Genomic DNA, 72089 nt, shown 5'->3' with positions numbered 1-72089 from the left:
CTACATACACTTACTCTTGCAAGACACCATTCAGGAAAGCACTTTTAACATCCATTTGGTAGAGTTTGATCCTCAGTTTGTATGCAATTCCAAACAGTAGTCATATTGGTTCCAACCGAGCCACACGAGCAAAATTTTCATCAAAATCAATACCTTCAATCTATGAATAACCTTGATCTACAAGTCTCGACTTGTTACGAACAATATTCCCATCTTCATCTATTTCGTTCTTGAATATCCATTTGGTTCCAACAACATTCACTCCTCCTGGTTTTGGACATAAATCCCATACGTCCAGTCTAGCAAACTGTTCTAGTTCCTCATGCATAGAGTTAGTCCATAACTAATCATCTAATGCCTCACTTATGGTCTTTGGCTCGATCTTCGAAATGAGGCATGCAAGTTTTACCATGGCTTTAAATTTAATCTGTTTATTTCTGGTCTTCCTACCTTCGTTCAAGTCTCTGGTCACATCATCCAGGGAGTGATTTCGATGTACTTGTGTTGAGGATGGTTCCTCTAGTTTGGCCGTGTCACTTTCAAATGCATCATCTTTATCACTATCCTCTTCAGCTTTTGACTCATGGCTTGTATGTCTATTCTCCTCATTTTGTGCAGCCACTGGTTCCAAATGTAAACTTTGATTATCATCAAACACAACATTTACAACATCTCCCAAATAGCAAGTTCTCTTGTTGTACACTTTGTATGTCAAGCTGTTGGTAGAGTAACCAAGAAAGATCCCTTCATCATTTCTTGAGTCAAATTTTCCAATTTGATCCGTCTCGTTCAGAATGTGGCATATGCATCCAAACACATGGAAGTAGCTTAGATTTGAAGGTTTCCCTCTCCATATCTCATAGGGAGTCATCTTGGCTCCAGGCCTCACATACACACGATTGATGGTGTAACATGCAGTTTTTATAGCCTCTGCCCAAAACCTTGTGGAAACGTTGTTCCCATGCAACATGGCTCTGGCCATCTCTTGTAAAGTTCGATTTTTCCTTTCAACCACACCGTTTTGTTGGGGTGTGTATGGAGTTGAATACTGATGCCTAATCCCTTGCTCGTGACAGAATTTGTCAAACGCTGCATTTTGGAATTTTCCCCCGTGATCACTTCTGATCTGACATATTCCTACATTATCTGACTTCAGTTCCAAGGCGAGAATTTTAAAGCTTACAAAAGCATCATATTTGTTGCGTAGAAACATCACCCATGTGTACCTAGAGAAATCATCAACAAGAACTAGGATGTATCGTTTGCCAGAGATACTCTCTGTCTGGACTGGTCCCATAAGATCCATGTGAACCAGTTCGATAATCTCTGTGGTTCTGATATCTGAGAGCTGCTTGTGTTGAACTTTTACCTGTTTTCCTTTGCAGCAAGTTTCGCAGTCAAGTTCAGTTGATGTTTCCAGCTTAGGAATTCCTCTTACTACCCCAGTGTTCACAATTTTGCTCAGACCATGAGTGCTCATGTGTCCCAACTTTCTGTGCCAAATATCTAGTTGTGACTTGACCGTGACTAGACATTGATTTGATGCATTCCACATATAGCAGTTATTCCCTGATCTGATTCCTTGAAGTTTTATGTCTCTACGCTCATCCAAGGCTTTGCAATCAACTTTTGTGAAAATCACAGTGAGTCCTTCATCACACAACTGACTAATGCTGATCAGATTGGCTTTCAGCCTGTCCACAAAATACACATTTGTCAAATGTGGTTCCTCACTATTTTCAGTGTGTCCCACTCCTTGTATTCTGCCTTGCATACCATCACCAAATATTATTTTTCCTCCTTTGATTGGAGATATCTCTCCTAGAAGATCTTTATTTCCTGTCATGCGTCGAGAACTCCCACTATCAAAATACCAGTCATCAGATCTTCTTCCTTCACTTGAAGTGTATGCCACATGAGCGCATTCAGCTTGTATCTCTGACATGCCCCCTTTTCTGATTGTAAGTGAATCGAGTAGACGTCATCTTTGCGTATCTAGACTTTTCCAAATTTCTGTCTTTTCAAGTGACATCTTCCCGATCTCCATGCACGAAGAACTTTCCTATCCCATTGATAACATGTTTCTTTGTTGTGGCCTGATTTTCCACACACTCGACGTGATTTGTGTCTCGGTTTTCTTACAGGAGTGTAGACATTCCCTAGTGGATCCTCTTGGAACTTCCTCTCCCGAGAGATATGTTGATTATCTTTCTTTGATCTTTTGGGCGACTCGTTGAACTGTGACTTCTCCATTTCCAGGATGTTCATCTGGGCCCTCAATACGGCCTTGTCCTTTAGCAATCTGAGGTTTTCCTTGCTTAGACACGATAACTCGTCCAACAGCTTCTGATAGTGGTCTTTTTCAGCGTTGTTGTTATGATTATCATTCGCTTCTTCTTCTGACTTATCCATATCTTTCCCAAGACCTCAACCTGTATTCGATCTTTAGTATCGCAGAGGTTTACGCGCTCTAATACCAATTGTAGAATCAAGATCTTAGATAAGCTCAAAGTTAGAATACTTTCAACATACACTTTATTAGAAATCGCTTGAACAAACTTTACAAGCTTGTTCAATCAGGTTTATGAGATCACACACACGTGTATCTCGACTGATCAATTTCTATAACACAATCAAGACCACACACGTTTCTTGATCTCTAAGCTATAACAAAACTCTAGTCCTTGTACTTTTACGGCTAGCTGCTTTTCTTTCTAAATCCCTAACCTCAACCACTACGGACTAACTTCCTTATATATCTCTCAACTCATCTAATCTTCACTTCCTTTATTTGCTCCTCCATATCTTTTGCGTATCTCACCGGCTTCTATTGTTTCCTTTAAACACTCGAGCTTACAAAAAGTGTATGTTTATTGATTATGTGAGAAGATACAACCATAGAGAGATAAAGGGTATCGATTAACAAGAAAGTACAAGAGCATTTAGACTATATGTTTGCTATCAAAGAATTTGGATCCCCCCCCCTTCTTTTTTTTGGTTCTTCTTCTATAGATAGACAGAGGTAGAACGTAAGGATACTATGATCCGAATTCTTCTTCTCTGACGAGTATTAGGTGCTTTTATGATTGTTTTTAATATCTTGTCCTATGTTATGTTCAGGACTGAATACGGGAGCTCGGCATGGATCATCTTCCTAGCTCGGTATAAGCCACGATCACTTTCGTAGGCTTAATATCTTCTCTTGTGCTTTAGAGATATTAGACCGGATTCTTGGATAGGGTTTGGAATGGGTTGAGACTCGCCTCTGACAATTAGCCAAATGAATTTTTTTAGATTAACTAGTATTTTATCAAGTAAATAAGTAGGTAACAACGTGGAATAGAGAAGAGATACAAAATAATATTTTGTGGAAAATAGGAAAACAAATTACTGTTTCGTGGAGGAAAAAGAAACAAAATAATATTTCGTGGAAGAAAGAAAAGCAAAATAAAAATTTAAATAAGAGATTAGGAAAAGGTTGACTTGTTCTTCCCCGCTCTGCGCTTGCTCTCTTCTCTCTCACAACCAAAGTCATACTTTTACATTCCTCAGGTTTGTCTCTGATCCCAAATCTTTGTCGGAACATTTAGCTAGATGATTACTTAGGAAACTAATCTCATTCTTGATCAGGACGTTTGATTTGTAACTCATTGTTGGGTATGGGCTTGGCCCTCCCAAAAGGCTCACAAGACAATTATCTAGACACATGATCACAATAAAGAAAGTCGGCTCGTCGACTCGCGAGCCGGTGATCGACTCGGCTTTAGACTGCTTTTGATCGGCGAGACGACCAACTGAAAGTCGTCGGCTCGATGACTCGAGTTAGCGGCCCGACACCTCGGCCCAACCACTCGAGGAGGCCCGTCAGGACAGAGCACATTTGGTTAACGAGCATGTGTCTATAAAAGGAGGAGAAAAGGAAACAAGGAGGGGATCCGTAAATTACTACACTCACTTTCGGCTAGATCTAGGGTTTAACATCTTACTTCTCGCCGACTTGTACGGTCCGACGAACCAGCTTTCGCCGGACTAATTCTTTTGTTCTCCCCCCCCATTTGTAACACTGTTTCGACTCATTGATCTAATAAAACACGTCTTTTTCTTGACCCACCGACGAGAACTCGTCCTTTCTCTTTACTAGTTTATCGACAGTCTCGATTCAAACAGTTGGTGCCCACCATGGGACAGACAGAGTAGCGTCAGCAAAGATCATGGCTCGACCTGACTCGCCATCTGATGACGACTCACCTAGGACTGGAGGCGCTCTGACAGCAGCGGCCTTCGCAGATACCATACTCGAGAGGATGGCACAGCAAGACGCCGTCCAGAAGGCGACGAAAGAACAACTCGCCGCCATCGCCGCCATCTTGGCTCCTTTCACCGGAAACTCAGGAGATCCTGCCTCGACGGTCCGAAAACAGCTGTTCGACACTTGCCGAACAGCCGGCGTAGAAAACCCGACAAACACAAACGCCGCCCAGGTTCAAACACCCGGTGGCGTAGACCTCGTCACCGTCCGGGAACTCGCTGAGCTTAAGCAGTCGTTCCAGGACATGAAAGACCGAACGCTCGAAGGGCCTACGAAAGCGCCGCTGATATAACGCGTCCTGGCCGAAACCCTAAAAACCCCTTTTTTCCGGCGAGTCACCGACGTTCGGTACCGACCAGCCGAGAAAATCCGCCTTCCGACATACGCCAGAAAGGCAGACCCAACCGACCACATCACTGCTTTCAACATCGCGATGGGTCGAACTAACTTCTCCAAAGAGGAAAGAGACGCTGGCTATTGTCGCCTCTTCGTCGAAAGTCTTCAAGGACCAGCCCTCGGGTGGTTCATTGGATTGGAGCGAGACTCCATCCACGACTTTCATGACCTGACGACTGCATTCCTCAAGCAGTACATTATGTTTACGAGACAAGGAGCGGCCTTATCTGACCTTTGGAATCTATCTCAAGGATCGAACCAAAGCCTCTGTGACTTCATGGAAAAGTTCAAAATGGTCGCCTCGAAGGTGAAAATTCCAGACAGTATCGCCGTCGATGCGCTGATGAATACCCTCTACTTCAAGTCCCTGTTTCGTGAGGATCTCTACAGAAACCCCACCACTTCGCTCCAGGACGCTATCGCGAGGTCGAACAACTTCATCCGAATGGAAGAAGACACAGCAGCGATACTCAAGAAACTGAACACGGCCGCTAAACCGGCGGCTGCACCAAAAGCTCCTGAGGCACGCCAAGAACCTCGACAGCACGCCTCAGGTAACAAGCCTAACCAGCCAAAGAGCTTCGTCTATGTGGTCGAAGACAAAAATCCGTCCCCGGGATCGACTGTCGTCGTACGCGAGAAAGGTTGGAATGTCTGGGAAAACGACGAGAGGCCGCAATCCTCTTCGGCACCTTCGACTTCGAGTCCTGGCTCAGCCGAGCCAAACCTATGGTGCAGCTTCCATAAGTCCAAGGCGCACGACACGAGGAACTGCAGGCATCTGGTCGATGCCCTCTTCTCATCCTACGAAAACGGAGCAGCCAACGTCGAACTTCCTAAGCCCAGGACAAACAACACCAAGAGCTGGAGAAAGAACAAAGAAAAGAAAGCTCAGAAGAATCAAGATAAGTCTGGAGCTCGGCCAAAGCGCACAGAGGATGACAAGCCAGAAGAGCGAGACGAAGACGAGGGCGAAGCACAAGTCGAAGAAGAGCAACCTCGTAATCGTCGACGTGTCCAAGTCATCCTCGCACGACCAAGTCCATCCTCAGATGAAGAAGAGGACAAACAGGTCCACGACTCGCACGAGTACTCCAGCAAGCGACCAAATAAGGACGTCGGACCAGAAGGATCAAACGACTTCAGGAACAAGCTCAGGCGAAAGTCACAGACAACCGATCGCCTCCACGACCTTAACGACGATCTCAGCTCAATCATTGAAGAGTCCAAGGCCAAAAAAGCCGAGGACTCCAGTGCTCGATCCCATCTCAGGCCCCAAGTCATCGATCTTCACGATCAGCTCAACTCAAAATCAGAAGATCTCAGGATCAAGCTCAGTCGACCTAAACGTTCAGACTTACGACGAAAGCTCGAGGAAGCGAAGTCCAAAGAAGACGACAAACACAAACCCATTGTCAAGGACTCGCCAAGAAACTTGGGGACTCAACTAAGAAACAAACGGATCGTCGACCCGAATTTCCTAAACGTAATTATGGGTGGCTCACCTCCTTGCGGCGATTCGGTCCGGTCAGTAAAGGACCATCGACGGCAGGAAATAACCTCGAAGAAATGGCCATCGAAACCTGAGAATGATTCCTCGATCACTTTCTCACCTGACGATGCCATCGGCGTCCACCTACCTCATAATGACCCCCTACTCGTCGAAGTAGGATTCGCGAAGTGTGACGTCACTAAAGTTCTGATCGATACTGGCAGTTCGGTCGATCTGATCTTTCGAGATACGCTCGATAATATGGGAGTCAACTTGCGTGACATGAAACCGTCATCCCGCTCCCTCACGGGATTCAACGGAGCTTCCGAGACGATGATCGGGACAATCAAACTCCCAGTCTATGCATGCGGTGTGACACGCACAGTCAAGTTCTCTGTCATCCGAACAAAGGCTCCTTATAACGCGATCCTCGGGACCCCCTGGTTACATTCGGTCAAGGCAGTATCCTCGACGTACCAGCAGTGCGTGAAGTTTCCAGGACTGAACGGCCAGGTGCAGACACTTCGCGGAGACCAGCAGGCTGCTCGTGATCTACTAATTGCAATAGTGAAGATGCAACAATCGACTCCCCGCATGAATGCAGTAGCAAAGCAAATCCAACCTCAAAAAGACGAGATCCTAGAAGTCGCGATAGACGACTCCGACGAAAGCAAAGTAGTCCGAGTCGGCGCCTTCCTCTCCGAAGCGATGCAACATGCAATCGTCAACTCCTGAGGAAGAACGCGTCAACATTCGCGTTGACGACATCAGATATGAAAGGAATAAATCCCGCCATCACGTCCCACGAGTTGAATGTCGATCCAACCATCAAGCCTGTCCGCCAGAAGAGACGCAAGCTCGGCCACGACCGAAGCAAAGCTGTCAACGAAGAAGTCGAGCGACTCCTCGCAGCTGGTTCAATCACTGAAGTGCGATACCCCGAATGGTTGGCTAACCCAGTCGTCGTCAAGAAGAAGAATGGGAAATGGCGCGTCTGCGTCGACTTTACCGATCTAAACAAGGCTTGCCCCAAAGACAGTTACCCGCTTCTGCATATCGACAGACTAGTCGAGTCGACTGCTGGAAATGAGCTCCTGACCTTCATGGACGCATTCTCAGGCTACAATCAGATCATGATGCATCCGGATGATCGGGAGAAGACAGCGTTCATCACTGATAGAGGGACGTACTGCTACAAAATGATGATGTTTGGTCTTAAGAACGCCGGCGCGACTTACCAAAGACTCGTCAATCGAATGTTCGCCGACAAACTGGGGAACACGAAGGAGGTCTACATCGACGACATGCTAGTAAAGTCACTCCGCGCGACGGACCATTTGAACCATCTAAAAGAGTGCTTTAAAACGCTGAACGAATACGGAATGAAACTCAATCCGGCCAAATGCACCTTCGGCGTCACCTCAGGCGAATTTTTGGGATACATCGTCCCCAAGCGAGGAATCGAGGCAAATCCTAAGCAGATCACCGCCATACTAGACCTCCCTAGTCCAAAGAATAGCAAAGAGGTCCAGCGACTCACGGGGAGGATCGCGGCGCTGAACCGCTTCATCTCCAGGTCCACAGATAAATGCCTCCCTTTCTACGAGCTACTGCGCGGAAACAAACGTTTCGTCTGGGACGAGAAGTGTGAGGAGGCGTTCGACCAACTCAAATAGTATCTGACGACTCCTCCCGTGTTATCGAAACCAGAAGCTGATGATACACTCTCTCTTTATATCGCAGTATCTTCCACCGCGGTCAGCAGCGTCCTTATCCAAGATGATCGAGGAGAGCAGAAGCCCATCTTCTACACGAGTAGGCGGATGACTGATCCAGAAACGCTATACCCCACCCTCGAGTAAATGGCTCTTGCAGTTATTACGTCAGCAAGGAAGCTGCGTCCTTACTTCCAATTGCACACGATCGAAGTACTAACGAATCAACCGCTACGCACAGTAATGCAGAACACCAACCAATCCGGACGATTATCGAAGTGGGCTCAGCGAGCATGACATTGTGTTCAAAAATCAAACAACAGCAAAATCCCAAGTCCTCGCTGACTTCCTGATCGAGCTCGCACCAGAGCTAGAGCAAGACCTAGTTCTTCCAAGTCAGAATTGGATACTTCACGTCGACGGATCGTCAACAAACAAAGGATCAGGAGCAGGAGTCCAACTGCAGTCTCCAACAGATGAGCTAATCAGACAGTCGTTCAGTTTCGGCTTCACCGCTTCAAACAATGAAGCGGAATATGAGTCATTGATCAAAGGACTATGACTCGCTAAGGCAGTCAAAGCAAAATGCCTCAGTGCATACTACGACTCACAACTAGTTACCAGTCAGTTTAGCGGCGACTACGATGCTCGTAACGAACGAATGGACGCGTACCTTAAAGTCGTTCAAACACTCGCTAGGGACTTCGAATTCTTCAAACTCACCAAAGTCCCCAGAGGAGAGAACGTGTGCGCCGACGCCCTCGCTGCCTTGGGTAGCAGGCTACGCGATCAGGTGAAACGGACCATTCCCATCCACAAGATCGACAAGCCAAGCATCGAGCTCCCGCCTAGCGAAGTGACCGTCGTAGCACCCATAACCGAAGCCATCCCCATGGACGAGGACCCCGCAATGGAACAAATTGAAGCTACCGACTGGAGGACAGATCTCATCAACTATCTGGTCGACGGAAGTTTACCCCCCGAGAAATGGATTGCAAGACGGCTCAAGACAAGGAGTGCCCACTACGTCGTCTTAGATGGAGAACTCCATCGATGGACCGCAACCAAGGTTCTTCTGAAGTGCATCAACGGTGAGGAGACGCACCTTGTCATGGCCGAAACGCATAAAGGCGCCACGGGAAACCACTCCGGAGGTCGAGCACTCGCGTTAAAAGTCAAAAGCCTAAGCTTTTACTGGCCAACAATGAATGCAGACTGCAAAGCTTACGCCCAGCAATGCGATCAATGCCAGCGACATGCCTCGACAATCCACTCCCCGACGCAGTTGCTGCGAACGATGACTGCTCCATACCCTTTTATGCGATGGGGAATGAACATAATCGGCCCTATGCCGAGCTCTCGACAGAAGCGTTTCGTCAGTCTTGACAGATTACTTCACAAAGTGGATTGAGGCGGAAGCCTTCGCTAGCATAACAGAAAAAGAAGTTCAACGGTTCGTGTGGAAGAACATCATCTGTCACCACGGCCTACCTTACGAAATAGTGACTGATAACGGTTCCCAGTTCATATCAAACAAGTTCCAAGAATTCTGCGAGAGATGGAGAATCCGACTCAACACAGCAAGTCCGCGATACCCGCAGAGCAACGGTCAAGCCGAGGCATCCAACAAGATCATAATCGACGGTTTGAAGAAACGCCTCGACTTGAAAAAAGAATGCTGGGCCGATGAACTCGACGGTGTTCTCTGGTCACATAGAACAACTCCTCGAGGAGCAACAAAATCAACTCCTTTCTCAATGGCACACGGAGTCGAAGCTATGGCCCCCGCCGAAGTGAACGTAACCAGTCTACGACGGTCAAGAATGCCGCAGAACATTGAACTCAATAGTGACATGCTCTTTGACGCTCTAGACGCCATAGAAGAGCGCCGCGACCAAGCCCTCCTCCGCATCCAGAATTATCAGCATCAGATCGAAAGCTACTACAACAAGAAGGTCAAGTCTCAACTTCTCGAACTGGGCGATATAGTACTGCGCAAAGTGTTCGAAAACACTAAGGAGCTGAATGCAAGCAAACTCGGAACTAACTGGGAAGGGCCTTACAAAATTGCTCAGGTTGTTAAACCAGGAGTCTACCGACTCGAGACGTTGACTGGCGAACCCGTACCCAGAGCATGGAATTCCATGCATCTCCGAAGATACTACTCTCGAGAACATGTCTAACGGTCGAGCACCTGCAAGTCCTACTCGATCGAATCTCCGAATCAACGAGTGAATGACAATCCCGTCACTTTCACTCGTAAAAAAAAAAAAAAAAAAAAAAACCAAGTGAATGCGCTTCCACTGCCACTTTTACTAATCCAAAAATGAACTACGAATGGTTTGATCCTCTCCTAGAGGTACGTAGGCAGCCTTAAATGGTCCAGCTATAACAAAACAATCTCCCAACAAGTAGGAGCGCGAATTATTTTGAGCGATGCTTACGCACGAGCACGACCTTGTCTCTCGGACGAACGTACTAGCACTCGTGCCCACTAACGAGCACGTCCTGATCAGACACGTGCTCGAGGGATCCCCGGTCGTATCACGCTCTCAGCCGATGCGATCGAGACAACAACTTTCAATCATCTTATGATCCTTTAAAGCCAGGTTTGGCTAACCTAATATTTTTAGGATTACTTTAAGATCGAATGAGAACCGCTGTAGTCCCGAAACAATAAACGATTGTCTTCGAATTCGAAAATATATATTTTTTGAAGACTCGAACTGACGGCATAACGCATCAAGACTCGATAAGACCGGACAATCGACTCTCCGGTTTAAATCGAAACACTGACCGAATCTCCAAATCAAAATCGTTAGAATCTAAATGTGTAAAACATAATTCCGCGACTCGTCGAAAGGCAACTAGCACTTCCAAGTCCACGAGACTATGTTTCACGACTAAGGCAAACTTCGTTTTAAAAAGGCAACTTCTAAGGTCTGAAACGAAAAATGGCCACAAAGTAAAAGGTTCGAAAATTACATCAACAAAAGCCTCAAGGGGCTAAAAACAGAAAATTAAAGAAGATCAACAAGATCAACAACAACATTTGAGGTTAGTTCTCGACACGGTCGAGGTCTTCCTCGGCGACTCGAGCTTCGAGCTGATCTGAAGCGCCTCCAGCCTCGTCCGTTGTCGAAGCAAGTGGATTCTCAACCTCGTTGACCACTCCTTCCTCCGTTCCTTGTGGACTATCCCCGGGGATCCATTCGTCCGATTTTTCACCACCCTCTTCTTTAGCTGAAGAGTCCGAGAGTTCGAGCAGGTCAACAGGCCCCGATCCCGCCTCCTCGACTCCCAAAAGAGGAGTCGGATTCGCGTCGCTAACTCCGAGTATCGGGATCAATGACTCCTCACTAACGACGAGGTTGGCCATCGACGGAGCGGGGTCCAATACAAGTGGTGCAGTTTCATCCTCGGACCTTTCGAGCCTGCTAACGACCTCGTGTTCCTGAACAGACGACTCACCGACCTCTCTCTCGGTCGGTTCGTTCGACCTCTTGGTTGCATGATCTCCCTGAGAACTAGTTGGAGTTTGGCGAGAAGTCGCGGTTCCTGCGTCAATTAGACCTGGGTTCGACCCGTACGGGTCGATCGCTGCCAAAACATTCTCGTTCAAGAAGGTGGACGGGAGATGAAGTGGAGACAGACAGAGAAGCTCTTCGGGAATCCCGCCAACAGTTAAGCGCTTAGCCTCAGCTTCGAACTCCTTCTCCTGCTCAGCAAACAGGTCGATCGTCTCTTGCGGGATATCAATCCCACTCTCCTTGAGCGCTTCAAGATACTTCTTCGTCCCAAAGGCTTGGCTCTGCAGGGATCTCGCCGTCTCGAAGTCACCACGACGCTTCTCGAGGTCTCGAATTTTAGCAAAACGATGATTGCTCTTTACGATCATAGCTGTTTGAACGCAGACTCGCTCATGTGTAACCTCGTAACTTCGAGAGTCCCTTAACCGGTTGACCTCCTTCAGATGCCTTAAAGTCGTAGCCACCCTCCTCTCCTCCAAAGCAGCTTTCTCTTTTTCCAAAGAAGCTTTCTCTCGTTCGAGTCTTCTGATCTTCTCGCCGGCATTTTTGAATTTGTCCTTCAGCTCCCCGAACCTCTCCATAAACTTCTCCTTCTGAGCTTTCTTGTCTGCGAGCAACTGACTCTGCTCCGCTGCTGCCTTGTCGATCGCCGCCCTGAATTCACTCGTCTTGCGGTTGAGAACCGTGTCCCTCGCTCGCGCGAGTCTGTCAGATTGCTTCAGCTTGGTGATGGTCTCTTTAAGGTCTGAGTCGTACAATTCGACGACGTAGTTCATGATCCCATCGCTCTGCACAAACAAACGAGGATCAGAACCAGGAATCTAGAGAAGGCGAGACGAAGAGAGTAACCCTTACCAAAACCTTGGTCCTCGCTGCATCGACATATGCATCCTTGAAGATGAGATCTTTAATTGGAGGCATGTCCTTGGCAGCACCTCGAATTTGTCGGATAAGATCAGCGCATTGATGGAGCATAAGCAAGAGGGGTGTCGCCGTCATACTTGAATTCAACGCGATCGCGTAATTTGATTCGACGTTCCTCCGAAGTTGAACCACCCCCCGTAGTCGCTGGAGGTGCCACCGGAGGAGTCTTTGCAGCAGAAGCGGATGCGTCAGGCTCACTGGAAGGTTTCTTCTTCTTTTCTAGTGGAACGTTCGGGGAACCGCTCGACTCAACGACAGCTCGAGTCGCAGCCTCACGAGGAGATCTCTCATGAACGACAGGTTCGTGACCCTCAGATTCCCCGACAGGTTCCGACTGCCTCTCGATAGACTTCTTCCTCTTTTTCTTCTCCTTCTTCTTCTTCTTCTTCGGAGGTTCATCAGATCCGGTCCTCGCTTGGGCATCGATTGAAGCAGAAGAATCGTGAGCAGACCTTTTTTTCTTGTTACCGTCCGTCACCGACGGCTCGGCAGTCTCTCGTTCAGAAGACTGCACGAGATCCTCCCTCGAGGACTCGATATTAATCGGGCCTACAAATGGTCTTGGGGAAATAACAAGAGGGGGAGGCCCTGAATGAGTCGTCTCACCAGAAGTCGTCCTACTAGGAGTCGTCTCACCAGGAGTCGTCTGGCTAGGAGCCGTCTCACCAGGAGTCGTCTCACCAGGAGTCGTCCTACTAGGGGTCGTCTCACCAGGAGTTGCAGAAGATGTCTTTTTCACTCCGCTCAGCTTCTTTTTGATTAGTGCACTCAAGTCTGGAAATTCCTTCATTTCCCTAGCTGCGTTGATCACCTTTTGCTCGGCACGATTGAATATCGAAAAGCGCCGCTTGTTGCCAGTAATCAAATGTGGCAAATCGGATCTCCAGTCCCCTGCAAAAGGACGGCGAGTCAAATCCGGATAAAGACCTCGAGTGAACAGACGTGAGCCAGGAAAACCATGTAATCGTGAAAAAGAAACTTACTCTTCGAGATCCTGTCGATGGCTCTTCGAATCCTCTCAACGGTGATGTCTTTCCAGCTTACTTGAACACGCGACACGACGGCACGAGCGTTAGCAATGAACTCTTCTGGATAAGAGGCCGAATCTGGGTGATCAACTGCAAACAAACGAAGACTCGTCAGTCAGAAAACGAAAGGAAGAAACAGTCGGCAAGCTAACGATAGTGCTCTACCGAGCTTATGGGGTTCCATAAAAATCGAAAGGAATCGTTAGGCGGCTCCTCAAAGGCGAAACCGTCATATTTGACGTAAAAATAGAAGTGCTGCTAATTGGCCGTCCTGCTGGGGTGGTCAATAATAACATTGTAGTTGGGCCTCAACTGTATAGAGAACAATCCGTCCCCCATAGACTTGACGTAAGTCAGCTCTTCAAGAGTTCGCACGCTCATCGAGATATCGATCTCCGCCGCCGTCACCATCAACGCTACCGAAATACGGAATGCGCCATTCAAGAACTGACTCATCGCTGCGTCACGACGTCTCACGTAAGATGTGATGAGTCGAGGAATCGGAAACCAGAGCTTGGTCTCGCTCTGGAAGTATGACTCGTAGACACACTGAAACCCCAACAGAGGGGACCACGGCCTCTGAGACCTCGTCGGGATTAGGAAAGTCACTTCGACTCCTCCACACTCTATAAGCAAAGCTTTCACGCTGTTAGGAGTTGAACGAGTCTCCTTGACGTTCTCCCACGTTTCTCCTTCCATGACAGGAGAACGCATCTGTCCCGGCGCCAAAGCTGGGAGATCCTCGAAGATCCCTTCGGGGTCATAACAGCATGGAACGAAGTCAGGGAGAGAAGCCTCTCCTTCACTTGCCCCACCCTGACCGTCTCTCGCAATCAATGAAGCAGCCTCTCTCTCCTCGTGGAGTTGACGTGCCGATTCAGCAACGAGGACTCGCTGAGGCGTATCCATGTTCTTCGTATCCATCATGGCTTCACGATGAATCGTCTCGAAGTCAGAGGGAGAATTCGACTCGACGACACGAGCAGGACTCGATTCGGTCGCTCTCGCCATAGCCTTCCCTTTCTGTGCCTTGGAAAGCCTACCGCTACCGCCCGACGACATTCTCAAAGGACTAAGACTACAAAGTTAGAGAGAGAAGCGGAAATCAAGAGAGAGAAAGTACCTGAACCGGATGAAGAGTGGAGAAAATGAGACGCGAGGGAGGTATTTATAAGGGAAGGAGCGCATCGCACCCCGAGGCATCATCATTAGGCCTAGATGGGCCTAGACCGGCCCATTTGGGCGCGTGAAGCTCACCACGACTCGCGACGTTTCGACTTCTCGAGGAAAACCAAGACCGGTTTGAATCGAGACCAACAGTCGAAATCAAAACCGGAAGAAACCGCCGGTCCAAATCGAATCGGTCAAATCACGGAGGGAGAATAAACGAGGTGCTCACACAGTCGAGGAATCGAGTGAGATCATAAACCTGGAACGATTTTCTTGCAAACCCTACTTCCAAATTCGGTGAGTCGGCTACGCTACTCACCAGCGAACTGGGGGGACTTACTGTTGGGTATGGGCTTGGTCCTCCCAAAAGGCCCACAAGACAATTATCCAGACACATGATCACAACAAAGAAAGTCAGTTCGTCGACTCGCGAACGATGACCAACTGAAAGTCGTCGGCTCGATGACTCGAGTCAGCGGCCCGACACCTCGGCCCAACCGCTCGAGGAGGCCCGTCAGGACAGAGCACATTAGGTTAACGAGCATGTGTCTATAAAAGGAGGAGAAAAGGCAACAAAGAGGGGATCCGCAAATTATTACACTCACTTTCGGCTAGATCTAGGGTTTAATATCTTACTTCTCGCCGACTTGTACGGTCCGACGAACCAGCTTTCGCCGGACTAATTCCTTTGTTCTCTCCCCCTTTTGTAACACTGTTTCGACTCATTGATCTAATAAAACACGTTTTTGTCTTGACCCACCAACAAGAACTCGTCCTTTCTCTTTACTAGTTTATCGACAGTCTCGGTTCAAACACTCATGGAGCGGTTGACATCTCCTCCTCGTCTCATGATAGTCTCAGATCTTGATGATACAATGGTATTTTATATTTCTTCTTTCAAGAACAACGATTTTTATTTTACGTGTACACGTTTCCTTCCATCTTCTTGTGTGTGTGTGTTTTCCAGGTTGAACATCGAAATGATAATGAAAATCACTCTTTGTTGAGGTTCAATTCATTGTGGGAGGAAGCTTATCGCCATGACTCTCTTCTTGTTTTCTCAACGGGAAGAGCAAAAACAATGTACAAGAAACTGAGGAAAGCGAGACCACTGTTAACTCCTGATGTTATCGTTACCTCTGTAGGAACTGAGATATCATATGGTAAATCAATGGTTCCCGATGAGAACTGGGTTGAGATCATGAACAATAAATGGAACCGAGGAATCGTCGAAGAAGAAACCCGCAAGTTCCCTGAGTTAACTCTTCAGGTTACTTACTTTCAGCTTCAACACACAAACAAAAGTCTCTACCTAGCAATGATTTTGTATGACAATATTCTGATAAATCCTTGCAGGCAGAAACTGAGCAGATGCCTCACAAGCTTAGCTTTCACGTTGACAAAAGTAAAGTCAAGGAAGTGACCAAGGAGCTATATCAACGGTTGGAGAAACGCGGGGTAATAAGATTGATTAATCTTGTTTGCTTACTTGTTATTTATATTGCTGATATACTTCGATTATAGGAGGAATCTCTTACAGTAATTTGCTGGTGATCTTTCCTATAAGGTCAACGATTTTTAGTTTAGTCATTCTTTTTGACCCTAGACCCGCTAGTATGTTAGTGTTAGTGTTTCTGGACCGGAATATTCTTATATATATCTTGGGTTCTTTTAACAATGTATCTACAAATATCTCGAGCCTCCAGTAAGAAAATCTCTCTTTATGGTGAACGTAACCGATTTGGTGAATCATATCAAATATCTTCGTTTGTTCATATCTTTCTGCATTTTGCATCCATAATATCATATATGATTATGGTTTTCTTGGTATTGTTATCAGTTGGAGATCAAAATAATCTTCAGTGGAGGAATAGCTTTAGATGTTTTGCCAAAAGGTGGAGGAAAAGGACAAGCTCTTTCTTTATCTGCAAATCTTAATGTATCTAAGAGGCTAATTATGATGCTATCCTTTAGGATCCTGCTGGCGTCTTTGTTCATCCATCTGGTGCTGAAAAATCACTCAGAGGCACTATTGACGAGCTTTGGAAGTACCATGGGGACAAAAAAGACAAGAAGTTCCGGGTTTGGATAGATCAGGTTCTGGCAACAGAAACTACTCATGGGACTTGGATTGTAAAACTTGATAAATGGGAACAAACTGGTAATTAAAAGCATTAATACGCTACACAAGACCCATGAAAATGAACCATTCTCTTCTTTAATTGTTGATATTCGTATTGTGGATAAATATCTCAGGGAATGAAAGGAAATGCTGCACAACAACCGTCAAATTCACCTCAAAGGTAAGAGATGATTAAGAGGGCATGCAGCTGTACACTAGTATACAAATCTATAAGAGTAGATTCAGTTTCGTGAGTATTGAAAAATGTATTGGAACCTGCAGGAAAATGAAGGGTTTGTGTGGGAAAATGTGCAGCAAACATGGTCGGAGGAATCAGAGGTGAAAGATGATAGCACCTGGATAATCTGAACGGCTATTATCTTTTTGGCTTTTACCATAAAGCATCTTATTATTGGTTGAATAAAACTTGCATTCAAAAGTGTCATTTTATGCGTTTTGGAATCACCTATGTATTGCCACAAAATAAAAAGAACATGTATTATGGTTCGTTCGGTACAGTATATTCCAAAATCTTACTATTCTATGATTTAATAATGTTACTTATCAGTAATCATAACGTATGCCTCATAACATTTTCGTTTTGACCCCAAAATTAAAACTAACTAGAGTTTAACCCGAATGTTCGTGCGGATACTTTTTCATTTGTAAATTTTATAAACTTTGATTAAAGAGTTACTGTTATATATTGTGTAATTCTTTAATTTTATTTGTTTTATTTTTTATTCCACTATTAATATTATTAATATATGGTTATTTGTTAATTTTACATATTTTACTTTGTTATTAATTTTTATTACATATCAGACAATCTTTTTCAATTTATTTAATTTCTACAGTTTGCATACAATACATTTTTTAAATTTATATAGCTATAGTATATAAAATATATTGGGCAAATCTCCAAAATAGCACATTTCTAAGTTTATGTCACAAAAATAGCCCTCAAAAACTAAAATGACCAAAATAGCATTTTATGTTTTGAAAAATTTAATTTTTTTTTATTTTTCAAAATTTGAAATTTTATCCCAAAACCCCACTTCCCAACTCTAAACCCTAAAACCTAAACCCTAAACTCTAAACCCTAAACCCTAAACCCTAAATCATAAACCTCACCCCTAAACTCTAAACCCTAATGTCTAAATTAATTTACCATTGAGGTATAAGTGTATATTTATCTCTTTTGATAAAACATTAAGTGCTATTTTGGTCATTTTTATTGTTAGAAGCTATATTTGTGACAGAAACTTTTTTAGTGCTATCCTAGTCATTTTCTCAAATATATTTGTTTAGGATAATTTATAATCTAATGTTGTGTTTAAAAAATCTATCATTTTATTATTTTGCAGGTTTTTATAAGTAAATACATTGTTATGTTTAAATAACATAGCCCTATTATTCTAGTATACTAGGGACACAGTCCCCGCGCAAGCGCGGAGTCGGATACGTTATTGATGTGTGTTTTGGTTTGTCGTAAGGGAATTTGTCGCTTCTTTTCTTTGTAAATTTTTGTTTTTCTATGTTGTCTATAATGCTTATGAATGGAATTTGAGGAAGACACATCTTGATTAGGTTAATATAATAAAGATCAGCTATCTCATTGGTGTTGTTATTTTTATATTTTTTCTTCGTAATGATTTGTTCAAGTATTAGTGTTATTTGCGTTTTCATGTTTAAAATTTGAGGTTTTGGGGGTTGGTAGTGATTACTAAGTTATTTCTTAGTTTATTAATCAAATAGTGTAAGGAAAAATATATTAAAATTTGAACTTTTGATTTTTAGTTTTCTAAGAACAGTAAATAAAGTATTTTTTTTATTCTAGCGAATCAGTTTTGGAAGAATTATTATTATTATTTTTTTGCTAAATTTTGGAACCAATTAAGTTAGCTAAATTAAATATTATACAACGACTAATAGAGTTTTGAGAACAAAATGTTTTAGTTTGTTTTTGTTATTCTTTAATAAATAATCAACTACTGTTAATTATTATTAAATTATAACGGGATTTGATCATCGCACCAAAAAGCCTGAATAAGATAGACCAGAAAATATAATTTTGTATAGCTTATGGCCAATGTAGTGTTTTATGTAAAAACTGGTATTAAAATATTTGGGCATCAAAAAGAACTGGGCCTTAAGTCAAAAGTTGTGTCTGATTCTGAGTGAACTCATGCTTCCTCCGTTGTCGGAAAAGGGACACAATTTCCTCCGATTCCTGTAGATGTTTACAGTATTTAGTTTATGAGTTTGAAAACGATATTTTGCTTAATTCGTGATTGATGAGAGATTTGCTTACATTAGGTATGGTTGAGACGAGACGTAGCTCTTCCGCCAACAAGCGTTTCTGTTCTTCGTCTTCATCCCCTGAGCCGTCTTTTTCATCTCCGGGCCCTTCCAAGGGATCTAAGGTGAAGATCGATGCTGCATTGCTGCTCTTGTTGGACCTGTTTGATTCATCTGTTTCTTCTGTAGAGTCTCCCTGTACTGCTGTCTGCGTCATTAGCAAAAGCCCAAGTATAGTTTTGCTTAACTACTTAACTCTCAATTCAGACTTGGACTCATTGCGTTTGTTTGAAGAAATTGTTTCTTCTTGAACAAAACAGAACAAAAGTTTTATTTGTGAAATATAAAGACTGCAGATTAAGTTTGAAATCGGTGCTCTGTTTCTAGAAAGACAAAACAGAATAATACTGAAACTTATTGCTTTATTAAGACAAACACACATACACTTACTTGACTAAACATTGTGACTTTTGGAATACACACAACTCTCCAATGTAAAGTCACGACTTATTACACGCATGTTTTGATACAACATTATAACTTAATAACTAAATAACATAAGACTAAGAACTCAATTACAAACTAACAGCTTTTTCCTCTTCTGAAGAGAAAAAAAAATGACAGAAGAAATTGGTCTTATTACAAATGAACTAAAATCCATTTCCAGAAAGCGTGTAAAAATGCAGACACATAACCAGTGGCGGATCTAGAACTGCATTTAACCGGGGGCACATAAATTTTTTTCACTATATTTTATAGTTAGATGGGGGCACTGGCTTTGATTAACTTTAATTGCTCAAAGAAAATTAAGAATGAGACGGGGGCACGTGACCCCGCACAACCCTTACTGCGTCCGCCCCTGCACATAACACAGCTCCATCTCATTGTCACAAGGTTTTGAGTTTTAAATGTTACTTAGGCTTTGGACATTGGAAGTTGACCACAGTCTGCAATGACCACTTTCTTTCTGGGACGGTCTCCTCTGTCTGTCTCTTGTTCCTCTATGAGCCTCACCACATCCATTCCTTCTATAACTTGCCCGAACACCACATGCCTCCTGTCCTACCATGTCGTCTGTTAATATTAATTTTATGCTTAGCAACGAAACTTGCTTGGTTCTACATTTCAAAGTAAATGTAGAACTGGCTTCTATATACTACACGGGTTCTTATGGATTGTTGATGCTCAAAGATGACAAGAATGAGATTCTTGTGTACTTTACAAGATAACTTCTGATTTAACAATAGGCCTTAACCAGAGGGAGAATATTTGAAAGTTTTACGGGTTGAAGGGATGAAAAGGATCAAGAACTGATGCTCCGTGATCTTATACATGTGAGCGACCCGTGCAACTTCAAACCGGTCCAATCTCAAAATAGAACCAGCTTTCAAAGATGGTCGGCACTGGCTGGCCCGATTTGCAGGAATGAAACCGTGAATCACCGAGTCAAAAGAAGATCATTAATAACTGATGAAAAAAATCTCATAGACAAAACTAAAGAAACAGAAAATCTCATAGACAAAATCTCATAGCAAAGAAATATGAAACGTCAAGATCATTAATAATTTGTGAAAAATCTCATAGACAAAATCTCATTGCAAGGAAATAGGGCCGAATCAATCCTCACCAATTCATCGAGGAGGAGAATTGTTATCCCCATAAATTCGCCATTTTTGTTGATGTTTCGAGAATCCCAAAAGCAGATGAGGAGAGTGACAACGGTCTGACAACGGTCCGAGCGGCTCTTCCGAGGCGAAGAGAGTTGAACGTGGAGTAGGCGACGGCGGCATTAGCGACTGAAGCAGCTGATGAAGACATTTTCGTAACGGAGTTTAGAGCTTAAATGATGGTAAGAAGTGGAGGAGACAAGCTTAGAGGCAGATGAGAGCTTACCTTCGATGAATCTATATAAAGGAGGCTGGAGAATCCGTTACAGGAAGAGAAATCCCTAAGTCGGTAGAGAACGTGGAGGAGTCGAAGAGATCGAGCTACAAAAACGAAACTTCCGAATAGGAAACGGCTCAGACGACGAAGAATCTCAAATGTGAAGTGCATAACCCTAAATGATGCTTTCCGGGCCGATTTGTGGGAAAGCCCACAAAAGAACTGAAGAGAGATCACAAACTAAAGCCCACACGTTTGAAACAAAAAAAACTAAAAATGAGGCCCACAAAGATGACACGTGGACAGCTTAGGGGGAGAGAAACTGAACTATTATATTATAGATTTTAAACATAATAGCATCTCTCATATAAATTACTTTAATAAATTATGTCAATATAAAATACTTTTTGGATGTTATGATATTACGTTTTATCATTTTTTTATTAAATTAAGATTTCAAAATATTATATTACCTTTGATTTTACATAATAATTTTTTTTTTCATTTCAAAGAATTATATTTTAACATATACGATTTTATCTTTTGTAAAATATGGAATATTATTATTTTGATTCTAGAATATTTATTTCCAAAAATGTTTATTTGGACGTGAGAAATTTAGAAAAAATTTTGAGTTTGGAAGATTAAATGACATTTGAAAAAGCCATTTACTAAACTAATTCATTATTTTATAAATATATTGGATTCTGGTAAGTTTTATATATATTTTCTCAACAGATTCTTTTATAATTAATATAAACATAACTATTATATTCATATTTAAAAAAATTCAATAATATTTTAATGAATTATTTAGATTTCAAAGTTTTATATACTATTAGATTTTTTATATAATTACTTTAGATAATATATTGTTGTGAATTTTATAATAAATACAGGGAAATTTGCCAAATATGACTCAAAACTTGATTTTAAATGCAAAACTATATCCAAATCTTGAATCAAATGCAAAACTAACCTAAAAGCCTTATGAAATTACGGCCAGCCCCTTGTGACCAAACAAACTAACCTAGTAAGCCGTCTGTAGAAGCATTAATGAATCTTTAGTCGAACCACTGGACTAAGCGGTTTCCACAGTCACAGAAAAAAAAAAAATACCATAGTAACACTAACTCAATAAAGGTTTGGAGCTGAAAAAGATCAACAAAGAAGACTAACATATCTCATCTTACCATAGAATGTCTTGGTTAGAACAAGCAAATGTCAGAAAAAGGTAAAATATGAGACAAAGCAATCCCCTGAACACAAAGGATCGCGATCAAGCACCAGCGCAAATAAACAAAAAAAATGTGTCAGAGAAAGAACAATCATCGGAAGAATAAAGTCACCACGAAACAAAAATACGCATGTCTAAAGCACCGGAAGCACAACCACCAACTAAGAGATAATAAGCATCTCACAAACTAAATAAGCACATACAAAGCGCCCATATGCCGATAAAGATCCACAAAACTTTGAATAGAATAAACCAAAGCTCCAAAAAACTAACTTCGCACACCTACACCAAGGGATGCATGAGAAGAAGATAAATAACTTGAGTGGGGGAGAATGGAAGCCAACCATCGAGAAACCAAAGCTTAAGCTTGAGACCATAAATAACCTTCCAAGCGCACAAAACATACGCAGAGAAAAACACTATCTAAATTTAGAGTAGCAAATATGGCGAAAGAGAGAATCACTAGAGATATGCTTGTATTCTATAAAGAAGTATGTATATACGTTTATTTATTTATATTACTGGCTTGAAAGGCCTTTATTTATTTATAATGATTATATTATGTATTAAGTCCAACTAATCATTACAACACTAATTGCATCCCTATAGTTAAAACAGCATTCAATGTAAATAGTATCGCTTTCCGGAGTTGGAAAAATGTAGTTGACATTATCTATTTGTTCTCTAGCAATAAACTTAGAGTACCAATTTCCGGAGTTTTTCTCCTTTCTATCAGCAGGACTGGTGAAGATAACCTAATTCATACCGAACCGTAGCATATAACTTCCCACAAGTTCATAATTGTCGTACATTACACCCATTCATATACTGAAGAACAATGAGGATGGTGGAGAAAAAAGAGTGGTAAACTTAATTCTCATAATTTATACAATTGTGGGTACAATAGTTTAATAACTAGGTCTGAATTTCGAGGGTAGTCAAAATTTTGTTTGTTATTTTGGTGTCTTTAATCTAGAATTGTAGAGAACTATACAAACAAAACAAAATTATTCGACTTTTCCCATTAATTAGGCATTAAGTATAATACATCCCTGGTTTTCCTCTTTTGTTGTTCAAACAAGCCAGCGTGGTAATAATTAATAACAATATCAAATATTAGAGAACATTGTAGGAAAAATTGCCAAATATGACTCACAACTTGATTTCAAACACAAAAGTAAACCTAAACTTGAATAAAATGCAAAATTAACCTAAAATGCTATTGAAATTACAACCAGCTCCTTGTGATCAAACAAAAAAACCGAAATTTTTTTACGTTTCTAATCCTGGTAAGTCGTCTGGTCTAGTTCTACTTAGAAATAATTTAAAAATTTTGTAAAAAATATTTTGATAAGTGAAAAATTGAAATCATGTAATTAACATATGTTTTAAGAGATATAAATTAAGATATAACAAAATTTAATTGTTTTCAGCATAGATGAGTGAAAGTAATGAGTCATGATATTTTTTAGTTTAGGTTTTGCCTACATATGTTGTAGTATTGTATGTGTTCTTAGGGTTAGATTTTGGAATGCATAAATGTTTTCTTGAAAAATTTAAAATTTACCTAAGTGTGTTTATTTTTGTGTATAGTAAACACTATTTAAGTAGAACTACGAGCTTTAGAACGTGGTTAGTTAGTTAATTTAGTCAATTTAGTTTAGGGGTTAAATTTAGGGTCTGGGACGACTTACTAGTAAGTCGTCTGATGTACAGTATTCAACAGACGGCTTACTAGTAAGTCGTCCAAACCGGACAGAACCTTTAATTTTACAATGTACTTTTAAACCTAACCGGATTATTTACCGGCCATATATAAGGGTTTTTTTTTTATTCACTGTTTCGCGAAAATCAGAAAACCCTAACGCCGTTTCTCTCAAAAGCGATTTCGAAGGCGATTTTCGTCGATTCTCTCTAATCCATCGTTCTCACCGCCAGTTATCTCTCCGCCGTTATCACCGTCGTTCTCACCACCGTTCTCACAGCCGCTTCCTCTATTTAAGATCCGAGAGGAAACCCTAGCGCACATTCTCTCAGAGGCATCTCGTTGAAATCCACCGCCAGTAAGTTATATCTCTTACTGTCGAGTGATTGATTGAGGAAAAGATGAACATAAAGCTGGAAGTCTTGGAAGACTTATAATTAAGTCGTCTGGAAAGTCTTCCAGTTGGAAGAGCTGGAAGACTTTCCAGACGACTTAATTATAAGTCTTTCAGCTGGAAAACTTGTCAGACGACTTAATTATAAGTCTTTGATTGTTTGAGATGGTTGTCTTTGATTGTTTTGCAGGAAAAAAAAATGGAGATGCCAGAACTCCTCCGTAGGATATATATATTAGGGGAAGAGCCCCCCGCAGTGCATAGCATTTCGTATCATACTTGTTGGACGTTGCATGCTGCTTTAAAGAAAGCTCTTCATGATGACGAATATGAAGAGCTGAAGGAGTCGAAGTTGGGAGTTTTCATCAAGTTCCATGAGCTGGGATTTGATTGGGCTTCTAGGCTGGTTCACTACATGCTCGGTTTCCAGCTGGACATAAAGAAGAAGTATGAGCTGTGGAGTCTCGTTGGTCCACAACCTGTGAGGTTTTCACTATTAGAGTTTGAAAACCTCACTGGTCTAAACTGCGAGTATATCGAGGACCTTGAGAGACCCCACTCTGTTGTTACAAAGGAGTTGACTTCTTTTTGGGAGATGTTGGGAGTTCATGTCGAAGTTGGACCATCTACTCAGGAAATAATAGCAGCACTTGAGAGATGCGAAGGGTGGTCTCGGGATGATCGCAAGCGGCTCGCGTACCTTGCCATCTTCACTGGATACATTGAAGGGAGAAAGTATTCAACCCCTACACGGGTTAGTCTGGCAAGGCTAGTGATGGAGCTAGAATAGTTTGAGAATTATCCATGGGGGAGAGTCGCGTTTAAGGTACTGATGGACTCTGTGAAGGGCAGAGATATTTCGGGTTGTTACACTATTAATGGTTTTGCGCAAGCTCTCCAGTTCTGGGTGTACACAGCTCTTCCGGAATTGGGTGCTACTTTTGGTAATCCTCTCCCAAACAATCCGTCTCCACCGATACTGGCTTACAAGGGTCGCAAAGGATGCATACAGTTTAAAGAGGCTATCCTCAGTCAGGTATTTACTTCAATCTGGACGACATCGCAGAAGACTTATATTTAAGTCGTCTGATAAGTCTTCCAACTGGACGACTTAGTAGAAGACTTATAATTAAGTCGTCTGGAAAGTCTTCCAGCTGGATGACTTAGTAGAAGACTTATAATTAAGTCGTCTGGGAAGACTATCCAGACTACTTAATTATAAGTCTTCTACTAAGTCTTCCAGCTGGAAGACTTTCCAGACGACTTAATTATAAGTCGTCTACTAAGTCGTCCAACTAGAAGACTTTCCAGACTACTTAATTATAAGTCGTCTGCGAAGTCTTTTCTTTCTATCTTTCTTAATCCGTCAAATATCTAAGTTCATATCTTCTATTTACTGCAGACTAGGGTGATCAACTTTGTTCAGAAGGACATTGGTCAAATGTTTCCAAAATGGGAGTTTGATGTTGAGGACACGCCCGCGGAGAACATAATTAAACTCATGTTTGTGAAGAAACCGTGGAAGTGGACCATGGATTGCTGGGAAGTCACCGGTACTTGGGTCAATACAAAGGCAGCGGTTGTGAGTCCAGCGAAGAAAAACGTAGTGAAGGAAGACAATCCAAGACCTCGGAAGAAAGCTCGTAAAGAGGCACCTGCAGAAGCTAGTGAAGAGGCAGCTGTAGAGGCTAGTGAAGAGGTGATTACGATTGTTGGTGGGTTGACCAAAGAGGATATTAAAACCATGTTCAAGGACATAGCTGATGCCATGAGGGAAGGGTTTGGGACGTGCCTTAAGGAGATCAAGTATCTGTCGGAAAGGGTGGAAGCTGTGGAGAAGAAGGTTGGTATCACCACAAAACGGAAAGGGACATCATCTCAAAACACTACCTCTCCACCTAAACCGATGCTCGAACCCGGGGTTAGTAACGAATCTTCTCCCAACAAGAGATTGACTAGACAAAGTCTTAAGAATAAGAATTGAAAAGTTGCATTTGCTTTGTTTCTTGTATATCAGAACATGTGTGCTTTGTTTATAGTGTATGGATTTTATATATGTATTTTGTTTCTTGTTTGAAAACACTCATTGGTTATTATTGTTTGAAATGGATCTTTGGTTATTATTGTATATTGCAGAGTGAAAGTGTTAATGGGACGAATGCGGGAAGGAAGAGCTTGGCGGAGGATAAAGGTCCAGATGTGCCCGCAGCTGTGCCCGCAGCTATGCCCGCAGTTGTGCCCGCAGCTGTGCCCGCAGATGCTAGTTCCTCGAAAGATAAAGCTCCAGAACCGAGACTTGTTCTATTGGATAAAAATCAACCCACTGTTTCGGATTTACAGAAGGAGGATGCTAGATATCAAGAAAAGAGGGATGTTGCTTTGGCACTTTGCCGTGCAAAGAGTGATCGAACAAGGAAACTTGTTGCCTCACAGCAATCTCCTTATACGGCAAACAGCACGGCCAGAGTGATCATTCCAAACAAAAAGCTTTATCCATGCTATAATCCTTTTGCACCAATTGACAAGAAGAAGTTGAAGGAGCTCTCTGATTGGTTGAAAGCTTGTCCGTAAGTGTTTGCTTTTCCCATAATAGCTTGCTTTAGTCTACAAAAATTGATTGCTTTTCAACATTTTGTGTTTGCAGTCATTATAGAACACCTCTCGATAAAAAACCACGTAAAAGTAGAACTTGGTGGTTTCAAATCCTCTGAACCTCCTTAGAGTGGCTGGAGGACTGTGTAAATCTTCTGCTATGACTTAGATAACTTACTGATAAGTCTTCTTTGTAGACGACTTACCAATAAGTCGTCTGGTAAGTCTTCTACGTAGACGAATTACAAGTAAGTCTTCTGGTAAGTCGTCTACGTAGAAGACTTACCAGTAACTCGTCTGATATCTTCTGACTTGTACCCTATTTTATATGCAGCATATTGATGCTTGGATTAATGTGCTGAGGAAGAGGTACGACGCTAACCCACAACATTTCAGGAGCGAGAGAATGTGCTTCCTTGATCATCTCTTTGCTCAGCAATGGAGATTCAACTTCAAGGATTTTAAGGACTCGGAGCCCGATCAGAACGGTTTAGGAAGAAGACTCCCTGGTGGGGCGTGGAATTATTATGCAGGCACTATACCATCATTTTGCCAATTGAACAAGGTTTGGGGGACGGATATTGATGATATCTATGCGCCAGTGAACTTTGCCGACATTCATTGGATTGCTATGTGGATATCGATCCCTAAGAGGAACATAGTCGTCTTTGACAGCATTTGTTTCAGTATCTCCCCAGAAGAACTCGATGTGGTAATGGAGCCTTTTCTCTACATGGTCCCTTATCTGCTTATTGAGTGTGCTTCCTCAGATGAACAACGTGCCCAATACAGCCTGGAGCCATTCACATATGAGAGACCGACCAATATACCTCCGGTCTGAGCTGGTGATTGTGGCGTGTACACTCTAAAGTACATTGAATGTCATGCTCTTGGGATAGAGTTTAGTAAAAAATACTTTGCTAAGGCCAACGGGAAGACTATGAGGGATAAGATGGCGGTGGATATATTTCAAGAGCTTCCTGACGCGCATGAGTTCGAAAACAAGGACAATGATGACAACTTGGGTGCGTATGACGGGTGATAAACAGGCTACGTTAGATTATTTTGTATGATAGATTAGGCTGATGTGTATATTTGAACTTGATCCCTATTTTGTATTTGAACTTGATCCCTATTTTGTAACTATATTCTGCGCAGAAGACTTACAGTTAAGTCGTTTGGAATGTTGGACGACTTAACTATAAGTAGCCTGGAAAGTCTTCTGAGCAGTGACCTTTTGTAACTATATTTCGGATAATATAAAGGGCAAGACCATCTCAAATTTGTTTGGTAGTGCAATTTGACAAAGAAGTTGACACAGATAAGTTCATAACACAAATTTTTAATACATAGACTAAACACTGGACGACTAACTAGACGACTTAATTGAAGGTCTTCTGGACGACTTAATTGAAGGTCTTCTGGAAGACTAAACACTGAACGGCTAACTTGAAGGTCTTCTGGAAGAAAAAACCCTGGACAACTAAATGGACGACCTTCTGGATGACTTAATTGAAGGTCTTCTGGAAGATTAAACACTGGACGACTAACTTGAAGGTCTTCTGGAAGAAAAAACCCTGGACGACTAACTGGACGACCTTCTGGACGACTTAATTGAAGGTCTTCTGGAAGACTAAACACTGGACGACTTACATTGTGGTTTCGTATGGCCAGTTTCCTTGCATTTTGAGCATCTATAAACCCTGTGTTGCTTCCGGGGTTTGCGTCCTCTCATCCTGGATAGCTCCAACCAAGATTGCCATCTTGATTTCTTCTGTCTTCCTGGACCACGCTTTACTTCCGGAGGAAAGCATGTGCGTTCCTCAACTTGTTGTCCAACACAAGGATATATTTCTCTGAGTATCCTGCAAACAGAAAATCCTTTGAGTACATTGGACATACAAGTGTGGAGATATGCAAACCATCAGATGTTCCAGCAGCTATAGCATGAGAGCAAGGTATTTTCTCCACTGCATAGACACCACAATCACACTTTCCATGTTCCAAATCAACCACACAGTCCATTTTGCCACCTTTCACAAAGAATCGCCATCCATCAATTGGTTGTACCGTCATCGTATCCGCTATCTCCGATCGAACAGCAAGCAAGTATTCAACACCTCGACTATGTTGAGTTGGGAGACTCAAAGCATCTTCTCTCCTTTTCCAAAACCACTTTCCTAGCTTCTCCCTTATGAACTCCAACAGGAACTGAACCGGAAATCCTCTAGCTCGCTTCAGAGCGGAATTAATAGATTCAGCGATGTTGCTTGTCTTTATGTTGTACCTGTCCCCCTGACAATAAACCCTTGACCATAGGCTGACGTCGGCATTCTCCAAATACGTTGCAAGGTCCGGGTTTGCACTCCGTATCTCAGCCATGTACCGGTCAAAATCTGAAACCGTATGAGCATAAGCAGCACCTTTCACCAAGTACAAGAGATGTTTCCCTTTATACTTTTTGACAATGTTATCTTGAAGGTGATAATAACATATTCCTCGGGTTGCCCAAGGAAACACCTTATCACACGCACTTTTAATGGCCGCGTGCCGGTCGGAGACTATCACCAGAGGCTGCTCATCAGATACACAACTAGCCAATTTTGTGAAAAACCATTCCCAAGAAGGTTCATCTTCAGCATCTACGATCCCAAAAGCCAATGGAAATATCTGAAAATTCCCATCTTGTGCGGCTGCAACTAACATAACACCTCCATACTTCCCACTTAGGTGAGTCCCATCCACCACAATGACCCTTCTCTGATACTTAAAACCTTTGATAGAAGCTCCAAAAGAGAGAAATAGATACTTAAATCTATTGATAGAATCAAGTTCTATAGCCGTGATAGAATCGGGATTTGCTAAGGAGATTTGCTCGAGATATGATGGCAGACGCGAATACCCATCTTCTGCTGATCCTCTCACCAATGTTTGTGCATATAAAAGTGCTCTGTATGAAGTGGTGTAATCAAGCGTCATGCCAAACATGTTCTTCATTGCATCAGTGATATGCTGCGGATTCAACCCATCAATGATTCCAACACGATCAATGAAAAGCCTACCAACATACTTCGGAGTACAGTGTCTCCGCTGAGCGAATCGGTCTCCCACTGAGCATGTATGTTTTTCCACATACTTTGTTACCCAAAACGTGTTTGTCCCATGTTTCACACTCGCTCTGACCTTCCATTGACAACCACTAACTGGACATGTTGTCACAAGGAGAGTTTTCGTTGACTTGTATATTCTGAAGGAGAACCTAAACATCACTGCTGTCAACCGCAGCTCTGAAAGCAGTGCATCCTTGCTAACAAAACCCTGGTTGACATAGATACTGTTACCATTCGATCTTCCTCCTTCAATCTTTTTGATATCTTCAAAACACATATCATCATCTTCATCATCCTCATCTTCAAACTTTCCATAAACATTGTAATCCTCACCATTCTCGTCCGCTTCAGCAACAATAGAGATACCAGCATCCTCCTCTCCATCGTCATCCTCCCCATCATCCTCCTCCCCATCATGATTTTCATCTTCAACCAAATCATCATCATCATCTTCAAAACATTCATCAGCTTCATCAGCTTCATCATCTTCTTCCCTGAACTCTGAAACCGTTTCCACTTTGCTACGGCTTGATACACAAAGTCGTACTCCATGCGTTTTGGTTATCTCGAGCAAGTTTCGAACTTGTCTATCACTTGTAACATGAATAGGAGGGGTGTCTGGAGCCTGCATCATTTCTGCTGGTAATGAGTAGGTTATCTCCACAAATTTTGTGCTCATGTCCAGGTTATAATCTTCTTGAGCCATTGCAATAAGTTCAGCATGTGTCGAACCTTCCCCCAAAAAAATGATTCTCGCTCCTTTGACATTATCAACCACAAAATCCCAACGGCAATCTTTCAACAACCATTCTCCATACACTACATGTAACTGACGCATCATCTACAAAAATTCAAAATAAAACACATTAGTAAACATAGAGAAAATAAAAGTTTACTAAACATTGACGCAGACGACATACCAGTAAGTCGTCTGGAAGACTTACCAGTAAGTCGTCCAAACAGATCATTTTTGCAATTGAATTTTAAATAGGACGACTTACAAGTAAGTCGTGCAGCTTTGTTTGTTAAAAAAAACCCTAGACGTCTAGGATAAACGGGTTAGTTTTGCATTTGACCGAATTGTGTCAGATATTTGACTTTTTCTGGACGACTTACCAGCAAGTCGTCTCCGGGAAAACAAAAATTTCAATATTTTATTAAAGCTAGACGACTTATTTGTAAGTCTTCTCAGGTTAGTTTGCAATTCGAAAAAGAAACTTAAATATTTAACTTTACCCAGACGACTTACTTGAAAGTCGTCCAGGCAGATGACGTACGAGAAAGTCGTCCGAGATAAGCAAGGTTTGACCATAATCTAGGAAATAAATCTGGACGACTTTGCTTATCCTGGACGACTTTCAAGTAAGTCGTCTTACTTGACGACTTCCGCGTAAGTCGTCTGGGAAAAGTTAAATATTTAAGTTTTATTTTCCAATTGCAAAAGTAACCTGAGACGACTTACAGATAAGTCGTCCAGCTTTAATAAAATATTGAAATTTTTTGTTTTCCCGGAGACGACTTACTGGTAAGTCGTCCAGGAAAAGTCAAATATCTGACACAATTCGGTCAAATGCAAAACTAACCCGTTTATCCTAGACGAGTTATCAGTAAGTCGTCTAGAGTATTCTCTAGATTTTTTTTTAACAAACAAAGATGACGACTTAAAAGTAAGTCGTCTGTTTGACCAGAAGACTTACCCGTAAGTATTCTACAGCCAGACTACTTACGGGTAAGTCTTCTACACGAACATATCTGGAAAAAATTTCAATTTCATACCTCAAACTAGTGAGATGACTTCCTTAGCACACAGAGTCTTTTCCAACCACCCAGAATCTCAAACGAAAGTAACCCACCAAGAATAGTATGCTTGAATGGCTCTATCAACCATAAAAAAAAATTGAATCAAAAGCTTGAGTTTTTTGGATGAATATGGAGGCAAAGTGAAAGAGATGTTGTTTTTAGTTCATAACAAGTGAGAAAGAGAGAGTGTAAATCGATTTTAGGTGCATTAAGAGATTCAAATTGGTTGTTCATGGTGGTTGGGGTATTGATGACAATGACAATCTTGTAATTACTTGAAGATGATGAGGGTGAGAGAGTAAAAATGTCATTTTCGGAAAGAAAAAAATTTTGATGGCATTTTCGTGAATTATATGAACTTGTGGGGTGAATAGGACAAAAGAAAAATCCAAGAAAAGCATGGGTTAGTTTTAGGTTTGAGTTTGAGTTTTGAGTCAATCTTGCAAAAAGTCCAACATTGTAAGCTTTTGACAAGCAGTGCCATCTCTTACCCATGGCAACATGGGCATTTGCCATGGGTCCATAGGTTCATAATCTTTTTTTGTATTGTTTTAAAGGTCCATAAGTTATCAAAAAATACTCATAATTAAGTAAATTAGAAAACAAAACAAGAAGAAATTTGTACTTCCATCATTAGTTTTGGGATATTGTTTTCTATTTGTTTCAGGTCTAAGAGTCAAGTTAAAAGAAATGTAGTGAAAACAAAATATAGAAAATATTTATAAAAAGGTATATATTCTGTGTTTCGTCTAGGACTATTATATTGGTTAAGACGGCACGTTGACAAGTAATTGTTGGCTAGAGTATATAGAAAGAAGAAGAAGAAGAAAGCCTACATATGTATAATTTTCACGTTATTTATGATTGACCGAACATCAAGGCCTGGTTATTACAACTGTATTAGCAACACATACACATCATCGAAGCTTTATTAATTAATTATAATAAAAATAAAACAAACAATACATAGAGTAGAGTAATTATTAGATTCAATAGGTTGGATGCAGATAATTTGTTTAAATATATTGATTCCTCTTATTGTTTGATTATGAACTCAGAAAACCATTTGCCAGAAGCTTTTTCTCTTCGATCAGCAGGATTAGTGAAATTGACCCAATTCATACCAAAGCGGAGAGTGTAACCATTTCCGAACTCGTAGTTATCCATCAAAGACCATGCAAAATACCCTGCTACGTTGCATCCATCACTGTAATATATTTGAAATAATGTTAACAAACTAATTCTCAAAAGTATGTTAAATAAATTAAGTATGAATCATTAAAACTCACTCGATAGAGCATTTGAGACATGAAAGATGGCTGCAGTGATTTTGAATTCGTCCATTATCAGCAAGAGCATCTGGCAGCGTTAAGTTTCCGGTATCAAGATCAGCAACTCCTGAAAATTTAACACAAGATTTTAACCAGATATATATAACGTTTTCATTGGTGAATCGTATATGTACTGGTATGATGATATGTAAGTACCATTTTCAGTAATGTAGGTAAGTGGGTTTCCGTATTTGTTTTTGATATAATTTAGAATCTGACGGATCCCTGGGGGGTAGTAGACAAAGCTAGGCGCCTGCACAAGAAGGGAACATAAAAGAAAGATTGGAAATTGAAAAAATGCTATGATCTCTTTAAGAAAAAATAATGATTCTAAATCAAAGTCGATGATAACCTGAACACCAATTGGTACTCTGTTGCGATAATCTGTAGGAAAGTAGAGAAAATTATATGAGTTTAGCAAACCCACACACACACGCATATACATATAAGAAACACAATGTTTTATACATACATCCAAGAGTAACTCTTGCATCGGTTATGACATTAGGTTGTGTGGAACGAGGTGCGTTGGTCGCATATTGAGTAACGTAATAGTTCAACCCTAGAAAATCAAGTGATCCTTTGACTAATTTTGATTCTTGGGGTGTGAATTTTGGTAATCTATTTCCGACCATCTGTCGCATTATCTTTGGATATCTTCCATAGACCAGTGGATCCAAAAACCTTAATATATATTACAAAAAATATGAATTAAATACTGCAAGTATATTTGTCAAATTTCAAGGATTTATAACCAAAGCTTTATATATAAATATATATGTTTGTTCGTGTATATTCATGAGATGTGAGAGTCAAATAATTGACGTATAGATATATAAATAGAGAAAAAGACAAAAATAGCATTAAATCAAGTTTATGTTCCCAAACTAGCACTCAAGGTCAAAAGTCACAAAAATAGCACTTAATGTTTTATCAAAAGTCACAAACTTAGGGTTTAGAGTTAAAGGGTGGGGTTTAGGATTTAGGGTTTAGGGTTTAGGGTTTAGAGTTTAGGGTTTTGGGTTTAGATTTTAGGGTTTAGGGTTTAGGGTTTAGGGTTTAGGGTTTAGAGTTTAGGGTTTAGGGTTTAGAGTTTAGGGTTTAGGGTTTATGGTTTAGGGTTTAGGGTTTAGAGTTTAGAAATGAGGTTTTGGGATAAGATTTCAAATTTTGAAAAATAAAAAATTTAAAATTTTCAAAGGATAAACTTAGAAAGGTGCTATTTTGGTCATTTTAGTTTTTGAGTGCTATTTTTGTGATATAAACTTAGAAAGTTGGTATTTTGGAGATTTGCCCATATAAATATACCATCCGACGAAGAAATCAAATGCTCGCTTTGCAGCAGCCGTGTCGCGAATGCTATTTTCGTTTAATGGGGTGAACCATCTCCCGATCAAGGTCGTTCCTATCTTACCACCTTGTAATTTCTGCATGCATTGATATTTTTGGATTATAAGATACATATATACCACATACAAATAATTTTGGAAGCAAAAATTTATTGACATATTTGGTAAGTATATGAACCTGATATCTTTTTCTGTATAATGCTACAACTTTTGCATGAGCCAGAAGTTGGTTATGTCCAACTATATAAGGTTCGGTTCCAGAATCTCCTCCAAATTCACAGCCAGTGCACCGTCCAGGCGGATACGATCCATCTCCATAACCTTTGCTTGCAAGAGAGTAAGGTTGGTTTAAAGTGATCCAAAATTTGACTCTGTCTCCAAACCTCTGGAATAGAAGCTCGGCATAGTTTTTGTAGTCCTCCCTGTCCATGTATCATACATATTCGATAAAAGATAGATCTGATGTGATGTACATAAATAACATAAGCTAACACAAAGAAAAACAGGTGCAATATATAATTTATTTAATGCACTTACACTATACGCCGGCTCAAGAAACCTCCATACTCATCTTCTAGAGTTTGGGGAACATCCCAGTGAAAGATTGTTACGTACGGTTCTATGCCTTTATTCACACATTTATTCATCAGACAATTAGAATTTGCTCATATATGTATTGTGAAGAATACAAAATTGTATAACATTTTTACCATTTGCTTTTAACTCATTGATGAGGTTATTGTAGTATTTGATCCCGTTTTCGTCTATCCCTCCTATCAATCTTCCCTCTAAAGGTAAGCATATATACAATAATCACATTAGTTAAAAATATAATAATAATATAATAGCAATAATATCAATACTAACATTAATAAAATTATGTTCTTATCATATGCACTTACTTGGTAAGACCCTAGACCATGCTATTGAGAGCCGGTAGGCTTGAGCCTTCATTCTTTTCAGTAATTTGACATCCTCCTGTTAATCATATGAGAGTTTCTGAAATCGAAAAACTACATGTATACACACATTCATCAATGATAGCTTCTCACCTTGTAAAGATCATACGAATCACAAGCAAGGTCTCCGGAACTGTGATCTGGAACTTTCTCTGTACATATATAGCAAACCGAATTTTGAGCATGAACGGGACACTTAAATTTCTATGAGTGAAATCGTCCCATCCGTTGTTTGTACACTTAATTTCCCATACATGCTATTTAATTATAAGGGAAATTTTTTAATGAATGATTTTTATGACCTGGATATCTATGAGTGTAATAGTCCCATCCGTTAAGTGCTCTATGTGCTGCACCTTCAATCTGGTACAAATATATATAAATCATGCCGGCCGGGTTTTATATAGATAAAAATAATCTTAACAGATCGCTATATATATCTTTTAAAACGGTTAGTAACAAAGAGATATGTACCTGGTAGGCGGAAGTAGCCGCACCAAAAGTGAAGTTCTTTGGAAAACTAGTTCGGTTGAATGTAAGGGGATTGTCGCAGTTGAAGGGTTCTTTAGCCTTACAGGCCGGGTTGCCAACATTTTGGCTACTTGAAACCGCAAAGAGAATGACAAGAATGGCCAAAGAGAAGTGAGCTTTTGGAATTTCCATGGTTAAGAGCATTGTTATGGGTTGCTTTCTTCAGTTCTTTCTTAGTTGATTTAATTTGCTTTTTGTTGATAGGTAATTTGATGATGATGACTAAATCGTGAACTTGGAATGGTTTATAAAGAAAAGTTTGCGTGCATGAGAATTTGCATGGGGACGACTGAAGTAAACTCGTTACGTACGAATATTTGCAATGATTTACTTCCTCCATGTTCTCCACCTCACGACTTGCTGTCTCTTTCTGAAGTAAAATTTACATAATATTAACGTAACAAATTTTCCAAATTTTATATACTGTTATCGAAGCAAGGATTGAGTTGTTAATACAAAGAAAGTTGATTCATTTTTTTTGAAAATAAAAGAAAGTTGATTCATTACGAATAAACAAATAACCATGTTGCGTTTTACGGCATCATATTCCTCTTGCTTAAATATGTAATGTCAAATACGTATATAGCTTCACAGTTCACACACTATAAATACCCTCACATGTCTGAATGAGAATATATGCTAATAAATGCTTATTGATTAATTCATATTGAATTTATTTCCCTTTATTCATTTTATCTGACGTTTATATAATTAAATTAGGCCTGTCATGCAATTTGGTTTATAATAAACTTTAAAAGTTTGTAAATTTGGTTAAGGGTTTCCCTTCCAAACACATTCTCTTTTAGCTTATTATTTAATCTACTTGTTTTAGTAGCAACCAAGCAAATCAAGAATTGTGTCATTTAAACGCATATTCAATATTATATTTTTATTTTTATTTTTTTTTATATTAGGAAACTAAAACCCTAATTTACGGATTTGGAAGACATATATGAACCTATAATTATGATATATAAATAACTTTGACTATTTTATATTGACTATTTTATATAAACTTTTACCACTTATCATTCTTTAAAAAGCGATGAGATGATATACCTTAAACAGAAGTTAAATAAAAAAAATATTACTAAATGGGTTCTTGATATATAATGCGTAACTGAATATTTCAAATATCAAAACGTATATATATGTTAAAACACCAACTCTGAAATTTAGTATGATTTGAACTGAAAAAAAAAATCCCAATTTGTACTTTTTGAATTGGAATATAACACCGCAAAAAAAAAATTGATGCAAAATTGTTACATATTCTATAAAGGAGTATGTATATACCTTTATTTATTTATTTATTTATATTACTATCTTCAAAAACCTTTATTTATTTATGATGATTATATTGGTTATTAAGTCCCACTAATCATTATATGAGTTTTACTCGGATTCGGTTTGGTACATATTCATTTTCATTGGGTCGGGTTTGGGTCATATTTTTGGATACGGTTTATTTACCCAGCCCTAACCCTGAGGCACTTATCCTTCCTTATGGTGAAGTGGTATATTTTAAATATAAGTTAAATATCAATATTTCAACATGAATTTTATGAGTCATGACTTCTCCTTCACATACTTTGTAGTAGTGCCTATTTTAGAATGAACTAAATAAAAATTAAAAACTACATGAACTCTTATATATATTAACTGTAAAAAGTGTTAATCAACGGTTAGTTTATCAAAATGATGTCATTTTGGATAAACTCTTTAAAACTAAAAATTTATTATTTTTGGGCTCGAATTCGCGCATTCGAACACAAGTAAAATCATCTTAACCACCCGATTAAATTAAGTTTTTTTGTTATTAGTATTGTTATGAGTAAGAATAATTTTGAGAAAATTATATACACTAGAAATTAAGTACGAAAAGTGTAGAATCAAGATCTTAGATAAGCTCAAAGTTAGAACACTTTCAACATACACTTTATTAGAAATCGTTTGAACAAACTTTACAAGCCTTGTTCAATCAGGTTTAAGAGATTACACACACATGTATCTCGAGTGATCAATTTATATAACACAATCAAGACCAGACACAGTTCTTGATCTCTAAGCTATAAAGAAACTCTAGTCCTTGTACTTTTACGGCTAGCTGCTTTTCTTTCTAAATCCCTAGCCTCAACCACTACAGACTAACTTCCTTATATATCTCTCAACTCATCGAATCTTCACTTCCTTTATTTGCTCATCCATATCGTTTGCGTATCTCACCAGCTTCTATTGTTTCCTTAAAACACTTGAGCATACAATCTCCCCCCTTTTGTGTGTATCGATCAACTCATTCATGAACCTGCAAAACCATTATCCACAAGTAACACAAGCACAACATATATTGCTCACAGACTAGCAAGAGGCATTAATTAAACATTCGAGAAAGTCTTAAACATTACAAGCCGAGATTGTTCACAATGGTCCAACAAGTAAAAAAATGAACCATGCATCCGAGAATTAAAAGGTTTTGAAAAGCATAAACACACAAGCCAAGCACACACAACCAAGATCTCCCCCTGAATGAGCGAACGATCCGACAAAAACATCACCCATCGATCCTTCTGCATCCTCTTGGTCCACGGTTGTTGAGAACTGGCGAGTCTGCTGGCAAGCTCCAAATGTGGACACCTTCACCAATGGGTACTTCATCTCCGGGAATCATAGGGAGTTCCTTCTGAAACTGCATGACCTGGTAGATAAGGTTCGGGAAGACTATCTTCTTCTCCTGATCAAACTGTCAAGCCATCGCAAGAATCTGATCATACACCAGTTCACCAAAATTGACAGGACGGCGATTGACGTGAGCATAGATCAAGCAGATGCGAAGTTTGATCATGGCGTCAGTATCTTGCCCCGGAAGCCAGTTTCACTCGCAAACACGGTAGAATTCCTGATACAGAGCAATGAGCGCAGTAAGAGTGAATCCAGGCCACCCCGAGCAACGGTACCCCATGAGAGCTGATGATATCGCCAAGCTCAGATCACAGTTCTCCCAGTCGAAGGATCGCTCAACATGCGGAGTGATCATCACGGCGTTGATCACATCATGATCAAACCGATAGTGAGTTCCACGAACCAGCACACCGTCGGCACATTGACACAGGTTCGAGATCAACTCTCTAACTATCCTAGGACAAAAGGCCGAACATGTAGGACCGTATATGCCCATTCAATCCTCTCGAGGAGCCTAAAGACTTCAACAAAGTCTGAGTCTTTAGGAACCAGCGTGAACCACGAAACCTCGTAGACACAGGTCATCGTACTTAAGAGCATCATGGTTGTTCTCGTACCTTCTCGAGGGAGATCTGACGGGAAAGTCATCATCGGCGAAGATTGCTTGGTTTGTTTGGAGACGCTCTTCAAAAGAAAGATAAGGCACGGGAGTGGAAAGATTGATGACACGACTCGCCATGAGAGATCAAAAGAGAAACATGCAAGAAGGGAGTTTGAAGAATACATAGAGAGAGACCGAGGGGCGAGTGAATATAAAGAGATCAGATTTGGATAATCTAAAGGAGAGACAAGATGAGAAGAAATCAGTCAAACCCTAATGAGAAGCTCTATAACCGATAGAAGAAAATAAGGGTGAAGTCACTCAACCGCCCCATCACTCTAACTGTCCAAGCATAAGCATTTTTATAGATGACTTGTGAGATGAAACCCAACAACCATAGAAACTGTACCAATTTTACTTACCAACTTTAAACGATTACGAATTTGAGAACCTTAGTCACACACATGAATCATTCTAACCGACTCTCGTTCACCACAACTACTATAGTCTCAGATGAGTCTCATTTTAAATAGTACTGCTTTTCTTAGCCAAGACGCATTCATACCTTTCTCATGTAATGACTCCTATAGCAGCCTTTTTATGTCAACTTCAAATTTTAACACCTGAATTTGTAAAAAAAAAAACAAATTTAGTCATTAGAAGATAATTGCTGTTCCAGAGAGTGTTTTTCTCATTTTTGCACAAGGCTTGAGATTGATACTGCGTTTCCCATCTGAGATGCATTCATATCAAGAGCTAACATTTTTAGTTCACTCATTTTTTTCTTAAATATATGTTGGATTACTCTTCAACATTCACAAACACTTCTCTGGAATTTCAGGAACATCTTCATAACTATATACTAACTCTCCCAACAACGATATTTAATCGTCCAAGATTTGGCTTTACGAGTAGTAACAAGTCCAATGTTTTCCTTTCACTCTACCTCAGTCCAAACATTGAACACATCAGATATAAACTGTTTTAGCAGCCTAATCTATTGTGGATGTTTTTCTTCCCGAGATTTGTTTTTGACACTACTAGAGCTATCTACAGTAGGTTGACATTTTCCACAGGGAGACACATGCAAGACTATAGTGATGGGATTAATTTTGACAGTAGGAAAATAATCTAAGACCTTTGTTCATCATTGTTCACAAATCCCCAACGCCTTTCGCAGATGCAAGAAAGTGTTGAGGTCCAATGGTTTAGTAAATATGTCAGCTAGTTATTTTTCAGATGGTACGTGTTCTATGATTGTAAGTTTCTCCTCAACTAGTCCTCTAACAAAGTGATGCCTAATGTCAACATGTCTGGTTCTAGAATGTTGAACATGATTTTTTGATATGTTTATAGCACTCTTATTATCACAATGCACAAAAAAAAAGAGTGTGTTGATACCATACTTATCAAGCATGTGACGCATCCACAGGAGTTGAGTGCAACAGCTACCCAGGACAATGTACTCAGCTTCAGCAGTAGACAAAGATACACAATTTTGTTTCTTTTCTATGCCAGGCTATAACATTATTACCGAGGAAGAAACACCCTCCTGATGTGCTTTTTCGATCATCTAAGCATCCAGCCCAACCTGCAACACAAAAGCCAGCAAGGTTTGAGTTAGTTTCCACAGTATAATTCATACCATAGTTTAAGGTGCCCTTTACGTATTTGACGATACGTTACACTGCTTGGAGGTTCGTCGATTGGCTTGATACCTAGCACACAACCCCACACTCAGACACAGATCTTGTCTACTTGCTGTGAGATACAGTAGGCTTCCAATCATGGCTCTGTATAATTTCTCATCAACTTTTGTGCCGTCTTCATCCTTGCTCAGCTTAACAGTCGTGCTCATAGGTGTTCGTGCACTCTTACTCGTCTCTAGATCAAATCTCTTTACCAGATTTCTCGCATAGGTGCTTTGAGAAACAAAAATTCCAGCTTCCGTTTGTTTGACTTGTAGACCAAGGAAGTATTTCAATTCACCGACCATGCTCATTTCAAACTCCTTTGTCATTGTTTTCACAAACATGTCGATCATACTCTGCTTTGTGGCTCCAAAGATGATGTCATCAACATAGATTTGAACTATCAAGATATCATTTTCTTGATTCAGAATGAATAAGGTCTTATCTACATTTCCTCTCTTGAATCCCGCCTTTAGAAGGAACAGTGTGAGACATTCATACCACGCTCTCGGAGTCTGCTTCAGGCCGTGTAGGGCTCTCTTTAGTTTGTAGACGTGAAGAGGGTGCGTGGATCTTCGAATCCCTTAGTCTGTGCTACATACACTTACTCTTGCAAGACACCATTCAGGAAAGCACTTTTAACATCCATTTGGTAGAGTTTGATCCTCAGTTTGCATGCAATTCCAAACAGTAGTCGTATTGATTCCAACCGAGCCACATGAGCAAATTTTTCATCAAAATCAATACCTTCAATCTATGAATAACCTTGAGCTACAAGTCTCGACTTGTTACGAACAATATTCTCATCTTCATCTATTTCGTTCTTGAAAATCCATTTGGTTCCAACAACATTCACTCCTCCTGGTTTTGGACATAAATCCCATACGTCCAGTCTAGTAAACTGTTCTAGTTCCTCATGCATAGAGTTGGTCCATAACTAATCATCTAGTGCCTCACTTATGGTCTTTGGCTCGATCTTCGAAATGAAGCATGCAAGTTTTACCATGGCTTTAAAGTTAATCTGTTTCTTTCTGGTCTTCCTACCTTCGTTCAAGTCTCTGGTCACATCATCCAGGGAGTGATTTCGATGTACTTGTGTTGAGGATGGTTCCTCTAGTTTGGCCGTGTCACTTTCAAATGCATCATCTTTATCACTATCCTCTTCAGCTTTTGACTCATGGCTTGTATGTCTATTCTCCTCGTTTTGTGAAGCCACTGGTTCCAAATGTAAACTTTGATTATCATCGAACACAACATTTACAACATCTCCCAAATAGCAAGTTCTCTTGTTGTACACTATGTATGTCATGTTGTTGGTAGAGTAACCAAGAAAGATCCCTTCATCATTTCTTGAGTCAAATTTTCTAATTTGATCCGTCTCGTTCAGAATGTGGCATATGCATCCAAACACATGGAAGTAGCTTAGATTTGAAGGTTTCCCTCTCCATATCTCATAGGGAGTCATCTTGGTTCCAGGCCTCACATACACACGATTGATGGTGTAACATGCAGTGTTTATAGCCTTTGCCCAAAACCTTGTGGAAACGTTGTTCCCATGCAACATGGCGATCTGGCCATCTCTTGTAAAGTTTGATTTTTCCTTTCAACCACACCGTTTTGTTGGGGTGTGTATGGAGTTGAATACTAATGCCTAATCCCTTGCTCGTGACAGAATTTGTCAAACGCTGCATTTTGGAATTCTCCTTCGTGATCACTTCTGATCTGATATATTCCTTCATTTTCTGACTTCAGTTGCAAGGCGAGAATTTTAAAGCTTACAAAAGCAACGGATTTGTTGCGTAGAAACATCACCCATGTGTACCTAGAGAAATCATCTACAAGAACTAGGATGTATCGTTTGCCAGAGATACTCTCTGTCTGGACTGGTCCCATAAGATCCATGTGAACCAGTTCGATAATCCTTGTGGTTCTGATATCTGAGAGCTGCTTGTGTTGAACTTTTACCTGTTTTCCTTTGCAGCAAGTTTTGCAGTCAAGTTCAGTTGATGTCTCCAGCTTAGGAATTCCTCTTACTACCCCGGTGTTCACAATTTTGCTCAGACCATGAGTGCTCATGTGTCCCAACTTTCTGTGCCAAATATCCAGTTGTGACTTGACCGTGACTAGACATTGATTTGATGCATTCCACATATAGCAGTTGTTCCCTGATCTGATTCCTTGAAGTTTTATGTCTCTACGCTCATCCAAGGCTTTGCAATCAACTTTTGTGAAAATCACAGTGAGTCCTTCATCACACAACTGACAAATGCTGATCAGATTGGCTTTCAGCCTGTCCACAAGATACACATTTGTCAAATGTGGTTCCTCACTATTTTCAGTGTGTCCCACTCCTTGTATTCTGCCTTGCATACCATCACCAAATATTACTTTTCCTCCTTTGATTGGAGATATCTCTCCTAGAAGATCTTTATTTCCTGTCATGCGTCGAGAACTCCCACTATCAAAATACCAGTCATCAGATCTTCTTCCTTCACTTGAAGTGTATGCCACATGAGCGCATTCAGCTTGTATATCTGACATGCCCCCTTTTCTGATTGTAATTGAATCGAGTAGACGTCATCTTTGCGTATCTAGACTTTTCCAAATTTCTGTCTTTTCAAGTGACATCTTCCCGATCTCCATGCATGAATAACTTTCCTATCCCATTGATAACATGTTTCTTTGTTGTGGCCTGATTTTCCACACACTCGACATGATTTGTGTCTCTATTTTCTTACAGGAGTGTAGACATTCCCTAGTGGATCCTCTTGGAACTTCCTCTCCCGAGAGATATGTTGATTATCTTTCTTTGATCTTTTGGGCGACTCGTTGAACTGTGACTTCTCCATTTCCAGGATGTTCATCTGGGCCCTCAATACGGCCTTGTCCTTTAGCAATCTGAGGTTTCCCTTGCTTAGACACGATAACTCGTCCAGCAGCTTCTGGTAGTGGTCTTTTTCAGCGTTGTTGTTATGATTATCATTCGCTTCTTCTTCTGACTTATCCATATCTTTCCCAATACCTCAACCTGTATTTGATCTTTAGTATCGCAGAGGTTGACGCGCTCTAATACCAATTGTAGAATCAAGATCTTAGATAAGCTCAAAGTTAGAACACTTTCAACATACACTTTATTAGAAATCGCTTGAACAAACTTTACAAGCTTGTTCAATCAGGTTTATGAGATCACACACACGTGTATCTCGACTGATCAATTTCTATAACACAATCAAGACCACACACGTTTCTTGATCTCTAAGCTATAACAAAATTTCTTGATCTCTAAGCTATAACAAAACTCTAGTCCTTGTACTTTTACGGCTAGCTGCTTTTCTTTCTAAATCCCTAACCTCAACCACTACGGACTAACTTCCTTATATATCTCTCAACTCATCGAATCTTCACTTCCTTTATTTGCTCCTCCATAACTTTTGCGTATCTCACCGGCTTCTATTGTTTCCTTAAAACACTCGAGCTTACAAAAAGTGTATGTTTATTGATTATGTGAGAAGATACAACCATAGAGAGATAAAGGGTATCGATTAACAAGAAAGTACAAGAGCATTGAGACTATATGTTTGCTATCAAAGAATTTGGATCCCCCCCCCCTTCTTTTTCTTGGTTCTTCTTCTATAGATAGACAGAGGTAGAACGTAAGGATACTATGATCCGAATTCTTCTTCTCTGACGAGTATTAGGTGCTTTTATGATTGTTTTTAATATATTGTCCTATGTTATGTTCAGGACTGAATACGGGAGCTCGGCATGGATCATCTTCCTAGCTCGGTATAAGCCATGATAACTTTCGTAGGCTTAATATCTTCTCTTGTGCCTTAGAGATATTAGACCGGATTCTTGGATAGGATTTGGAATGGGTTGAGACTCGCCTCTGACAATTAGCCAAATGAATTTTTTTAAATTAACTAGTATTTTATCAAGTAAATAAGTAGGTAACAACGTGGAATAGAGAAGAGATACAAAATAATATTTTGTGGAAAATAGGAAAACAAATTACTGTTTCGTGGAGGAAAAAGAAACAAAATAATATGTAGTGGAAGAAAGAAAAGCAAAATAAAAATTTAAATAAGAGTTTAGGAAAAGATTGACTTGTTCTTCCCAGCTCTGCGCTTGCTCTCTTCTCTCTCACAACCAAAGTCATACTTTTACATTCCTCAGGTTTGTCTCTGATCTCATTCTTGATCAGGACGTTTGATTTGTAACTCATGGAGCGGTTGACATCTCCTCCTCGTCTCATGATAGTCTCAGATCTTGATGATACAATGGTATTTTATATCTAAGATTCTTCTTTCAAGAACAACGATTTTTATTTTACGTGTACACGTTTCCTTCCATCTTCTTGTGTGTGTGTGTTTTCCAGGTTGAACATCGAAACGATAATGAAAATCACTCTTTGTTGAGGTTCAATTCATTGTGGGAGGAAGCTTATCGCCATGACTCTCTTCTTGTTTTCTCAACGGGAAGAGCAAAAACAATGTACAAGAAACTGAGGAAAGCGAGACCACTGTTAACTCCTGATGTTATCGTTACCTCCGTAGGAACTGAGATATCATATGGTAAATCAATGGTTCCCGATGAGAACTGGGTTGAGATCATGAACAATAAATGGAACCGAGGAATCGTCGAAGAAGAAACCCGCAAGTTCCCTGAGTTAACTCTTCAGGTTACTTACTTTCAGCTTCAACACACAAACAAAAGTCTCTACCTAGCAATGATTTTGTATGACAATATTCTGATAAATCCTTGCAGGCAGAAACTGAGCAGATGCCTCACAAGCTTAGCTTTCACGTTGACAAAAGTAAAGTCAAGGAAGTGACCAAGGAGCTATATCAACGGTTGGAGAAACGCGGGGTAATAAGATTGATTAATCTTGTTTGCTTACTTGTTATTTATATTGCTGATATACTTCGAATATAGGAGGCTTACTTGTTATTTATATTGCTGATATACTTCGAATATAGGAGGAATCTCTTACAGTAATTTGCTGGTGATCTTTAAGGTCAACGATTTTTAGTTTAGTCATTCTTTTTGACCCTAGACCCGCTAGTATGTTAGTGTTAGTGTTTCTGGACCGGAATATTCTTATATATATCTTGGGTTCTTTTAACAATGTATCTACAAATATCTCGAGCCTCCAGTAAGAAAATCTCTCTTTATGGTGAACGTAACCGATTTGGTGAATCATATCAAATATCTTCGTTTGTTCATATCTTTCTGCATTTTGCATCCATAATATCATATATGATTATGGTTTTCTTGGTATTGTTATCAGTTGGAGATCAAAATAATCTTCAGTGGAGGAATAGCTTTAGATGTTTTGCCAAAAGGTGGAGGAAAAGGACAAGCTCTTGCTTATCTTCTGAAGAAGCTCAAGACTGAAGGGAAGCTTCCTCTTAATACTCTTGTTTGTGGTGACTCTGGAAATGATACTGAACTATTTACTATTCCCAATGTCTATGGTGTTATGGTTAGTTTTCACCATCTGAACCTCTGTTTTTTTTCAGTTTTCATTCTCTATTATTTATTTGTTGCTGTGCATTGAATCTGATATGACTCGTAGCGTTAGTTTCCCATGGGCATAGTCGAACTGGTGAACCACGTTAAATCTATGTCTCATTTACTTTTCTTGCCTTTATAGCTTGTTTCCCCATTATTTTCTTTCATCCTTTATAAAATTATTCTTCTCTTATTTTCCCAGGTAAGCAATGCACGAGAAGAGTTGTTGGAGTGGTATGCTGCAAACGGGAAAGACAATTCGAACATAATCCATGCCTGTGAGAGGTGTGCGGGTGGCATTATAGAAGCGATAGGCCATTTTAAGCTCGGTCCCAAACTTTCTCCGAGAGATGTGTCTGACTTCTTGGAGTGCAAGGCGGATAATGTGAACCCGGGTCATGCAGTTGTGGAGTTTTTCTTGTTCTATGAGAGATGGAGACGAGGTGAAATTGAGAACTGTGCAGCATACACAAAAAGTCTTAAAGCTTCATGTGTGAGTAGAGTATAACCCTTGTTTCTTTCTTTATCTGCAAATCTTAATGTATCTAAGAGGCTAATTATGATGCTATCCTTTAGGATCCTGCTGGCGTCTTTGTTCATCCATCTGGTGCTGAAAAATCACTCAGAGGCACTATTGACGAGCTTGGGAAGTACCATGGGGACAAAAAAGACAAGAAGTTCCGGGTTTGGACAGATCAGGTTCTGGCAACAGAAACTACTCATGGGACTTGGATTGTAAAGCTTGATAAATGGGAACAAACTGGTAATTAAAAGCATTAATACGCTACACAAGACCCATGAAAATGAACCATTCTCTTCTTTAATTGTTGATATTCGTATTGTGGATAAATATCTCAGGGAATGAAAGGAAATGCTGCACAACAACCGTCAAATTCACCTCAAAGGTAAGAGATGATTAAGAGGGCATGCAGCTGTACACTAGTATACAAATCTATAAGAGTAGATTCAGTTTCGTGAGTATTGAAAAATGTATTGGAACCTGCAGGAAAATGAAGGGTTTGTGTGGGAAAATGTGCAGCAAACATGGTCGGAGGAATCAGAGGTGAAAGATGATAGCACCTGGATAATCTGAACTGCTATTATCTTTTTGGCTTTTACCATAAAGCATCTTATTATTGGTTGAATAAAACTTGCATTCAAAAGTGTCATTTTATGCGTTTTGGAATCACCTATGTATTGCCACAAAATAAAAAGAACATGTATTATGGTTCGTTCGGTACAGTATATTCCAAAATCTTACTATTCTATGATTTAATAATGTTACTTATCAGTAATCATAACGTCTGCCTCATAACATTTCCGTTTTGACCCCAAAATTAAAACTAACTAGAGTTTAACCCGAATGTTCGTGGGGATACTTTTTCATTTGTAAATTTTATAAACTTTGATAAAAGAGTTACTGTTATATATTGTGTAACTCTTTAATTTTATTTGTTTTATTTTTTATTCGACTATTAATATTATTAATATATGGTTATTTGTTAATTTTACATATTTTACTTTGTTATTAATTTTTATTACATATCAGATAATCTTTTTCAATTTATTTAATTTCTACAGTTTGCATACAATACATTTTTTAAATTTATATAGCTATAGTATATAAAATATATTGGGCAAATCTCCAAAATATCATATTTCTAAGTTTATATCACAAAAATAGACCTAAAAAAATAAAATGACCAAAATAGCATTTTTTGTTTTGAAAATTTTAATTTTTTTTTATTTTTCAAAATTTGAAATTTATCCCAAAACCCCACTCCCCAACTCTAAACCCTAAAACCTAAACCCTAAACTCTAAACCCTAAACCCTAAATCATAAACTCCGCCTCTTAACTCTAAACCCTAATGTCTAAATTAATTTACCATTGGGGTATAAGTGTATATTTATCTCTTTTGATAAAACATTAAGTGCTATTTTGGTCATTTTTATTCTTAGAAGCTATATTTGTGACAAAAACTTTTTTAGTGTTATCCTAGTCATTTTCTCAAATATATTTGTTTAGGATAATTTATAATCTAATGTTGTGTTTAAAAAAATCTATCATTTTATTATTTTGCAGGTTTTTATAAGTAAATAAGTTGTTATGTTTAAATAACATAGCCCTATTATTCTAGTATACTAGGGGCACAGTCTCCGCGCAAGCGCGGAGTCGGATACGTTATTGATGCGTGTTTTGGTTTGTCGTAAGGGAATTTGTCGCTTCTTTTCTTTGTAATGTTTTGTTTTCCTATGTTTTCTATAATGCTTATGAATGGAATTTAGGGACGACACATCTTGATTAGCTTAATATAATAAAGATTAGCTATCTCATTGGTGTTGTTATTTTTATATTTTTTCTTCCTAATGATTTGTTCAAGCATTAGTGTTATTTGCGTTTTCATGTTTAAAAGTTGAGGTTTAGGGGGTTGGTAGTGATTACTAAGTTATTTCTTAGTTTATTAATCAAATAGTGTAAGGAAAAATATATTAAAATTTGAACTTTTGATTTTTAGTTTTCTAAGAACAGTAAATAAAGTATTTTTTTTTATTCTAGCGAATCCGTTTTGGAAGAATTATTATTATTATTTTTTTGCTAAATTTTGGAACCAATTAAGTTAGCTAAATTAAATATTATACAACGACTAATAGAGTTTTGAGAACAAAGTGTTTTAGTTTGTTTTTGTTATTCTCTAATAAATAGTCAACTACTGTTAATTGTTATTAAATTATAACGGGATTTGATCATCGCACCAAAAAGCCTGAATAAGATAGACCAGGAAATATAATTTTGTATAGCTTATGGCCAATGTAGTGTTTTAAGTAAAAACTGGTATTAAAATATTTGGGCTTCAAAAAGAACTGGGCCTTGAGTCAAAAGTTGTGTCTGATTCTGAGTGAACTCATGCTTCCTCCGTTGTCAGAAAAGGGACACAATTTCCTCCGATTCCTGTAGATGTTTACAGTATTTAGTTTATGAGTTTGAAAACGATAGTTTGCTTAATTCGTGATTGATGAGAGATTTGCTTACATTAGCGTCGTCTGCTTCCAGTGAAGTCATTGGTCTTCGGCGGTTTCGGTTGCGTCGGATGTTAGACCTGCAAGAGAAAATGTTTTAATTTGTTAATTTGATTGATTTGTACAGAAATTCGTCTAGAACGCAAACGTAACACTAAAGTTGCAGGGTTGTTTATAAATTGACATTGGGGGAGTAATCAATCTTTCTCTCGATTTCCTCTCTATCCTTGTCCAATCTCTTGGGAGCAAGGTTGAGAAACAATCGTGAGATATGGTTGAGACGAGACGTAGCTCTTCCGCCTGCAAGCGTTTCTGTTCTTCGTCTTCATCCCCTGAGCCGTCTTTTTCATCTCTGGGCCCTTCCAAGGGATCTAAGGTGAAGATCGATGCTGCATTGCTGCTCTTGTTGGACCTGTTTGATTCATCTGTTTCTTCTGTAGCGTCTCCCTGTACTGCTGTCTGCGTCATTAGCAAAAGCCCAAGTATATTTTTGCTTAACTACTTAACTCTCAATTCAGACTTGGACTCATTGCGTTTGTTTGAAGAAATTGTTTCTTCTTGAACAAAACAGAACAAAAGTTTTATTTGTGAAATATAAAGACTGCAGATTAAGTTTGAAATCGGTGCTCTGTTTCTAGAAAGACAAAACAGAGTAATACTGAAACTTATTGCTTTATTAAGACAACACACATACACTTACTTGACTAAACATTGTGACTTTTGGAATAGACACAACTCTCCAATGTAAAGTCACGACTTATTACACGCATGTTTTGATACAACATTATAACTTAATAACTAAATAACATAAGACTAAGAACTCAATTACAAACTAACAGCTTTTTCCTTTTCTGAAAAGAAAAAAAAATGACAGAAGAAATTGGTCTTATTACAAATGAACTAAAATCCATTTCCAGAAAGCGTGTAAAAATGCAGACACATAACACAACTCCATCTCATTGTCACAAGGTTTTGAGTTTTAAATGTTACTTAGGCTTCGGACATTGGAAGTTGACCACAGTCTGCAATGACCACTTTCTTTCTGGGACGGTCTCCTCTGTCTGTCTCTTGTTCCTCTATGAGCCTCACCACATCCATTCCTTCTATAACTTGCCCGAACACCACATGCCTCCTGTCCTACCATGTCTTCTGTTAATATTAATTTTATGCTTAGCAACGAAACTTGCTTGGTTCTACATTTCAAAGTAAATGTAGAACTGGCTTCTATATACTACACGGGTTCTTATGGATTGTTGATGCTCAAAGATGACAAGAATAAGATTCTTGTGTACTTTACAAGATAACTTCTGATTTAACAATAGGCCTTAACCAGAGAGAGAATATTTGAAAGTTTTACGGGTTGAAGGGATGAAAAGGATCAAGAACTGATGCTCCGTGATCTTATACATGTGAGCGACCCGTGCAACTTCAAACCGGTCCAATCTCAAAATAGAACCAGCTTTCAAAGATGGTCGGTACTGGCTGGCCCGATTTGCAGGAATGAAACCGTGAATCACCGAGTCAAAAGAAGATCATTAATAACTGATGAAAAAAATCTCATAGACAAAACTAAAGAAATGGAAAATCTCATAGACAAAATCTCATAGCAAAGAAATATGAAACGTCAAGATCATTAATAGTTTGTGAAAAATCTCATAGACAAAATCTCATTGCAAGGAAATAGGGTCGAATCAATCCTCACCAATTCATCGAGGAGGAGAATCGTTATCCCCATAAACTCACCATTTTTGTTGATGTTTCGAGAATCCCAAAGGCAGATGAGGAGAGTGACAACGGTCTGACAACGGTCCGAGCGGCTCTTCCGAGGCGAAGAGAGTTGGACGTGGAGTAGGCGACGGCGGCGTTAGCGACTGAAGCAGCTGATGAAGACATTTTCGTAACGGAGTTTAGAGCTTAAACGATGGTAAGAAGTGGAGGAGACAAGCTTAGAGCAACTCCAATGGTTAGAGCCCCTTATGGGTTCTAATAAATAATTTAATAGTTAATTTTGTGATTTGAGAAGTTTAGAACCCTTGTTAGTGTAATTAAATTTCTCATGGTCCACTGGGAGAACTTCTTTGAGGTTCTTAATTTTTTTTATTTTTTTTTAGAAGTTGAATTATTAAATTTAAATTGTACAAAACATAACACAATCCAATACTCTGAAAACAACACATGAATCCAGTGAATTGAATTTTAAGATGGATTATCTCGATACAAGGTGATGAAAATGATGATGTATATTACAGGTATTGCTAGTATGATTGTTCCAAAAAGAGCCTACAAATCGTCTACTACAACAACTGTTATACATGAGAATGAAATGTTTAAGATTTTCTTACCAGCAGCTGAATGAGCGAGAGCTAATATCAAACGCTGGATGTCTACTACAGAAAACCAATCTAATGGGGTGCCTCTCTTGAACGGCACTTTAACCTTGAAGCTTCCAGCTCTTGTTTTAATGTCTCTATCTTACTGAGCAATGCTGCATTTTCCTAACCCAATAGACAGAAGAACTAATGAGCCACAAGCATCCAATATTATAACTTATAAGGATTATGGATTTGAATTTATGATTGGGACACAGGTAAACAGAAGAACTAATGAGCCACAGGTAAACTAAACCTTCAACGATCCAGGGACACAGAGCCAACAAAATAACCATTTACAAGACTATAGGAATGCACTAACCACGAAAACAAATGCAAGTTGAGCAGAACATGGGTTTACATGTCACCACAGAGACAACCATAACTAGTACCATTCGAAGTCAATCCCTAAAGCAAAATAAAAATGAAGAAACCTTTCTCTACATGGAGGAGGAGCTTAGAGAAACAGTACCAGTGCCAGCTCTGAGTTACACTTAGAAGCTTTCTCAGCTTCACAGTCAAACATTCTCCGCCATTCTGCAGATTCATCCATTGCTTCCCTATTCGCCAAATCAAACTGTCTCCAACACACCAGCGTGAACACTTACTTGATTAACCACCACTATACATCACCAACCATATAAACGCAGCTGAGCTCCAAAAGATCAAATCAAGGGAAAATGCAAATAAAAAGTCTGAAACTTTAACGAAACTGACGAACCCTTATCACCAAAAACCAATACTTGTAGCAAATACCAATACTTGTAGCAAATACAATCCAGATTTGAGAAAAGAGAGGAGGAGAACCTTAAGCGTTCTGTGTCGTCAGAGGCAATTGAAAACATAAAGTCTGGAGCTTTAACGAAACTGACGAACCCTTATCACAGGAAACAAACCTCGTGGCTAGAGAGTTGACAATGTGTTTCTGAGAAGATGGTGGTGGCTTCTGTTTGTAGTATCGCATGAATTCCCGAGACCCAAGAGTCCTGGTTACTTTGTTCTCCCCTCTCCTGGTTACTTTGCCATTCATCCTCACTCAGCCAAAAGAACATAACTTTTAACATCCCCATCAATGCAAATCAAAAACCGAATCATCAAACACACAAAAAAAAACCGAATCATCAAACACGCAAATCAGCGACTCGTCTATCCTATCGCAGCCGAACTTTTCGATCACCTTCTCGTGATCGACATTACCGGAGACGACCCACGGAGTCACAGCTTGCGCCTCCTCCGATGATGACGACGATTCAGGCTCTTGTTTCTCCAACATCGACGAAGAGGAAGAGGAAGAGGAAGAGAGAGAAAGCATTAGCCAATAACAAAGAAACACGTATAGGGTGCTTACCAGTTCTAAAAGTGTCATATTAGACACGTCTCCTTTTAACTCATTTTGCATTTAATTTTTTTGGTTTTTTTTTAGGACTTCTCATTAGATCTTAGAGGCAGCTGAGAGCTTACCTTCGACGAATCTATATAAAGGAGGCTGGAGAATCCGTTACAGGAAGAGAAATCCCTAAGTCGGTAGAGAACGTGGAGGAGTCGAAGAGATCGAGCTACAAAAACAAAACTTCCGAATAGGAAACGGCTCAGCCGACGAAGAATCTCAAATGTGAAGTGCGTAACCCTAAATGATGCTTTCCGGGCCGATTTGTGGGAAAGCCCACAAAAAAACTGAAGAGAGATTACAAACTAAAGCCCACACGTTTGAAACAAAAAATTAAAAGTGAGGCCCACAAAAATGACACGTGGACAGCTTAGGAGGAGATAAACTGAACTATTATATTATAGACTAGGGTCGGACCCGCCCTACGGACGGGTAAACAAATGAACAAAAAATACAATATATTTTAAATTTTAATAAATTTTAATTTTCACTATTTTACTACAAATTTTACTATTTTTTCTTTTTTAGAAATTATATATATGTTACTACATTAAAACAATTCATAATATGCATTTATAGATGTAAGTGTATTTTATTTTGTTATTTTTGTTAGAAATCACAAATTTGTCTACTGATAGTATTCAGGATTTTCTTTTAGAAAGACAACTGATTGAATTATATACACTTAGCTATGGAGTATTTCTTATTTTTGTATGTTTATTTTTTAAATTCATTGGTATTTAGAAAAAAAAAACATGTTTGAGCTCTACTAAAAAACTCTTTCACATGATATGGTCTATTTTGATTTTTGAGCTTTACATGACATTTGCTATTTCCAGTATGCTAACATTGGGATAATAACATTAACCAAATCAACATTGTGTGTACCTGTTCTTCTAGAAAATATGTTCCTAACATAAGAGTAATACTTGCATTAATAGGATTCTTGAAATATTATCTTATATGCTGTAAGGGTTGGTATCGTCATCTGTTCGCAAGCAGGAAATAATAAGAATATCAACATGATGATGCTTGCAAGAAGAAAAGAGCGGGTATATTATGACACCAATCCTACTATGATCAATTAGCCGGCAAGATGAGATTAGAATATCTAGCGAAACTGCTCTTTTAGGTCAACCAAAGCCTGAAACGTTTAATGTTTTAGTTATATACTTTTAATTTGATTAATCTTGAGTTTTAATAAGTTTTTTTTTTAATTTTTTATTCTCAGCATTTTAACCAGTATCTGTTGACAAAAAAAAACCAATATCTAGTATATGGGTATGAACTTTCACCTTTTTTACTAATAGATTCACTATTTACAACGTTTTGCATAGTGGCACTGCAGTTTTCCCACCCGTACTAACAAACTTCAGTTACAAATAGCAATATACAATATGTAAGTCCAGACTGTTTTAAATCATTACAACACATGCTTCATGGTAACAACGGAAAGTTTTAAGCTAGTAAATTTTGGTTCATCTGAAAATCCTTGAACAATCTGCAAAACCCTTTAAGCTTGTGGGATATTTGTTATTTGTTAACCGTAAAATTTTCACTTTGTTATACGATATAAGTTCTTATATCTTAAATTTTGTTTCGGACGTATGGTCACACACGCAAGTTTAAGTAATCTATATACGTAAGTTATTTGTTTTATTTGGTTAGTAGCAAAAAGTTAAACATTGCTTTTGCAATATCTTTTTGTTTGGTTTGCTTAACTTTCTGGTGGCCTTTTTGTGATTATGTAGTTGACCGAAAGCCATGGTGGCTGATGTCCCACATTCTACTCAGCCATGGATGCTCCAAGTCCTGCGTACGCACCAACTGAAGTGTAACAATTCTATGTGTAATATATTACATTCCACTAGGTTCTTTCCATTTCTAAGACCACATCATTCATGGGAGATATGTACGAACTGCATTTTTTACCAAATTTAAGTTGCTTAGGTAGACCGTGGTCAACATGACTTCAATGTATCTGTGAGTGACTTCATTATAGTTGTTCTATTTCGTCTGGCACAATATTTAATCATTGCCGGGAGTGGTAGGAAAAAAACTGAAGTTATGAAAATATATACATACCTTCCACGCTGTTTCAGGGGAGGAAACTATAACTGACTCTTTCAAGTGTCAGGAACATTACAGGATCATACTTCTTCGTGAGTTTCCATAAAGACTGATGTGGTTACTTGCCTAGCTGGTGCAAGTTCCAGATGCTGGGTAAGCCAGGAGGAGGAGGAAATTGCCGACTGCGCCGTTTAGTATGTTTCACTGACGGTGATAAAAAATAGAGGTGGGGAATAGAAGCAAAAGAAGCTCAATCAAAGCCACAATTTAAACACGTTTCACGTATGTAAATTCATAAGTGATGATGAAGTAAAGCTCTTGTTTTGAAATGAGCAAACCTTATCACTAAAATGGCATTAGCTTACTGTTTCAAAGCAAAAATATTTTTCATTCGTATAAGAGAACATAGTAAACATTCTAATTGCTAAACTATTAGCAGCTCACAGTACAACTAACATAAACCGTTGCACCCTAATGAACAATGGCTGAAATCACAATAACCATAAAATCAATGCTTCAAAGTTCTTATACTAAAAGCTTAGAAAGCAGACTAACCTGTCCCACAAAGAGATTAGATCCCAGACGTATTTTCATATTCTTCAGAAAGTTTAGACTAACCTGTGATCCAAATCTTTCTTCTAGTGGTGTGAAAGAAACAATTAGGCCGATTGAATGATTGCATCATAAGTTACAGAGGGGTGTTCAACGTCCGTGTTATCTACAGTAATGTTTCGGAGGGATGATATAAGAATATCTGAGGGAGATTGGGACAACGGCCGGCTTCAAATTAGGGAGGAGAAGAACGGAGTTGGCCATTCTTATCTCTGAAACTTTAGAAATACAGACTTATTTATATTCGCAGATCTACCGACTCAACAAAGCTTAGCACGCATTCAACGCCTCATCGTGGTGGATTGAATTAATAAGGATTTAACACCACACGAAGAACACATAACTCCGACTGTTTCAGATTCAGTGACGAAGATCAGAGGTCACCGCTGAACAGAGAAGACGAACATTGAACTTTGATGTCTTCGCGTCGAACACAATTAGAATTTACTTTGTTGGGCTATAGGGCTTTGTACCATAAAAACGTCAAAAGTTAAGCGTCTTAAGTGTCACCAGAAGCCCAAATCAAATTAGAATAAATGATTAATGAAACAGTGCGTTTTTATTAGGCGGGACACGTGTCACTCCCAAAATCACCTATTTACTGATGTGGCAACACCAGAGAAGAGATAAAGTCTTATTTATAGTATTAGACTAAGAGTTAATCCGCGTTACGCGCGGAGCTATTTTTATTTTCAAATGTTAACCATATAGTTATTTTTTTGAACGTTGTATTCTAAACAACAACAAATTCTAAATTGTATGTTTGTGTGAATACATATTTCCTTTGAAAAAATTAGAAAACTATACATTTTTCAGATAGATGTTTGATATAATTTTTCATTTCTCGTATTGTATATTTACTTATTACTTATTTTTTCTTATATTGTAGAGCATTTCTCTCAAATAGATCTTTTAAGTTTTTGTCACAAAATAGCATTAAATAAGGAAAATGACCAAAATAGTCTCCTTTATTTTGAAAATTTTAATTTTAATTATAATTTTTTAAAATTTGAAACCTTATCCTCAAAACCTCACCCCTTAACTCTAAACCATAAGTCTATGTTAGTTAACCATAGGGTATAAATGTATTTTTACTCTTTAATAAGACTTATTTTAGTCATTTTTCTCATTTATAGCTATTTGTAACAAAAACTTAAAAAGAGCTGATGACAAAAAAAAAAAAAAAGCTTAAAAAGGGCTATCTTAGGGAATTTTTCAATATTGTATATTTATTTATTCTAATTTTATTGCTTTTATATGAAATAATAATATTACGATAGATGTTTAATGTAATATTTATATTTCTTATATTGTATATTTGCTTATTATTTATTTAAATATACATTTTTCGATTTAACTATATATGTTCAGATAAATGCTTAATTTAGTTTTTCCATTTTTTATATTGTATATTTACTTATTGTTTATCTTTTCTTATTTTTTATATTACGAAATATATTTAATGTAATGTTTTTATTTCTTATATATTATATTTACTTATTATTTATTCTTTCTTATATTTTATATTTACTTATTATAATATTTAACATTTATATTTACTTACTGTATTTGTAAATAATAAAAATGTAAAACAATACATTTTTCACATAGATGTTTAATGTAGTTTTTGCATTTCTTAATTGTATTTTACTTTTTTTTATTTTTCTTATATTGTATATTTACTTATTCTATTTTTTTTTACTTTTATATCAAATGGTAATATTATTTATAAATGTTTAATGTAATATTTTTATTTCTTATATTGTATATTTACTTATAATTTATTTTACTGTATGTTTTTCAGATTTATTTTTATTTTGCTTATATAGTATATTTACTTATTCTAATATTACGATAGATGTTTAATATAATATTTCTAATTATTATATTGTATATTTACTTATTATTTATTTTACTATACATTTTTTGAGAGAGAATGTTTAATTTAGTTTTTTCATTTATTAATTGTATTTTACCTATTGTTTATTTTTCTTATATTTTATATTTACTTATTCTAATTTTCGTGCTTTTATATCAAATAATAATATTATAATAGATGTTTCATGTAAAATTTATATTTCTTATATTGTATGCTTATTTTTCTTATATTGTATATTTATTTATAAAAATATTCGGAAGTAATAAAAATGTAAAACTCTACGTTTTTCAAATAGATGTTTAACGTAGTTGTTCGTTTCTTATATTGTATATTTACTTTTTTTTTTATTTTATATTTACTTATCTAACTATTTTTCTTTTAAATCAAATTGTAATATTACAATATATGTTTAATGTAATATTTTTATTTCTTATATTTTATATTTACTTATTATTTATTTTATTATAGATTTTTTAGATAGATGTCTAATGTATTTTTTGTATTTCATATATTGTATATTTACTTATTATTCATTTTTCTTAAATTTTATATTTACTTATTCTATTATTATAATATATGTGTAATCTAATATTTTTATGTTGGATATTTAGTTATTATTTATTTAACTATACATTTTTCAGATATATGTTTAATTTAGTTTTTCTATTTTTTATATTGTATATTTACTTACTGTTTATCATTCTTATTTTATATATTTATTTATTCTAAATTTTGTTGCTTTTATATCAATGATTATATTACGATATTTATTTAAAGTAATATTTTTATTTCTTATATACTATATTTACTTAATACTTATTTTTTTTCCTTATATTTATATTTATTTTTTCTTATATTACGATAATTGTATAATATAATATTTCTATTTTTTATATTGTGTATTCAGTTATTATTTATTTAACTATACATTTTTTAGATAGATATTTAATTTAGTTTTTTCATTTCTTAATTGTATATTTAATTATTATAATTTTCTTGTTTTTATATAAAATGATAAATTATGATAGATATTTAACGTAATATTTCTATTTTTTATATTGTATATTTCCTTTTTATTTATTTTTTTCTTATATTGTATATTTACTTATTATTTCTTTTTCTTTATATGAATAATTTTTTATTTATTTTTTATTAATGCCATGTGTCATCTTTTAGAAGAAGTTTTTTTTCGCTGATGTGGACGCTACCTCAAAAGCTCCATTTTATTAGTACAGTTCGTATATTTTATATTTAGTTATTTTAATATTATAATAGATGTTTTATCTAATATTTTTATGTTATATATTTACTTATTATTTATTTAACTATACATTTTTCAGATATATGCTTAATTTAGTTTTTCCATTTTTTATATTGAATATTTACTTATTGTTTATCTTTCTTATTTTGTATATTTGTTTATTCTAAATTTCTTGCTTTTATATCAATGACAATATTACGAGATATAATTAATGTAATATTTTTATTTATTATATACTATATTTACTTAATAGTTATTTTTATTATATTTTATATTTATTTATTCTAATTTTATGATAATTGTATAATATAATATTTCAATTTTTTTATATTGTGTATTTAGTTATTATTTATTTTACTATACATGTTTTGAGATAGATTTCTAATTTCTTTTTTTTTTCATTTCTTAATTGTATCAAATGATAAATTATGATTGATGTTTATTGTAATTATAATAGATGTTTAATGTAATATTTCTATTTCTTATATTGTATATTTACTTTTTTTTTATTTTTCTTATATTGTATATTTACTTATTATTTTTTAATGTAATATTTATATTTCTTATATTGTATATTTACTTATTATTATTTTTTTATATGTATATTTATTTTTTTATTAATGACACGTGTCGTCTTTTCAAAAGAAGTTTTTTCGCTGATGTAGACACTCTATGGAGCCTTAAAAGCTCTATTTTATTAGTATAGATACATTTTTCAGATAGATGTTTAATTTAGTTTTTTATTTTTAATTATATATTTATGTATTCTAATTTTCTTGCTTTTATATCAGATGATAAATTATGATAGATGTTTAATGTAATATTTATATTTCTTATTATTGTTTAATGTAATATTTCTATTTCTTATATTATATATTTACTTATTATTTGTTTTTCTTTATATGTATATTTATTTTTTATTTTTTTGTTAATGCCACGTGTCTTCTTTTAGAAAAAGTTTTTTCGCTGATGTGGACGCCCTATGGAGCCTCAAAAGTTCGATTTTATAAGTATAGATGTAATATTTATATTTCTTATATTGTATATTTATTTATTATTTATTTTTCTTTATATATATATTTATTTTTTATTTTTTATTAATGACACGTGTCATCTTTTAGAAGAATTTTTTTTTCCGCGGATGTGGACGCTCTATGGAGCCTCAAAAGCTCCATTTATTAGTATATATATACATTTTTCATATAGATGTTTAATTTAGTTTTTCTCCATTTATTAGTATATATATACATTTTTCATATAGATGTTTAATTTAGTTTTTTCATTTTTAATTATATATTTACGTATTCTAATTTTCTTGCTTTTATTCAGAAGATAAATTATGATAGATGTTTAATGTAGTATTTCTATTTCTTATATTGCATATTTACTTTTTATTTATTTTCATTATATTGTATATTTATTTATTATTTTTTAATGTTATATTTGTATTTCTTATATTGTATATTTACTTATTATTTATTTTTCTTTATACGTATATTTATTTTTTATTTTTTGTTAATGTCATGTGTCATCTTTTAGAAAAAGTTTTTTCGCTGATGTGGACGCCCTATGGAGCCTTAAAAGGTCCATTTTATTAGTATAGATTTTTTCATTTTTAATTATATATTTACGTATTCTAATTTTCTTGCTTTTATTCAGATGATAAATTATGATAGATGTTTAATGTAGTATTTCTATTTCTTATATTGCATATTTACTTTTTATTTATTTTCATTATATTGTATATTTATTTATTATTGTTTAATGTAATATTTCTATTTCTTATATTGTATATTTACTTATTATTTATTTTTCTTTATACGTATATTTATTTTTTATTTTTTGTTAATGCCACGTGTCATCTTTTAGAAAAAGTTTTTTCGCTGATGTGGACGCCCTATAGAGCCTCAAAAGGTCCATTTTATTAGTATAGATTTTAAACATAATAGCATCTCTCTTATAAATTACTTTAATAAATTATGTCAATATAAAATACTTTTTGGATGTTATGGTATTACGTTTTATGATTTTTTTATTAAATTAAGATTTCAAAATATTATATTACCTTTGATTTTACAAAATAATTTTTTTTTTCATTTCAAAGAATTATATTTTAACATATACGATTTTATCTTTTGTAAAATATGGAATATTATTATTTTGATTCTAGAATATTTATTTCCAAAAATGTTTATTTGGTCGTGAGAAATTTAGAAAATTACACAACTATTTTTGAGTTTGGAAGATTATATAACTTTTGAAAAAGCCATTTACTAAACTAATTCATTATTTTATAAATATATTGGATTTTGGTAAGTTTTATATATATTTTCTCGACAGATTCTTTTATAATTAATATAAACATAACTACTATATTCATATTTAAAAAAATTCATTAATATTTTAATGAATTATTTAGATTTCAAAGTTTTGTATACTATTAGATTTTTTATATAATTATTTTAGATAATATATTGTTGTGAATTTTATAATAAATACAGGAAAATTTGCCAAATATGGCTCAAAACTTGATTTTAAATGCAAAACTATATCCAAATCTTGAATCAAATGCAAAACTAACCTAAAAGCCTTATGAAATTACGACCAGCCCCTTGTGACCAAACAAAAAACAGAACTCATTTTTACGAATATAGTCCCGGAAAATATTATGAGTCTTCTGAGATATTGAAAGTCGTCTAGACAACGTCCATGGAAGTCTTCTAGTGTAGTTGATCTTAAAAATAATTTATAAATTAAAAGAAAAATTTTTGACAAGTGAAAAATTAAAATCATGTAATTATAAACAATTTTAAGTGATATAAATTAAGATATAATATCACTTAGAATTGGATTAAGTGGAGCTCTCTTAGTCCAATGGTTTGACTAAGGGCTCATTAATGCTTATACACCAGCAGGTCTAGGTTTCAATTTTCGGAGAAAGCGATTTATTAAACAATTATGCAGACTACGAAGAAAAGACTTACAAGGGATCTTCAACATGGTGCAAATAAACTCAGTCAGACGTGATCTTCATAGGACGGCTCAGGTGATGCAGTTAGGCGTATAAGGTAGGTAGTATTGTCGGTTGTCGGATCGTCTATGTAATCTTTCTCATAATTGTAATATCATAATAAATCAGTGTTAAAAAAAATTAAGATATAATAAAACTGAATTGTTTTCAACATAGATGAGTGAAAATAGTGAGTTGTGATATTCCTTGGTTTAGAGTTTGACAACATATGTTGTAGTATTGTATGTATTCTTAGGGTTAGATTTTGAAAAACTTAAATGTTTTTTTTGAAAATTTAAAATTTTACCTATACGTGTTTAGTTATGTGTATATTAAACATTTTTTTAGTATAATCTTATTCTAAAGTGTTTTTTTTAACGTCTGATTAATTATGCTATTACAACGATGAGAAATATCACATAAACGATTTTACGGCCGACAATTCTACTATCATATGAAAATGTACGTCTGACTGCATCATTCTGAGCCGTCCTATGAGATCTATGTTCGATGATACATACTTGCACCATGCTAAAGAAACCATTTTTTCTCCATAATCGGCATAATTTGTGTTTTCTGGAGTTTGAATCCCAGACCTCCCGGTGTAAAAGCATTAATGAATCCTTAGTCAAACCATTGGACTAAGGGGGTTTCCACTATTCTAAAGTGATTAGTTACTTAATTTAGTTTAGAGTTATATTTAGGATATTTTGACAAAGGTGAACCCACCGCGGAGCTTCTCTTCCTCTGAAGCGGAGACGGAGAAGACAGAGGAGGAGGTCGACGGTGAAGATATAGGAGCGACGGTGGTTTGTTAGTGCGACATTCACCACCACCACCAAGTTAAATCTCCTGGGTACTTCTCTTCTTAAATCTTTATTAGGGTTTCGATTTGGGGAATTTTTAGGTTTGGGTTTTGATTTGTCTTGACTATCTGTATCTGTGTCGGGGGTTTTGATTTTGGTTGACTATTTGTTCTCTTGCTGTATCGAAAAAAAAACAAGCCAGAAAAAAAAAATCACTCTATCGACTCTCTGAAACCCTATCTCTCTCTCCCATCGCCACAGTCCTCTCCGGGTGTTCATAAAGAATCTCTCCATCTCTCATTGTTCTGATTTAAGTATTCAATTTTCGTTCTAGGGTTTGTATATGTTCAATTTCTTTGTTCTAATTTGAAGTGTTTTTGGTTTGTTTTAGTAATCTTCATGTCATTGTCCTAGTTCACAGTGATAATGAAAGCTTCGCAAGAAATCTTTTGAGTTAATCCATATTTGTAGTGTCAGGCATGTGTTGTGTTTTATTGATTTCGCTGGCCCTCTTTGTTGCGGGTTGCTCCCAGAATTCTGAAGACTAGAACCTGACTAGAACTCGATATACTAAAACTCGGTTTGCCTCAGCGTTCCATAGAAGCGTGGTATCACTCACCTCTTCCCCATTCTAGTTAAAAGACTTTTCCTTTCAATCTGAAAGCTGTTGTCGTCACTTTTGCTGCCTGGTTGCTAATGTCGTCACTTTTACTTGCATTCCGATCTATAAGCTTAAGGACCTGAGGTTAGTCTTTGTTCTAGTTTTTCTGTTGTCGCTTCCATTGTGAATGATAAGAGCTGATAGACTTTAGGTTTACATTGCTTAACGAGGCCACAATACTTGGTTAGATTTGGTTTTGGTGTTTATTTACGTTGGGATTTGATTATTTGGATTTGTCATTGTTATTTCATGCCATTATTTCTTATAAAATTAAGCTAACATCAAAATAAGGATCTTATCTTAATGACTAATGAGCCAAAACAGAACACTAATATAACACTAGTTTTGCTTGTTACTTGAATTTTCTTATGCATACAAACGTTTTGTATGACTGAGCCAAACATGAACACCCACTTTGTAACAAATGATAGTAACTAATGCCTGTAACAAAATAGAATAATGCTTGTAACAAACGTGACTAATGCTTGTAGCTTGATGATTTTGACCAACTTGATAATGTATGACTAATGCTTGACTCTTCTTCTTGCAGGTGACACTGTCTATTTTTATTATTGTTTGCTGAATTATAACTGCTTATAACAAACGTAACCTATGTTTGTAACTTGATGGTTTTGACAAACTTGATGCCATCACTATCTCCAGATATGCTTTCTTTCTTAAATATACTTCTACGAAATATTCTTCTTCTCTAGCCTGTAACATCTAGGGACTATTAAGATGTAAACGTGTTTGCTGTCTAGGTTGCTAGTCATTTACTATGATTTTGATGAAATACTGAGTTATTTCTTGTTTTTCTTTGCAGGAAAATGTGAAGACAAAACTTTTCTCTAGGAATGTTTTCAAACCATGGGTATAAGACATGGCGGTCATGAGCAGAGAAGGCGCATCCCCTACGCTTTCCCTGTGAGATACATGCCAAGGCCAAGAAGGAAATGAGAGATCAAGGTTTTGATTTAGTTCCCATGTTTTCTATAGTCTTTTTTATATTTAGTTTTGATGTTATAATGATGTTTGTGTAAGATTGATGAAAATGTATACATGTTTGTGGTACTAATATAAGTACATTTTGGTTTATAAATGAATATAAATTGAATATTTTTTATGTAAATATTATTTGCAACATAACATATTTGCAACATAACATGTTTGTATGAACAGGTTCTAATAGCATTTCGTTGTCAAAAAAAAAAAAAAAAAAGGGAGACCTAAGATAGCTGGGGCAGATATAGCGGTTTTAACAACGCTAACAAAAGTATATAATAGCTGTTTCCTTATGCTAAAAAATGACATTTTTCTTGTAGTGTGTAATATAATGATGTAATATATGCGTTAACAATGTATTTCACACCTTTACAAATCAACCAAATAATAAATTTCAATAGCCTTTCTCTTATCTTTGGATATACCATATGCAAAAATATAAGTTTGAAATTATAAACAATTTTTCTCTCATTAACTTACAACGTTTAGCTAAGGGAGAAGACATCTTAAAAAACTTAGTCAAATTCACAAAATATCAAATCTTACATAAGTTCAAACATATAATACTTTCACTAAAAGTATTCTGGGAAACAACTTAAGACTTTTGAAAGTTAAAAAACATATTTTAAAGTTACTTAACAAATTTACAAAAACTAACGTCTTCTCAATTAGCTAGAAACTTTACTAAGCATGAATGTTGGTAACCTCATAAATACCAATTAAGTTATAAATTTCATTCAGTAGTCCGAGTATTGACTAATATACATGAATTAACAAGAAAATATTAAAAAATCTTTATAGTTTTAGAGAAAATGAAAATTTATTAAACATTAATGCATATGACATCCACGGAAGTCGTCTGGTAGACTTCTAGGAAGTCGTCCATTTAGGTTAGTTTTGCAATTGATTTTTAACCTAGACGACTTACATGGAAGTCGTCTATCTTTGTTTGTTAAAAAAAATCTTGAGACGACTTCCATGTAAGTCGCCTTTGGGTAAACGGGTTAGTTTTGCATTTGACCGGATTGTGTCAGAAATTTGACTTTTCCTGAATAACTTACACATAAGTCATCCAGTAAAAAATTAAAAATCAATATTTTGTTATACCTCGACGACTTCCATATTTTGGGTGATCAAGCGTTTTGGTGTGTCCGTTGAGGTATGGTGACCAAGCTGTGCATTGGTGTGACGTGCTCGTTGGTATCTGTGGTGTGCGTCTGGTGTTGACGTACTCGGTGACGTACTTGGTGAAGTACTCAGTGACGTACTTGGTGAAGTACTCGGTGACGTACTTGGTGAAGTACATGGTGATGTACCTTCCTAGAGGTGGAAGGTTGAAGCCTTGACTCAGGGGGAGTTTAGCAAAGATGGTTTCATTGAGGAGGTTTGGAAAGATTGCAGCTGTGTGAAGACAGTGAGCTCTGGTGCGGCCGGATGGGATCTATACCTGCGTGCTTGATTCTTAATCTTCATAGATATCTATCTAGAAAAGAGCGTGTCAGGAGGTTTGTGCCTGATGTATACGTTAGCAAATAATGATGTATTTGCATTCTTGTTCTAGTGATCAATGAAATCTGGACAGGGTCACGGGGATGTAGAAAACAAACCCCGTTAACAAACTCAGTGTGTCATTTACTTTCTGCTCTATATTTCTGACTCATCCGCACTTACACATGACTGCATCAAACCAATGCTGAATCTTTTCTCTTTACCTTTGATCAAGCTTAGAACTGCAGCAGCACTAGTGTTGAGCGTGGGTTGTAAAAGAGGACCGATCACCATTTCTGCATTTATCCAAACCAACTGTAAATCGTTCTCTTTGGCAAATTTCCACGCTGCGTTTTCAGCTAGTGTATTGGATAGTACATACCATAGCTTTTACAAAAAGAAAATCAGAGTGTTTCAGAAAGAAAGAAAAAAATGATAACTTCAAGATCACGCAAACATAAGTTATTTTCTTTTACCTTGGCAGCTCTGCAATATTCAAGATCAGCGAACCAAGTTTCATCAACAATGGTTTCAGGTGTTCGAGGCATACCATTGAAAGCAACAGATGCTATAGATGAGGTTAGGACGACTCTCTTAACAGAGGGAGTCTTCAAGCAAGTGCTTAGAACATTGATTGTTCCTTTACCGCTGGATCAAGTAACTCAGCCTACATAAACAAAACCACAAAAGGATCATTTGATAATTCAGAGAATGTAAGATAGATAGAGAGAAAGACACACCTGAGGATCTTTGACATCGTGATAGAATGGTGATGCGGTGTGGAAAACTCCTTGGCAACCATCGATCGCTGAATCGAAAGAGCCTTCTTCTAACAAGTTTGCTTTGAACAGTTGAAGCCTTTCCTTTGCACCTTCTAATGCAAGCAAATGCTATGTTTTCCTCGGATCATCCGTATCATTTAACCATATACACGTCCTCGTATATACATAACCACCCTATGAATCTTGAATCATCCGATAACTATTAGATCTAAAGATCTCTATATCATATTTCCCATTCCTTCAAAACTTCATTAAAAATGAATCTTCTATCTAAACCTAATTATTAGATATATTTGTATAGGCAATGAGATTGAATAGAGAGAAAAGAGACAGACTTGGATTGCGAACAGAGGCTTTAACAGTATAGCCACAGAGAAGGAGAAGCTTAACGATCCATGAAGCAAAGTAACCTGAAGCTCCTGTCACACATACTGTCTTCTCTTCTTCGCTGGTCATTCTTCTTTCAGATCTTCTCAACCATCTCTCTTTTTCTGTGTGTTTGAAATGTTGAAAACAGAACAGAGGATTTTTCTGTTTTATTTATTTGTTCGGTTTTAAGCGCGCCATATTTGGGAAAGTCCGTTAGTTTTCGATGGGATTTAATCTCATCCATCCGGAGCCAGCTATTCATTTCACAGTGGTCATTGCTAACAAACATATGTTATATGGGTCAATGTGTTAAATTAGTAACATTTTTCAGTTGTTTTCTTTTCAAAATACAAGTAAAACTTGTTTTTAATGAAAATCCACATGAGTCAAATGACCACCCTCATAAAGTACTAGCTCCACCACTGGACAGAACTATTGATATTCTAAGGAATATGTGAACAAAACACTATTTATACAGATTTAAAGGGTGTCAGCATAATGCGCTTCAGTACATGGAACCGGACCAGGATGGAGATCAGGCAGTCCAGATCAGTTCAACCAAGGTTCGCCCTTCAGACCATACCGATCAGACCGACCGTGCCATGTACCGCATCGACCCACGCACGTCCGGAACAGAGCTAAGGATGGAATTACGTCCTGATGATGGACTGATCGACCCACATGCGCCCTTTCCCGACCTTCTCGACATGCTAAGACTAATAGGCGAGCCAAACTTCACTTGGGACGTGAAGAATCCGAAGATGACCAAGCTTCTCACTTCTGGTCCGTTTGGTTCGTACCGTACATCCCGACGAACGTACCGACGACCTTGCCTCTGTATTCGACCCCATGATGGACTTCTCATTCGACCATTTCTGTAAGGCAAGGATTCTCAAGCTTTCAGAAGACTTAACCCGCGCCAGGATGCAACTCGTTCATGAAGGACACCCGGCCGGCTGTACGGATCATCCCGCGTGCGCCCTTCTCCTTACCGCCATGGACCAGATCTACCCGGATGAACCTGGACAGTAGCCGAATGGTTTCTTTGACCAGTCCGTCTCAAACTCAGAGTCTTTGACTCCTTTATTATTTTCTAGTCAATCTTTGTTTTCCCTAGGTGTGTTTTTCCGCATTTCTTTATGTCTCTCTTTGACCACAAGTACTATAAATATGTAGTCCCTTTCATGAAGTAACACAATCGATTTTGCTTCAACTTTTTGAGTTCATTCTCTTTGTTCTTTACTTAGAATATTTCTTGTTTCTTGGTGAGTCATATCCAAGTAAACAACCTCTTATCTTGTTGGACTTGTGCGTCATATCAAGCAACGGATAAAGTTTCTTCTTTTGTTGGACTTACGCGTCATATCAAGCAACAATCGAAGTTCGGTAGTATCAAGAGACTCTCTGCCCCTCTTGTGTCACCTTTCAATCCATCAGTTCTCATTCAAACCGTCTGAGTTCATATCCAAGTCCGGCTGAGTGATCGTGTCCAAAATAGGATGTATCAAAGTGGTATCAGAGCCACTCAACCGGTACTATCTTTTCATCATCCATTTTCTATCTTTCTATCACAAATCCGGGCCATCTCTTTACCAGCCATATTAAAAAAAGATCTATATATATAAAAAAAAAACAAAACAAAATAAAAGATTTGATTTTGGCTTGGTGGTGGAAGAGAAATCTTGCTGGCTGAGGAGAAATCCAGCCTTAGCGTGGTTAATACGGATTTCAAAACCAATTCTTTTATCTTTCTATGTTGTGTTCATCCCTTGTTTACTTGGAGATTTCCATTGGGTTACTTGATTTGCTCTCTTAGAACCTTGAGAAGAGACTCTTGAGTGACTACTAAAATCCGAGAGAAACACTTGAGTGGGCGAGGCGAGATTAAACACCTGAGAGAGTGAGCAATTTTTTTCAGGAAACCATGAGTAGTGAAGAAGAAAGAAACCAACCCGGAAATTATGTTGTTGGCTTGTCTAACTTGCAAATGAGAGCTTTGAATGATTCTATGACTAACCTTACGAATACAGGTTTTGAACAGATCCATCAGAGGCTTGACGAGATTCAGGGAAGCCAACAGACGCGTCCTCGAACCGGAACAAGGAGAGATCGTCCAAGGAGACCCAACCGGTCTGACGATGAGATCCAAGAGGAGGAGGACGATGACAGATCTATCAACCGACCTAGGAGAGGTCAAAGAAACCGTGATCAAGGTGATGTTAATCATTTTGCTAGAAATGAACGAGCTGGTGATAGCTTAGGAGGTTTGAAACTGAAAATTCCAACTAACAAGGAGACGGTGTGTACCCGCCCACTATCATCGAGATCTACACCAGAAACTCAGACGTTTGCTTCAAGGAACCAAATCAGTGGAGGACTATTACCAGGAGATGGAGATCTTGATGATCACAGCGGATGTTGATGAGCCCTTGACACGACCATGGCCAGATTTCTTTGAGGTCTCAACCGGGACATTCAAGATCGAATGGAGCTTCAAGAGTATGGAAGTGTGGAGCAGATGTTACACAAGGCCATTCTGATCGAGCAGCAAGTCAAAAGAAAGAGCTACTCTAAACCAACCTATGCACCAAAACCAAATTACCCGGATAAAAGTAAGTCTCCAACCACAACAAATAATGCTTTTAAGACTAATGTCCCTGCTCATGTTGATAAAGGAAAGGCATTAGAAACCAACAACCGGGCAAGAGACATTCAGTGCTTTAGATGTCAGGGTCTTGGCCACTATGCCAGCAAGTGTCCAAACCAGAAAGTAATGATCCTCTTGGAGAATGGAGAAGTTGATTCCAAGGAAGATACAGAGGACAAGGAAGATGTTTCTCCTATCTTTGATGAGCAGGATGATTCTTTCGATTATCCACATCAAGGATCACTCCTTGTCGCCTAGAGACTCATGGACGAGGACTTTGGTCCAATCTTTGACGAAGAAGACGAACACTTGGACACTGATCTAGGTCCGATCTTGGATGAAACACTTTATCCGATCTTTGATGAAGAGGACGACACCTCGAATACCCAGATCATGGTCCACTTCTTGTCACTAGGAGAACATTGAGTGTTCAACCCAAAACCCACGAACGAGACAGTGGGAGAATCTTTTTCACTCTAGATGTTTGATTTCTGACAAAGTTTGTTCTTTATTATTGATGGTGGCAGTTGTACTAACGTTGCTAGTGACACTCTTGTTAGGAAACCTGGGCTTGAGACCATACCACTTTCTCGACCTTTCAGGTTGGAAGAGTAGTACGTGAAGGAGCAAGTCACAGTTCGTCTTACCATTGGTCGATATGAGGACGAGGTCCTTTGCAATGTCCTTCCCATGGACGCATGCCATATCCTTTTGGGTCGACCATGGCAGTTCGATAAGAAAGCAGTGCATGACGGTTACACCAACCGACATTCCTTTGATCATAAGGGAAAGAAGATCACACTGGTCCATTTGACTCCGTTGGAGGTTCACCAAAGAGTCGAACCAAAGAGCCAAAGCCGGACAAACCTGAGGCATCTCACAGAAATTCCAACTTCTTTATCAAGGAAAGTCAGGTAAGGAAATCCTTGTATTAACAACCATTTCTTTTACTTGTGTATAAAGAAACTCTAATGGCTTCTTCTAACTTTGCACCAGAGCTTCCGAGTGATTTGATAGATGTCTTGCATGAAATTTTCTGATGTGTTTCCAGATGACAATCCTAAGGGATTTCCACCAGTAAGAGCCATTGAGCACCATATCAACTTTGTCCCGGGTGCGTCTCTTCCGAACTGTCCAGCTTACCGAACCAACCCGGTGGAAACAAAGGAACTTCAAAGACAGATTGGAGAGCTTCTTGAGAAAGGCTACATCAGGGAGAGCCTTAGCCCTTGCGCCGTATCCGTTCTCCTTGTGCCCAAAAAAGATGGATCTTGGCGCATGTGTGTGGACTGCCATGCCATATAATCCCTAGGCTTGATGACATGCTTGATGATTTGCATAGTTCCTCCGTTTTCTCTAAGATAGATTTGAAAAATGGCTATCACCAAATTCACATGAAAGAAAGTGATGAGTCGAAAACTGCATCTAAGACTAAGCTAGGATTATATGAGTGGCTTGTCATGCCATTTGGTCTTACTAATGCACCTAGCACATTCATGTGTTTGATGAATTATCTCTTGCGGTCCTTTATTGGTCATTTTGTTGTTGTCTACTTTGATGACATTCTCATTTACAGAAAGAGTCTTGATGATCACAAATTGCATTTGAAATCTGTTCTTGAAGTTCTTAGGAAAGAAAGGCTTTTTGCAAATCTTAGGAAAGTGGACGAGGAGAAGATCAAAGCCATCCGAGATTGGCCTAGTCCAACGACTGTTGGAGAAGTAAGGAGCTTTCATGGTCTTGCTGGGTTCTACCGGAGGTTTGTTTAGAACTTCAGTACTATATCAGCTCCCCTCACGGAAGTAATCAAGAAGAACGGTGGATTCAAGTGGGAACAAGCTCAAGAAGAGGCATTTCAGATTCTTAAAGGGAAGTTAACTCAAGCTCATTTACTTGTTCTTCCTGGTTTCTCTAAGACTTTTGCGATCAAATGTGATGCCTCGGGTGTTGGTATTGGTGCTGTTTTGATGCAGGAAAAGAAGCCCATTGCTTACTTCAGTGAGAAGCTTGGAGGAGACACACTCAACTATCCCACTTATGACCAGGAGCTGTATGCTTTGGTGAGGGCTCTTCAAACGTGGCAGCATTACCTCTGGCCGAAGGAGTTTGTGATTCACACGGCTCACCAGTCTTTGAAACACCTTAAGGACCAGCAGAAGTTGAACAAGAGACATGCACGTTGGGTCGAGTTCATTAAGACATTTCCTTATGTGATCAAGTACAAACAAGGTAAGGAAAACGTGGTGGCTGATGCCTTGTCTCGAAGGTATGTTCTTCTTTCAGCTCTTGAAACTAAGTTGCTCGGTTTTGAATTTATCAAGGATTTATGTGCAACTGATCCGGATTTTAAAGAAATTTTTAGA

At 37.9% G+C, this 72089-nt stretch overlaps 4 protein-coding genes and 2 long non-coding RNA genes across 16 annotated transcripts; 3 read left to right on the top strand and 3 right to left on the bottom strand.

Annotated features, from left to right (window-relative positions):
* Positions 1-14612: 14612 nt before the first annotated feature.
* Positions 14613-17263, top strand: LOC106430593 (probable sucrose-phosphatase 1). Its single transcript, XM_048759668.1, has 7 exons — positions 14613-14694; positions 15467-15834; positions 15921-16022; positions 16405-16491; positions 16539-16725; positions 16821-16867; positions 16969-17263. The coding sequence occupies exons 1-7, from the start codon at positions 14613-14615 to the stop codon at positions 17053-17055; spliced, it is 960 nt and encodes a 319-aa protein (XP_048615625.1). The 3' UTR covers positions 17056-17263.
* A 15363-nt stretch (positions 17264-32626) lies between these two features.
* On the bottom strand, positions 32627-36532 carry LOC106430598 (myrosinase 4-like). The gene is made up of 13 exons (XM_048761802.1): positions 35823-36532; positions 35651-35711; positions 35442-35500; positions 35292-35367; positions 35100-35177; positions 34927-35014; positions 34568-34811; positions 34349-34467; positions 33513-33724; positions 33393-33424; positions 33197-33293; positions 32999-33107; positions 32627-32916 (listed from the first exon to the last, which is right to left on the bottom strand). Exons 1-13 carry the CDS (start codon positions 36021-36023, stop codon positions 32745-32747), a joined length of 1548 nt encoding a protein of 515 aa, XP_048617759.1. The 5' UTR covers positions 36024-36532; the 3' UTR covers positions 32627-32744.
* An 8411-nt stretch (positions 36533-44943) lies between these two features.
* Positions 44944-47665, top strand: LOC106430595 (probable sucrose-phosphatase 1). Its single transcript, XM_022705663.2, has 8 exons — positions 44944-45133; positions 45229-45531; positions 45618-45719; positions 46141-46335; positions 46567-46857; positions 46941-47127; positions 47223-47269; positions 47371-47665. The coding sequence occupies exons 1-8, from the start codon at positions 45074-45076 to the stop codon at positions 47455-47457; spliced, it is 1272 nt and encodes a 423-aa protein (XP_022561384.1). The 5' UTR covers positions 44944-45073; the 3' UTR covers positions 47458-47665.
* Positions 47666-51541: 3876 nt separating this feature from the next.
* Positions 51542-56809, bottom strand: LOC106389947. Of its 9 annotated transcripts, none has more exons than XR_007325452.1 (4): positions 55765-56287; positions 55225-55413; positions 52225-54951; positions 51542-51878 (listed from the first exon to the last, which is right to left on the bottom strand). It is a non-coding gene; the product is annotated as an uncharacterized LOC106389947 (long non-coding RNA). The 9 variants fall into 9 exon arrangements; XR_007325453.1 differs by having other exon boundaries at positions 55828-56286; XR_001278166.3 differs by having other exon boundaries at positions 52225-52374; positions 52560-53016; positions 53214-56260.
* Positions 56810-62144: 5335 nt separating this feature from the next.
* LOC106389949 lies at positions 62145-64567 on the top strand. 3 transcript variants are annotated; one of them, XR_001278169.3, is made up of 3 exons: positions 62607-62827; positions 63249-63522; positions 64262-64567. It is a non-coding gene; the product is annotated as an uncharacterized LOC106389949 (long non-coding RNA). The 3 variants fall into 3 exon arrangements; XR_001278170.3 differs by having other exon boundaries at positions 62624-62827; positions 63311-63522; XR_002661957.2 differs by lacking the exon at positions 63249-63522 and having other exon boundaries at positions 62145-62827.
* A 963-nt stretch (positions 64568-65530) lies between these two features.
* On the bottom strand, positions 65531-67166 carry LOC106384746 (phenylacetaldehyde reductase-like). The gene is made up of 6 exons (XM_048759667.1): positions 67059-67166; positions 66669-66818; positions 66575-66595; positions 66405-66521; positions 66112-66315; positions 65531-65881 (listed from the first exon to the last, which is right to left on the bottom strand). Exons 1-6 carry the CDS (start codon positions 67164-67166, stop codon positions 65531-65533), a joined length of 951 nt encoding a protein of 316 aa, XP_048615624.1.
* Between the last annotated feature and the right edge of the window lie 4923 nt (positions 67167-72089).

Source organism: Brassica napus, chromosome C6, assembly GCF_020379485.1.
Source record: "Brassica napus cultivar Da-Ae chromosome C6, Da-Ae, whole genome shotgun sequence".
In the NCBI taxonomy this organism is placed as follows: Eukaryota; Viridiplantae; Streptophyta; class Magnoliopsida; order Brassicales; family Brassicaceae; genus Brassica; species Brassica napus.
Note: the sequence above shows the minus strand (reverse complement) of the source record. Positions and strands in the feature narration are given on the sequence as shown.

Excerpts from the sequence above, each read along its gene's own strand:
- LOC106430593 (XM_048759668.1), top strand. The coding sequence starts at position 14,613 with ATGGGCCTAGACCGGCCCATTTGGGCGCGTGAAGCTCACCACGACTCG. Across the intron at positions 16,023-16,404 it reads AACGGTTGGAGAAACGCGGG|TTGGAGATCAAAATAATCTT; the intron begins GTAATAAGATTG and ends TATTGTTATCAG. Across the intron at positions 16,492-16,538 it reads GACAAGCTCTTTCTTTATCT|GATCCTGCTGGCGTCTTTGT; the intron begins GCAAATCTTAAT and ends GCTATCCTTTAG.
- LOC106430598 (XM_048761802.1), bottom strand. The coding sequence starts at position 36,023 with ATGCTCTTAACCATGGAAATTCCAAAAGCTCACTTCTCTTTGGCCATT. Across the intron at positions 33,294-33,392 it reads GAGTACCAATTGGTGTTCAG|GCGCCTAGCTTTGTCTACTA; the intron begins GTTATCATCGAC and ends CTTCTTGTGCAG. Across the intron at positions 32,917-32,998 it reads TGTCTCAAATGCTCTATCGA|TGATGGATGCAACGTAGCAG; the intron begins GTGAGTTTTAAT and ends AATATATTACAG.
- LOC106430595 (XM_022705663.2), top strand. The coding sequence starts at position 45,074 with ATGGAGCGGTTGACATCTCCTCCTCGTCTCATGATAGTCTCAGATCTT. Across the intron at positions 45,720-46,140 it reads AACGGTTGGAGAAACGCGGG|TTGGAGATCAAAATAATCTT; the intron begins GTAATAAGATTG and ends TATTGTTATCAG. Across the intron at positions 46,858-46,940 it reads AAAGTCTTAAAGCTTCATGT|GATCCTGCTGGCGTCTTTGT; the intron begins GTGAGTAGAGTA and ends GCTATCCTTTAG.
- LOC106384746 (XM_048759667.1), bottom strand. The coding sequence starts at position 67,166 with ATGACCAGCGAAGAAGAGAAGACAGTATGTGTGACAGGAGCTTCAGGT. Across the intron at positions 66,819-67,058 it reads GCTATACTGTTAAAGCCTCT|CATTTGCTTGCATTAGAAGG; the intron begins GTTCGCAATCCA and ends AGGAAAACATAG. Across the intron at positions 66,596-66,668 it reads ACGATGTCAAAGATCCTCAG|GCTGAGTTACTTGATCCAGC; the intron begins GTGTGTCTTTCT and ends TTGTTTATGTAG.